Source organism: Podarcis vaucheri (genome assembly GCF_965113315.1).
Source record: "Podarcis vaucheri genome assembly, chromosome: 3".
In the NCBI taxonomy this organism is placed as follows: domain Eukaryota; kingdom Metazoa; phylum Chordata; class Lepidosauria; order Squamata; family Lacertidae; genus Podarcis; species Podarcis vaucheri.
In genome coordinates, this window is record NC_138761.1 from 56,810,572 (window position 1) to 56,877,248 (window position 66,677).

General features: G+C 41.3%; 1 long non-coding RNA gene across 1 annotated transcript; it reads left to right on the forward strand.

Annotated features, from left to right (window-relative positions):
• Positions 1-4,146: 4,146 nt before the first annotated feature.
• Positions 4,147-38,761, forward strand: LOC309528151. The gene is made up of 3 exons (XR_014217573.1): positions 4,147-4,341; positions 33,331-33,539; positions 38,168-38,761. It is a non-coding gene; the product is annotated as an uncharacterized lncRNA (long non-coding RNA).
• Positions 38,762-66,677: the final 27,916 nt, after the last annotated feature.

Consider the following 66,677-nt stretch of genomic DNA (forward strand, 5'->3'; position numbering starts at 1 on the left):
CTAGCTAAGTTAACTTTGCTGCTTCATTCAGCCATTAATACTCCCATGGTTGCTGCCAGGCAGCACTGTAATGATTCAAAATCATTCAGATTTCAAATGGGGTTGAGCAGGTCCAGTGTCAGCATTGTAAATTAACTTGGAAAACAGTGAGCGTAGTTGTCGTTGCAGTCAAGAACAATAAAACAGAAGGTCACATAATAAATTAAGTAGAGAAAGAAGTCAGCAACTCCGATCTACAGGGCAATGCCTCTGATGGTTTTGGTGCTTTTTTGCAAGACGAGGGGAGCAGAAAGAGCATAAATATATAGAGTACAAATAATCTATCAGGGAAAGACCACTGTGGCTCAGCGGTGGAGACAGACAGCAGCGAAATAGACAGACCAATGATATGGTTTGGTAAAAGGCAACTTCCTCTCTTGCTTAGCCAGATTTAAGCAGCCCTCTATAGCTAGAGTAATGTATTTTACAGCCCCCCCCTAAGCAACCAAATAATTCAATATAATTCAACACACACACCTGCCCCAAACCCAGATGAATTAATCAAATCCGCATCTGTTTGACCCTCTGTTTGACTGGGGACCCTGACAATGCCAGGAGTTCTGCTTGTGTTGAAGCAAATAGGAGTAGGAGCCATTTGCAGACCTTCCCTTCCCACAGACGTCTGATGGGCCACAAGAGTCTGGGATGAATCAGGATTGGTCTCATTCAGTAGGCTCTCCTTGTGCTCTTATATTCTTAATTTAATGCTAGTATGAAACTGGGCAGCTCACCCTCTGATATCATTACAAATAAAAATAGGTAAATTTTCAAAAGGTTATTCCAGCCCCCCTGCCCTTTCACATTTTGCTCAAGAGCTCAGACCATAATCAGGAAATAAATCTAGTTGTCACAACTGTGACAGCTCTTTGAGTCAAAGTCTTGAACAGCTTAATTGGGGGGAATGATCCAATTTTAAGATTCATAGGCAGCATGACATCCTTGCGCAGTAAATTCTTTCAGGAAAGACCATGAATAAATTGAATACATTTATGGAATAGTGATGGATTTCAGAACATAGCTTGTTAAGACACCATGTACCTTCAAATTCTTCCTTGTAATAACAAAAGAAAACCCATGTTGCAAGACATTTTTAAAGTCCACCCATTTAGATAGCCCTGCGCACATACAAGTAACCTTGTCCATTCAGTTAGCAACTTGCCAATATAATCTTCTCCCAGGCATTTGAGTGATACCTTCTCCTTCCCCTTTGTAGCAGTTTGGTGATATATTATATCCCCCTTTGGGGGCTGCCCCTGGTAGTCCAGGAATCTCTGGCCCTCCATAAGTTGTTGAACTCCAGCTCCCCTTGATTCCAGCCAGCATGGCCCATGATCTGAGATGATGGGAGTTGGAGTTCAACAACATCTGGAGAGCAGTAGGTTCCCTGTCCCTGTTTTAAAGCTTTAAGTGAGTGGCGGCTAATCTGTGGCCCTCTAGATGTTGCTGAACTCCACCTCCCACCATCCCTGACCATGGACCATGCTGGCTGGAGATGATGGCAGCTTGAGTTAGCGTCCAACATCTGGCAGTTCACCAATCAGCTACCCCTGATTTTAGTATTGTTAACTTTCATTTTACAGACAGGACCCCAGGTTAGTGGGGCAGTGTCCCCTTCACCCCTAATGGACCAGCCTCCACTGCATATAGTCATCCTAGGGTCTGGCTGTCACTGGGGAAGGGTTGTAGCTCAGTGGTGGAGCATTTGCATTGCATGCAGAAGGCCCTAGGTGACATCTCTTGTGTATCCAGGCAAGGCTGGGAGAGAATTCTGTCTGAAAACCAGGAGAGCATCTGCCAGTCAGTGCCAACAGTATGGAGTTAGATAGGCACAAATGCTCTGGCTCAGTAGAATGCTTCTTATGTCCCTGACCTTCATAGTGGAAAACACTGCAGGGAATTGACTTTCCACCGGTTCACGATGAACCTTACTATCTATTACTTATTGGGAATATAAACAGCACAATCCTATGCATGTTGTCTACTCAGGCATAAGCACACCTTCATTCAGCAGAACTGACTGCCAGGCAAATGTGTATAGGATTGGAACCTAACTAAAACAACATGCAAGATGAAAGCAGTTTCATGCTGACGTCAAGCAAAGTGGGCTGAGTTCATCTGGATTCTTACAGAATTATTTGTCAAGATTATTTTTACGCCCGAGTTTGAGATGAATGCCAGGAATCGTTCCATGGCTCAGAGCAGTATTAAGTGGTAAAACATTAGATCAATGTGGTAAGGAGGGAAAAGCTGGAGAAAGCATTCAGCTTCAAGTAATGGAATCTATACGGAATAGAAGTTAAAAACAGGGATACTGTTTCTGTTTATGCTCTTGTTCTATTCTGTGTAACCTTACCCACCCCACTGTAGTTGCTGCGACTCATGCGTAAAATACATTTTGTATACCGCATCTGTTTCTCTGTCTATGGCTCTAATGCTAAAGGGTCAGGTGGCAGAAGATGGAAAAGACCTCTGCTTGAAACCAGGGATGAGGGAGGAATTTGGTGAATTCCACTTCCAAGGCAGACTCACCTGATCTGCACCTGTCAGACCAATCAGTGAATCAGATGTGGGTGTACTTTGAAATCTGCATTCCTACTGGATTCCATGCAAAGGGGTTCAAGAGCTGCTGACCAACTTCATTTAAAAAAATAAAATAAAAAAATATTCTGCAGATAGTAACTGCCTAGGATTTCAGCCATATTTTCAAGCACACAACCTAGTTGCCCCAGGCAACAGATATTTCAGGGGCCAAATTCCCTTTTAGGTCAGGTGCCAAAGCTAGGTTGGGATCCGGGGCAGTGCAACAACATGGATTGCACTTTTGTACAGTAGGCTGGTTTCTCTGCACACTCACCTGGTCCCCCTCTGTTCTGCATCCAGGTAAGTGATGGGACACGGGTGCCGCTGTGGTCTAAACCACTGAGCATCTTGGTTTGCTGATCAGAAGATCATGGGACGGATTGAGCTTCCGTTGCTCTGTCCTAGCTTCTGCCAACCTAGCAGTGCAAGTTGATAAATAGGTACCACTGTGGCAGGAAGGTAAACAGCGTTTTCGTGCACTCTGACTTCCTTCATGGTGTCCTGTTGTGCCAGAAGCAGTTTAATCATGCTGGCCACATGTCCCAGAAAACTGTCTGTGGACAAACAGCAGCTCCCTTGGCCTGAAAAACGAGATGAGCACCAAACCCATGGTCACCTTTGACTGGACTTAACTGTCCAGGGGTCCTTTACCTTTATACCTAAGTATAGGTGCCAGCTCCCAAGCGCTGAGACACTTTGCAGCCCCCTTTTTTTGAGAGCCCCAACAATGATCAGAGGATAAAGGAGGGAGAACATAGAGCTTATTTGGTTTTGTTTGCAAGTCGTATGATTTGCAAAAGAATCAAAAGTGGGAAATAGGCTGAGATAGTTTGAGGTTTGGGTTTTTTTAAAAAATTAATCATGGGGTGTATCAGTTTTATGAAATAAAACAAACAGTAGTTTAGAATACAGAAGGCAAAAAAGGCAAAAATCACCTCTCTTTTTTCTTCCCACTGCTTATTCCTGGGGGTTCTTGCCATACATGTCCAACAGTGCTTGGTCTGGGTTGCTTGATTTTAGTGACTTAGCTCTTTCTTGATTTCTGGATTGGTGAGCAGAGAGTCAAATCTGTAGAAATTTAAAGCCAATTTGCTTACAGAGGGGTGGAACTCAGCAGCGAAGCTCTAATGTATTTTAATGGAGTTGGACTGCACAACGGCTTTTCATCGTTCAGATGGCTGGACAACTCCTAACACATTCACATTAGCCATTTTAGCTAAGAAGAGCCAAGAAAACAGATACTGAGTAAATCAGTAACATATACCTCATACGACCAGGCATGTGTTTGAGTAAATTAATATATATACAAAACAACCATTTGTGGCTGCAGTCCAGATAAAGTTAGCTACACTTAAGTCTTCAGTGGAGCTGATTTCCTTGATAATGTATGTGGTTTCAACAGGACTAAGGCATGACTAACATTTTTTGGGGTGGGGCTGGGAAGATGACGAAAGGTCCTCAGGCCTCCCGTAGAACATAAAAGGACTAGAAATGAACTTGCCTTCAACAAAACAAAGTAGGCTCCATCAACCATGGAATAACCACTTAATCATTTAAAATCAAGATCATAAAAACCACATTCATAATAGCCATTTTGCACCTGTAGCTAAGAAGAGCCAAGAAAATAGTTACCAAGTAAATCAATAACATATCATTTTGCTCCAAGGTCTCCGTGTACTGGTCCCTGAACCTCTCCTTCTGCTAAGATTTATTTTGATGACGGTAAGTAGCGCTACATTATCCAGCATTAAAGATGTTGTTTACTACATCTCTGGGAGCCCTGAAAAGTTGCTCAGGACATGGCTGCAAACTAAAGGGATAAGAAACTCTTGTCTGTTTGAGGCATCTAAACTTTTGATTTCTCTTTTGTGTAAAGGAAGGGTTCATGACTGACACCTAGAGGTAGTTCATAAGACAGCTTTCTCTCATGATTGAAATATGTCTTTAATCAGGGTTACTTTCTTTTGGGGGTGGGTTGCAAGAATTAAAGTGTCTTAAGCATTGCAACATCTGAAAAGCAATAACAGTACAAATTATGATGAACAGAGAACTCTGAATGGTTTAATTAAATTTGTAGATTCACCTTTGTGCTTGTAAAGAACTGTACTATGCATGACCCTAACTCTGCACTAACTCAAGCATTTATACAGTCTAGGAAATGCACAGGCCCAGTGCTAGGGAGGGCCCAGGAGGAGCGCAGGCTGAGTGCCCAGATGGTCTCAGGGGCCCACTGACCTGCTGCCTGCCCTTCCTGCTAGGAGAACCTCAATGGAAGGCACTGGGTGGAGAAGCAGGCGGGCAGGCACTGCTTCTGTGCTGGCACCTTGCCACCTACATGCTGAGGGCATCCATCCAGTCATGCCCAGGGAGCCCAGTGATTCAAAAGGCAATGCAGAAGTGAAAGCCTGTGGGGTCATGTAGCTGCCTAAGGGAGTTCTGTTTCTTGCTTCTGCTGTAGATGGTAGAGAGCTTACAAGGTGGATTTGGGTCTTTCAAATTTCAACGGCACCTTGTGCAAAGGCAAAATTTTGCACTTCCCTGCCTTCTGTTCTGCTCAATTCACTACATGCAGCACCTCCTAAGTTTGGCACCCATTGTGGTGGCACCAGTCATGCTGCCACCCTAAATTTGCTTCTGAAGGATAGCTGCAGCTCATCTGCCTCTGCCTTTTTTGAGGGTTTTAGTGTTTTCACAAAAAACAACTTCCCATCCCTAATCTGTAGCACCTTCACAAGTCTTTGACTCTACCTTCCACAACAACTTTTCTAAAATGTGCAGAAATTCTAGAATCTCTTCTAAAACACGTAGGAAGTTGTGTGTTCATGCTCTCTGCTGCTCCATCCATGCTAGGATCCATGGATTAGCACCCCACACTGACATCAGAAGTCTACCAGCACAAGCCTAACTACACCTACAGAATTTAATGATGCTTAAGGTTAGGATTTCAGCCTAGAGCAGAATATCTGAAGCCAGGCATGGGGGTGGGGTGGGGGAAGCAGATCTTTCTGCCCTTCTCAGATCACACTGGGCTGATGAAACAGCAAGGTGGATCTGTTGCTGGGGGCATTCAGTCTAAGCAGATTTGGGCTGATTGGGGAGAGAGACATTGCCTTCCTTAGGATCCTGTCACACTGCATCTTTGCGCCTCCATTAGTTGTTTTGTTTTCCCCTTCCCCTTTTGGGAGGCACTATACCTGTCCCAAGAAATATGGTTGTTGATTATGGTCGCCTATGGTGAGAAGACGGAATGGCACTCTGCCCATGTTCAGCAGCACTTCTGCTTATTTACACTGAATCATGTTTTCAATCAATCAGTAATTAATCACTTTATTTGTATGCCACCTTGCCAAAGTTAAAACCACGCTCCAGGTGGCTTACAACATATGAAAGATTATAAAACCAGGAACATAACAAAAGTAGTCATAAACAGTAAGCAAAACATCAAAAAGTACATAACCAAATTGAACAGTTTTCACAAAAAATCTGGGAATTAAGAATTGTTTTTAGAAAAGGAGCAAGTAATTTCAAATGATTAATTGTGCTAGGCTGAATTTGGTGGCTATTAAAAGTAGTTTGTGCATAGATATACATAGCACAAGCAACATCTGATCTACCTGACTAAGCTAAAGCACAAAAATGAAGTCAATAGTGTGAATGGCTTCTCTAGCTTACCCAGTACTCTTCTTAATTTTATGGATAGCAGGACTAAATTAGATACTTTTCTTCAAATATCTGTAGCTAAAGGAAGCTGAAGGATGACCTTGCTTTGAAGCCAAAAAGCTGTGAAGGACAAGAAGGCAAAGAAGAGGTGCCTTTAAATTGCTTCATTCTTCTCACAGCAGAGTACAGTAATTGTTTACTATTCAATTGTGAGCTTTTTGGCAGTTGCAAACTTTTAAAAGTGAGAATCCAAGAGGAAGGACATTACATAATACTCTGAGTGTAGCATCCCATCGATCTCCACATTCTCTGTGGAGCTCCTCTCCTGGTGACAGCAAAAGCTTAGAGCACTTTAGACGCTTGCTTCTTCTTCTTCTTTTACAAGATAACTTTTAAAAATGTTCCGGCAATGTTTGAGGAAGAACCTGAAAAGAAGAATGACCTTAGGCTGAACTGGTATTGTCACAAGAGCTATCACATTCTGACGTGGCAAGAACAGGAGAATAAGATAGATAAAATCCAATTGGGACTCATGGCTTGGGAGTAGAGAGAAGGGATGGAACGCTACATACTGACACTAGATTGGTAGACAGATATAATGGCTGTTAGTCTCTCTCCTTGATGTGTGTCCTTTTCCCCAGCTTGCATTTTTCAGATTCTGCATTTTCTGTCCCTCTCAACTTTAGCTTCTTCATTTCCTTACACAAGCCAAGCCCTTTATGCACCACAAAGCCACCCAAAGCAGTGAATGGTTATGAGCTCCACTTAAACATAAGTCTAATCAGAATCCCTTTATTAGGGGGGAATAGAGGAATCAAGTTCCCTCTATTAGGGAAGGAACTGACATCTGCTACCCTGAGTGTAAAAATCTAGCAAGGCTACCAATAAATAGCTCCCTTGACACAATTAATTGCAAAGCTGATTATGTATTAATATATACAAATGACAAAGTTAAACACAATGTCAAAAACCAAGAAATGTAATCAAGAGTGTATTATCCTCCCATTTCTATTTAACAAGGAAGACACATGCTCTGTGAAGTGAGTGAAGGGTGGCGGGTGGAAATAAAGATCACAAAAAAGTACCAGGGAAAATTATATGTAACAGTTACCTAACACAATGGTAGAAGTGCAGCTTCATGCATAAAATTGTTTCTTTGCTTTTCAATTTAAGTTTGGGGATTATATGAAGTATTTTGACACATGCATATTTTTACACATGTGTATCTGGTGTGCAAATGCAACCTCCCCATTTTTCTCAATATGTACACATATGAAATCATATAGAGAAGTAATGTTCATGTTAAAGACATTTGAAATGTTGCAGAAGATCCAATAGTATTAAATGGGTCAAAGATGGATGCAGTAGACTTAAAATGAATTGTCCTGGAATTAGAAGATGCGATTAGATGCAAATTAGAAGATGTGATTCTGTAGAAGGAAACTGGATCCTCATGGATCTGCATGATTTTGTACAGGGTTTCCTCAAACCACCATTAAATTAAAGGTAACATACCGTACATCACAGAACAGATCTGTGCACATGAACTGATGATAGTTCTAAGGGGACCCGTGTTTGGTCAGCGGGGAGGTACAAAGGTTTAGCAGTTTGAGTCAGATTAAAGAGTGAATAACACACCCACACCCACACACCTGTCCTTCAGTGAAAAAGCATACAATTTATCCACACAACTCTGTGTGGAAGGGAACTTAGGTTAAGTGACGGTGGCTGCCTAAAGTCAATGACCTTCATGGCTGACTAGGGATTTGAACCCAGGCTTCGACAGGAAATCCATTGTACAGCAGTGAAATGGCTTTTAAACGCAGAGGCAATCACGTTGGTGCAACATATAAGAAGTCATTATTGTAGTTATTCACTTTATGGAGAAATGTGTAGCTAAAATGTAAGTGGGGGGGGGAGGGAATTGTTCTCCATATTCTCAGTTTTTTTATTGAAGAAACAAATCACACAGTAAATTACATCTGATTTGCATGAACTACTGCGTGCACCTAGATCTCGGCATGAACTCGGAAAAAGACATTGTTTTAATTCCATAGCCCTTTATAGTTGATATTTTTATTAAATTTTCTCATGCTGTAATTCTTCCTGTGTTTCTATTACATTCAAGGAACCCTCCTGGGTATAATTTAACATCTGCACATTACTACTGCTGGTAATGAAAGACTAATATGCACTGCCCAAACTGAGAGAGGAATGAAGGGACAGGCTGCTTCCATTGCGGGGTGTGACTACACTCTCTTTTTATTTGAGAGAGAGAAGATGAATTGGGAAAAGAAAAGGCCTGCTTTCATTTCTAGATCGGAGCCTTGCCTGGGTTCTCCTTTTCTCTTTGTGGGTACTTGCATATGGATACCTGCTGTGTTTTTTGATGAGATGCTGTAAAATTGCTGTCCTTCAGGCAGGGTGTGCTTTACATGGGACTGGGGCAGGGGAGGAATTTGGGTCAGTTCACATTTCCCTGTGAACTTACCTAATTTGCCCTTTATGAAATGATAGGCTGAATAAAACACAGCTGTCCTTCGAAACTCATACTTCTCAGAATATTGCAATGCAGTCAAACAATGTGTAGAAAAATGCATACACTAGGGTTTATATGTTCATATAAACACACATATTAGTGGAAATAACATACAAAATAGCACCTGGACAGCAGACAAAGCAGACATGGAGGTTACATAGTCAGAATTGTTGTGTTTCTAGTTAAATTATGCAAATTCTTTCTAAATCTGCACCTATAGGTAAAAATAAGCACATGCAGATTTTATTCATATCTGTGCCCCCTTTTGTCCTCTTTTTGACGATGTGTAAGGGGCAACCATTTGGCATCTACTTCAAATGTGAGCCTGCAAACTAGGGCCAGCAACTTCAACTACGTTTTCTTTCAAGATGATGCCTGCGGTGACACATTCATCATAGATCATAGGACACATCTAAAATCAAAGGAACAGGATTGATTGCTTCAGAAATATAAGTGCAAATTTAATATTTTGATTATTAGATTAAAAAATTAATCAAGTAAGATTTCAGTCCTAATTTTCATGGGAGAATTTAGCATGTGCTTAAGTCTCTCTTATTAATGTTTATTACAGAAAGTCCCATTTGGTTCAATCAGACTTCCCCAAAATATTTATCATTGGATTGCAACTGTACTACTAATTAAGGGGATCTTAATCATATTTACTTGGGAGTAAGCCCTTCTGAACTGAAGAAGACATCTTTCTGAGTAAAGAAACATAGGGTTGTGCTGTGCATCTCAAAATTCAGACCGCATGAGAAAGTAGAAAAAACATTCTGCCTTCAGAGCAGATTGCTTGTGATGACTCAAGCCAAGCTATATATCACTCAGTTAATGATTTGTGGTTCTAAAAAATGTAAATGAAGTTTTGTCTTGTCGACCCAAAAGATTTCTGTGATGTTCTGTATGAACACCATGATCACTGCATTTAGAGTATTAAGGATGTCTTGCTGCAATAGTGAATTCTGTTCCGACACTCTAGAATATATTGACAGAGAATTTTTAACTTGTTCACAATTCTCCCTTCAGGCTGAAGTGATATTTCTCTCTTCATTGTGAGTAAAATGTTGCTTGGTCAGTGAAAGTGAAACTTCAGCCTGAAGTGACAGTTGTGAATGAATTAAAAATTCAGTGTCTAGAGTATCAGAACAAAATTTCACTACTGCAGCAAGACATCGTTAATGCTTTAAATTCAGTGATCATGTGGAGTTCATACAGATAACACAATAACCACTGTAGGGGAAAAAAAAAATCTCCCGAACAGAGAGGGAGATAAAAGTAAACATAAATGCCAGATATAGGTTTCTGTACTCATAAATATTGTGAAGCTGTGTTCGCTAGTCACTTCATACACTATTCTTAGGGGAGTTTTAATCAGCACATGTTGTGCAGTGGCCCATACAAAATGCATTTAGCCTGGGGATTGTTCAGCTGATCAAGCCTTTTCTGTTGACATTCTCTCCCACACAGTACTGTACAGTAGATACAGTGAAAGAAGGGAAGATACAATCATCTAATGATATCAAAGCAATCAAAGTGGAATTGTGCTGAATTTTAGGGATGCTTACTGCAAACTGCTAAAGGCCATGTAAATTAATCGACAGAAAAGTGCACTACCTCTAGCAGGAACCTCCTCTCACTTCAGGGGACATTGCATTTGATTGCAGTCATCAGAAACATAAACCCAAGGCCCCCCTCCCATCCTAGTCTCGTATTTCCCAGCTTTGGAAATCCCCCAAAGAGTGATTTAGACCCATAGCTGCCACCACGTCGCTCATTATGAAAGTGAAGAAGACAAGAAAGCCAGGCTGGGTGTATTATTGTTTTATCTGATGGAAGAAATAACCTGAGTGGCAGCCACCTATAGAGGAGGGATGGAGAACATGCGGCCTTCCAGATGTTGAACTCCAACTCCCATAATCCCCAGCCATTGACCAGCCTGGTTGGGGATGATGGGAGTTGGAGTCCAACAGCGTCTGGAGGTCCACAGTTCTCCATTCCTGACCCAAATGAAAAAGCAGATTTATTATATATAAGCTAGCTTCAGGAGGCCTCTGTTTGTAGGAGAAACTACAAATGAACCTCGGAAGATGGATTAGCCTTTTAAAGAATTAGTTGTAATTTGTATTTTGGATGTTTGGAATGAAGGGGTCTTTGGTGTGTGGTTCAGAAACTTTCCAGACAGGGATCTGTCTCACACAAGTTCTTAAACTGTTTCCTCAGACCTAAATGAACTCAGGGGGAGCAAAATGGACTGCTGCTCATAGAATCATTAAGTTGAAACTGACCCAATGGTCATCTAGTTTAACCCGCTGCAATGCAAGAATCTCAGTGCTGCTGAAAGCACTGAAAGCATATGCTACTACAGCAGCAAGAATGTTACTTGCCCCAAAATGGAAAGAAGCAGAAGTCCCAGCAAAGGAAGAATGGATACAAAAACTTATGGAATAGGCAGAAATGGTGAAACTTACCGGGAGAATAAGAAATCAAGATAACAAATCTTTTACAAAAGAATGGAAATGGTTTATTGAATATTTACAGATAAATTATAAACAGATAAAAGCATTGGCAGGATTATTGTAATTACCTGCAGTTTTATAAGAGTATATATTTAAAGAAGATGAATAAATGAGTAAGTTAATTTGGATATGCAGAAGATCTTAAAAATAAATTTAAGGAACAGCAGAAAGAGGGGGAAGGAAGTCAAGTTTTGAAATGTGCTCTCAAGCACATTCAGGACTGGCTGACTTCTTCAACCAGAATTTGCTGGAACTCAGTTCCGGCACCCCTCAAGTGGGCACCGTTGCCATGCTAAGACAACGAGGTGAGTTCCGACACCTCTTTCTATAAAAATAGCCCTGGCTGACATACTGCAAAAGCAGTCAGACTGCTGATATACAACAGCAGCTTCCTTATTAAAAAAAAAAGGTAGCAGACCCTAGTCTGGAAACATCTGGAAACATATTATAATGCAATTTCGCAGTGAAGTGTGATTGATTTTCTACATTTACTCAGTAAATGTTGGTTGGCAAAAGAGTCAAATGAGCAGATTAAGACATTTGCTTAACTAGACCAACTGTGTAGCTCGGATCTAAGGTGTGCAACATCTCCTTTCAGTGTCTTAGATGTAGGCAATCTAGCAGCTCAAATTTTGCAAAATAAAAGTAGCATGCTCTGAGGTGTGTAGCGTACAGCGAACTTTGTTTCAGAGGGCTTTACTCTGACCTAATGAATTTAGCCCAGCACCATTTGCTTGAGGGCAGGCTTATTTTAATTGACAGGTACTGTACACTCCCTAGGAAAGCACAGTGAAGATAAAATTTACCAGAGGAAAAACAAAACTATTATTTTTATCATATTTATAAAACCGGGTGTTTCCTGCACAAGTAGGTGAGTTGGTAGGTCAATTTGCTTTGCATGTCTCACGAGTCCCTCAGTGTCATGGCAGAGAAGTGAAAACAACTGCTGGTTCATTAAAACAAGAATAAATGTGCAACCCATCTCATTCTGCTGGATTTAGGGGGAAGTATCTTGTATCTATAGAAGACCAGTGCTTGCAGTTTCAGACAATGGGAGATGGCAGACAAGTGTTATTTTCATCCCCCTCTATATGGAGCAAACCCCTGGTTGGGAGTTGGTGTGATGTTCATTAGTGATTTTTCTGACTTGCAAGCAGAAATGTCTTTGAAACTGTGTGGCTTGGCAGGAAGCAGCTCCAGAATGGCTCACTTATTTCAGGACAATTGATGCCCGGCTCTTCAGGGAGCAGGAATAAACGATACGTCTCTGAAACCTTCATGCTGTCTAATTTTTCAAAGCCGTATTAAAGTACCATATGTTTCTTAATCTTGACATGCTTTTGTCATGAAAGAAATGATGACGCGAAGGGTGGAACAGCACAATGGACATTAATGCCTGTAGAAAATGCCAGCGCCGGCTGACGTGAGGCAGGATAGAAGGACACCTACTGGGATATTATTGGATCAAATGGATTGCACGTGGATTAATACAAAGATGATCCTGTCTGACTAATCTGATAGCATTTTTATTTTTAGGCAAGAGGACAAAGGAGCAAACAGGAGGGGTCTACAAATATTATTTACCTAGCCAGTGTGATATTTTCACAGCAATGGTAAATTTTAAAAAGCTAATCGGCAGGGACAGCTGTATGGTACAGAAGGTGAACATGCTTGAATGGTTCAGGAAGTGGCTTAGATATTGATCACAGAAAGTGCTGGTGGGTGAAAAAGCTTCAGTGCAGATTTAGGTGACAAACAGAGCTAACAACTGGATGAGAATTGAGACCAGGTTTCTTCCTTTTTCCTCTATTGCACATACACGATTTGAAACAGGGAAGAAAAATGCAATAAAACAATAGTTGCTATGTCCACCAGTAGAAACATACTGGCATAAGTACATGACTAGATTGTTGACTATTTGATTTACAAAGCAATCCTGCATATGCTTCCTCAGAAATAATCCTCACTGAATGCAATAAGATGGCATCATTTCAGCCTTGAAATGATAAACTAAAAGACTGAAGGATGAATCACACTTAACTATCCCAATAAAACCTTATTGTAGCTATTACCTTATTACCTCCTGCACTAATCCACAACAAAGGGTCCAAATGTAAGAAAAGAGTGGGAACAACGGTCTGTGTGACTCCCAAACCCAACCATCGCAAGGGGCTGTTAGTCAGTCCTGTTGCTACAGCCATAGTAATCTCTTTGTGGTGTGGCATATCAAAATCAAGATGATTTGGAAGAATAGGAAATTTATTGTCTTACTTTCCCAAATAGGAGGATATTGATGAAACATGGAAGTAGAATGACTATAATAAATATAGAGTCATCTTCTTGCTAATGTCATTTCCACTCCAAATTCCATCTGAGTCTTTCAAGTGTCAAACTGGAAACAAGTATTTCCATTTGACTATATTACCTGAAAGAGAGCATGATCTACCCTTTTTTACGGTGTCCAATATTGTCCCCTCGCATGTGTTGATTAAGCACAGAAGTAGAATGCCTGAATTGGGCTTATTGCTTATTTTGAAGTATTTGTCTCACTTCTTATGAGACCGAAAGCCTGACTAGATATGGTTGTGCCAAACAGGTATAATGCATTTGTGTAGGTGAATATTGGAACTTGTCGACTTCTTTCACCTGAATTTTCCTGTGTCCAGCCACTTTCCCGTGGTGGGGCGCTTATTGCCAGTGACCCAGCAGCCCAGCAGTCACCCATGCCATGTTCTAGACCAGCGCTTGTAGTTCTCCAGATGTCCTTGGACTACAATTCCCATCATCCCTGTCCATTGACCATGCTGGCCAGGGTTGATGAGAGAAGTAGTCCAACAATATCTGGAGGCTCCTCATCTCTGTTCTTAAACATGGATCTGCTGCTGTTCTTAAACATGGGCCAGCTGCCCCAAGGACTGAGGCTCAAGCTTCTGAGAGTTCAGCCCAGAACCAACACCATCACACATTCATTTCTACACTACATGCTAAATGAGTTAAGTGTTTTCTATATGAACCAGCACATGCCTCTAATTAACACAAACAGCATCAGAGATGCATTGAGCACAGGTCTGAGCTGCAACTTGACCTGGCAGTGACATCTGTGAATGCATCACCTGACAGTCTTATGAAAAAAGTGCTTGCAATGCAGCTTTACATTTCACCCTGAGAACCAGTGCAGGACGTCATGCACGATAAATGGACACGGACTGTGGACATCCCAGACGGCAAGAAGTTGCTGTGTGACACCATCAATCCATTCTCTTCTTGATCCCTTCCAACAAGTGAAGTACTTAGTGGCACTCCATCACACTAAGAAAATGAAATGCACACAGAAGGATAAGCAGATTGACACTTGATCCAGTCTTTTAAACAAGGAGTAGATGTTCCTGTGCAGCAAATTATTTTTATGTAAGTAATTAATAATGGGGAAACAATGCAGTGTCAAGGAGCATCCCAGGGGGAGAAATTGTCAGCCTGGTTATTCATTTATTCTTTTCTAACTAAATTGATGGGATAGTCTGATGCCTTTCTGGATACCACACAGATGATGGAACGGCAAACAAGTTGCATTTAAATAATGAGCAAATCTACCAATTAGTCAAAACCTAATCTTCGTGTCTTAGAAATGATGAAGTGCACTTAATGTGGCCTTTGCCAATTTGAAAAGAGCTTTAAAAATTGTGGAAAAAACCATAGATATTGATCTAAACTTTTAGTCACAGATTCAATAGTACATTAATCTAGTGGGGCCTTTACTGAGACTGTGACTGTCACCAGGATTCATTAATTGAAGTTTAATGTGATGTAACTGATAGTCTCTCCTCTTATAAGCTTATGGTACACCTTTTTTTTAAAAAATGAGCATGTTCAATATACTGTATGACTATATATCTATTCCAAAGATGAAGCCAGTGTTGGACAATCTGTTAGAACACTTTCTATTTATTATTGTTATTATTTATTAAATTTCTTTCCGAAGGAGCCCAGCATAGCAAATGCTGGTGGCAAACCATACAATTAAAAATAAAATAAAAACACATTTTAAATATTTATAAACAATTTAAACCTCTAAAAACATTAAAACATTCATTGCACTGTTATCATATTGCTGATACTAGATGACTATATATATTGCAAAGTTAAAAGCACCTTTGGACTATCTGTTAGGATGCTTACTATGGAAGTAAAGGGGTGAATGAAGCTTCAGATTATGGCATAAAACATAGGCTTGCAGACAAATTGTTCTTTCCTCAATATAAGGATAGCAAGAGGTATAAAAGCAAGGTCAGTGCAGACTGCAGTCTTTGACTTATTCTTTGCTATTGGCTCCAGCTTTTGTATGATGAGATAAGACCTCCAAAACCATTGACTCAGCTGCTGAGTGTTAGGGAATGTTTATAAACATTCCAATTGCCAAGTGTGCTGCTAGCGCGCTGAGGCTAGGGACAGATGGTTGTATGCTTTCGGTGGAAAGGGGTTTCCCTGACAGAGGAGCAGGCAGTGCTCTTAAAATGACTAGTGATTAATTGTTCAGTGCATGTAAACACGGTATAGTTGAATGGCATGAGTTATACATGTTATGCATAAGCAGGACAAGTGTGTGTGTGTGTGTGTAAGTAGATGTGTGTAAACAACATCATGGGAGGGGCATTTCTAGAACTAAGGTGGAATTTTGAAGCTCCCTTGTTATTTTTGCTGTTGGATATTGCAAGTCGTGTATGTAATCTTGCTATATTTATGTTATTTTTTGCATATTATTATATTTTTGTTTTGCTATGTTATTATGAAATTGTTGTTATGTTATTGTTTTGCTATGTCATCATGAATTTTTTTTGTAGTGTTTGTTTGAAATGCATTCCTGTTTCTTTGTTGTACACCACATTGAGCATAATTTTTTGGGGGGGCTCACCTGTTTGCCCTCTGACATAGAGCCACTTCACTTCTTACCTGAACTTAGGTAATTACCAAGAAACTTGTCTGGCTATTCCAGCAATTGAATCCTTGTTGGAGGCAAGAATTTGAAGAGACTCAGCCATACTGCCTACCCTCCTACCTCAAAACCCCACTATGTAGAAGAGGGAATTTGGAGGATGCTTGCTGTATAGGAGTGAAAAGAGCCATCCTTGCCAAAATTCCCACTGCGCTACTATTAAAAAGACAAAGGAGCCCTCTGTCTCTTTAGAGCTCGTCATCCTATCCGAAACAAGATGCGGAGATCATGTAAATAGCAGGATGATAATTGCTTGAGCAAGCACTGGGCAAAGTCCACTGGGCTAAATGACCTTTAAAGAACCCTTTCTGAGCAATATTCCACCTCATACTCCACCTCATGGGTTAAGATGTAAAAGCCCTCTATCCCCATCCTCAGAAACTCGAAGGGTGGTAGCTCAGGGGAGAGCATTCTTGGGGGCAGCCTCTAAGTTGTGGAATTCCTTCCCCACAGGAAAGCATGTGTCACGTACCTCATAGAGTTTTCATTATTTGCCAAAGGCACAACATTTTAACCCGATCTTTGATGCTTCTGATATATTGTTTTAGGACCCTGTTGTGAATGTAATTTGTTTTAAATTGGTTTTAATGTTGTATTTTACATCATTGTGACCTGTCTTGGGACTAATTCTTCTACTTAGAACAGCTCCATTGGCCAGCTCTGAACAGACACAATCTCTGGCACAATATGAACTCTAGCCTGGGTTAGATCTAATTCTAAACCATTGAGCCTCTTGGGCTTGCCATTCCGAAGGTTGGCAGTTCAAATCTCTGTGTTGGGGTGAGCTCCCGTTGCTCTGTCCCAGCTTCTGCCAACCTAGCAGTTCGAAAGCATACCAGTGCAAGTAGATAAATAGGTACCGCTGTGGGAGGAAGGTAAACAGTGTGTCCATGTGCTCTGGCTTCCATCACGGTGTTCTGTTGCACCAGAAGCGGTTTAGTCATGCTGACCCGGAAAGCTGTCTGTGGACAAATGCTGGCTCCCTCAGCCTGAAAAGCAAGATGAGTGTCGCACCCCATAGTCGCCTTTGACTGGACTTAACCATAGATCTTCAGCTTCCCTATAGAACCATAAAACCCTATAGAACCATAGAACCATAAAAGGGGGGAACCCCCTTTTAACTCTTGAATTCCAGTTCTGCATCAACTCCTGGCCACGATATACAAGCCATACCCTGACTCAGAATTCTGGTTCTGAGCCAGTTCTGAGCTTTAAAATTGATATCTTGATCTGCAAAGGACTATTAGTGGACAACGTTAGGTACACTTGATATCATTTTGATTCTTAGAGTCAGCCATGGCCTTCACCCTTAGATCACCCTTAAATCTATATCCTGACAGCCAAGTCCCTAACACTCTGTAATGAGGAGATTACTATAAAATATAAATCTTGATGGTGAAGTTTTTCTTCCTCATCCAGATGGGAGAAATGCAATTAGCCTATCATATAATGAAGAAAAATCAGGCTGAGTTATGACAAGGTTTCCAAGCGCTGTTGCTGAGTCATCTACTCTGATACCTGAATATGCAGATGGCAAGCAACTCATATTGGCAGGTGCACCAAGCTTCACAAGAAGATTGTATCCAAGTTCCAGCACTCAGCATTGCTTACTCATTCATTTCAGAGAGAAAATGGCAAATCAAGGAAAAATAAATGCCAAATCAGACTCTTAGAAGAGTGATTAAATCGTAAACATCTTTCAGTGAATTATGACAAGGATGTATCTCTTGGGTAATCCATATATTCACTCTGAAGATGACCAAAACTTTATGTGACAACAAATCATATCCACAACTTGTAGACAAGGGGCAAAAACTTGCTGAAAGAAGTAAAAAGGATTGTTTGTGATCTTAGAAAATAATGTTTTTAGATGAGGAGACATTTGATTTTGGTTCTATTTTAATGACAAGCTACCTTATTTGCATATCTCAGGCAAAATTTGAATTGGAGAACAGTTATCCTTTGAAATTTGCGCTTATCTGAATTTTGTGTTGCAGCTCTCCTTTTTTTAATAAAATTCTTATATTAGGGGAAAGTGTACATAAAAATGAATATACCGGTATTTGTGAAAATAGCACACCAAAATGCATTATATTAAGGGAGATTGCTTACAGAAATATATGTTAGTCAAATCTCCCCACAAAAAAAATGTGTTTATTAGCAGAAATTCACACTAAAATGTTGACAGATTTTCATAAGGATTTATATTGGAATAAAACACTGAAAATTGCTGCAGAAATGTGGAGAACTGAATCAAAGATTGGAAAAATTAACTTACCATCAGGTGCCTATAGTACCTCACCACACATATACAATTTTTCATACAATGTTCCCTATCTAAAGATTGTCATATCCTCATTTTAAGACTATGGCTCACATCTTGCCAGATATCCAGTTAGTTTTTGGGCAATGAAGTTATTTTTCTTATTGTTTAAACCAAGTAGACAGCAAATGAAATATTGGATTTTTAATCTCTCTTGTGGACTCCTTGAGAGACAAGTGTCTTGACAAATGACAACTCTTCTAGGGATGATGGACGCAAGCAAAGAGTCATCTCAAAAGTGCCCACTGTAATCAAATAGCTTATTTCCCAAGCACACAAGCAGCACCACAGGGCTATCCACTAAGCTGAACCTATTAACCTTGACTGGAACAAAACAATGACACTGCAGACAGAACCAGACATTGCCAAATACAGTCACCCTTTTATAATATGCAGTAATGTAATAGGTGACATGACACAATTATGTCACCCACTTCCCTCTTACCATTCTGTATTGTTGGATAACATTGCATTATGTGTTTCATTGCTATGAAGACCCGAGGGAGGGTCCTTTTAGTGGCAGCATCCCAGCGTTGGAAATTCCTCTCCTCTGTGACTTGACTGGCACCTACTTTTACAAGTTTTCAGCACCATTTCACTCAGGCATTTGCTGAGTCTTCGTGCCTGAGCTGTACATTTATCGTTGGTTTGTTTTCTGGTTGTTGGAGTAGATTGATCTGTATTTGGGAAGGGATAGGAGTTTTAGCTATTTTATGTTTAGTTTTTGGTTGAACAATGGCTGCTTTTAAAGATTCTAGTACATAGGTCAAATGTACATGGAGATGTTTTGCTAAGTACGTTTTATACAAGGTGATGTTGTATACGCGAGGGTCTTCGGAACCTTGAATCTACGGGAAAATAGAAACATAATCAAGACTTTCCACTCCTACTGGTTGGCAAAAAGTTTGAGAGGGGAATGAAAATATTGCATATGTCAAGCTTGGAAAATATAGTAGTTAGAAGTCACAAGGGCAGAAAGGACTGGAACACTTTAAGAGAGCTAGCAAACTGGGAAGTATCAGAAAGCATAGTTGGGGGGGGGCAGGATGAAGGAAAAAGGAGAGGACCATGAAGAGGATCAGAAGATGAACAGAGGGATGCAAAGTGATAAGTATTGGCCTGGTTAGGGATACATTATAGAATAGGCATAGCTGGATGCAATCATCTCTGTTTCTTTCTTTCTTTGTTTACTCTTATGGGTAACTACTCAAAACTATGAAGTTCAATTTTTTCTAAAACATTTTTCTTAAAAATTGTTAATTTTGTTGGCTCACTTACACATTAACTTTGGAAAGAAGTTGGATCTGAAGCCTTCCTGTCCCCCCATGTTAAGAGCCAGACTACTCTACTCAGTATTGGGACTACATTGGGCCAGTCCAGAAAGTAAAGTCCTGTTTAGTGGAGGCAGATAGAGAAGGGAGTTTTATCCACCTGGTGGCAGAAGGAGGGGCTGCCTTGTGTGGTTTGCTTGCATCCCTTCCATTTAATGGAGTGGGCTGCGGACGGTCACATCACAGTATTCTATGTTTTGTGCTCTGGTCTTGCTGCTGTAATGAAGACTGAATAATAAAGGTTTTACAATAACTAAATAAATAAAATACATGATACATGCTACAGGGTGAGGAGGTGTGTTGTGATATCAGTTGAATTTTCTTAGTAGCCCAAGTTTTTGTAACATCTAGTTCCACCTGAGTATGCAGAGTATAATTTTATATACAGTTGTACCTCGGAAATTGATCAGAATCCATTCCGGAAGTCCATTCTACTTCCAAAACATTCGGAAACCAAGGCGTGGATTCTGATTGGCTGTAGGAAGCTCCTGCAGCCAATTGGAACCCATGTCGGACCTTTGGGTTCCAAAGAATGTTCGCAAACTGGAACACTCACTTCCACGTTTGCAGCATTTGGGAGCCAAATCATTCAACTCGCAAAGCATTCGACTTCCGAGGTACGACTATACTCATAAACATGTGTGTGTGTGTGTGTGTGTGTGTGTTTTGAACAGTTACAGATAGGTAGCCGTGTTGGTTTGCCTTCTGTTTCAGTGTATCTGAAGAAGTGTGCATGCACACGAAAGCTCATACCAAGAACTAACTTAGTTGGTCTTCAAGGTGCTACTGGAAGGAATTTTTTTATTGTGTTTTGAACAGTTGTCACTGAAAGCCAAATAAGACAGCTGATAATGAATGAAAAAGTCCACATATGAGAAAATGCAACTGATGCCACACTTAAAATGTAATCAAGTATAGAATTCAACTGTGTGCTCCATAATCTTATAAGATCTGTCTTTTTAAAATTTGCACTACTCTGCTAAGCACCTTGTGTTACACTGAATATGCTACAATAAAATAATAGTAACCCTGAACGGGGGCGGGGGGCGGAGTGGAATGGGGTGTTTGCAGACTTTTTCACTGGGTTTCAACTCACGCAGTGCCTCTGAACGTAAACAGGGGGCTGCCTGTACCCTTCGAAGGTGAGGGCTCTAAGCCGTATAAAATGATCCAGGACTACATTAGGAAACAGAGTATGTCAGAGGAAAGTAGCAACTCTCTTCCTGAATATTGTGCTTAGCATTTTACAGAGCTTCTTTGTGTAAAATATAACCTGCACTATGGGAGCACAATAATTTAAGTTATTTAAAAGTATGCTGTCAGAGATTTGGGGCTGTTTCAAACCCCACCCCCTATTAAAATAAAAACCAGCAAGGCTGCAGAAGCTCCTTCATTCAACTCTCCATGTATCTGGCTACTTTTGAGAATCCAGGAGGCAAGGTTTAAGCTGCAGCCCTGATCTTCTGTCCTATCCCAATGATGGGTAAATACTGTAATATTTCTATTCATCCAGCTTTCCTTCCTAAATACCATTCAGATCAATATATTATTGAATGAATGCTACAAGCAAACAATATTAAGATGCTTTATTTCATGCCTGAAGGGGAAGGTGTGCATGGGGAAAGTCATAGGAAGTTGCCTTAGATTGAGAAAGACCATGGGCCCACTAACTTCAGCGAGGTTCAAACTAACGGGCAACTGGTCTCTAAGATTCCAGACAGGGGTCTCACCCTACCTATCTGGAGATATCAGGGGTTGACCGTGAGTCCTTTTTTATGCATGCAGATTGATTTTAATTACATACTTGACTTGATATGATAGATATTCATGTGGCAGATATTCATTTGTGATTTAAGATGTGTCTCTTGCCTTTTATTTGTGTGTTTTTGTTTGTTTGTTTGTGTGTGTGTGTGTGCTTTCAAAAAATCAAAGTGGATTCCAAAAAACAAACATTAAAACAAAAAAATAATTACCATAAACCCAATAAAATCAGTGCAATTTTGGGGGGGAATGTTCCTTAACTGGTAATGATTAAACTGCCTAGGGCACTTTAGGGACAGGATCAGAGAAGAGATAAGCTGTAAAAGCAAAGGAAAGAGGTCAGCGTACACATAATACTATATTAAATGAGAGATATGCTGGCTATTATGCAAGCTTTCTTTGTATGCTAACTTAAAGAGGGTCTGGAGTGGGGTGTCTCCCGCTCCCAGTGAAAGAGTTGTTACTTTTCTCTTTAAATGTAACCACTAGGTCCGGTTGTGGACGACTCTGGGGTTGTGGCGCTCATCTTCCTTGTATTTCTATATCCAGCAATTGGATACAGACAAGTGGGAGTTTTGGGTTTTTGTTTTTTGTTTTATATAAAAAAGCACCAGGAAGCACACTGTCCTATTCAAGCATATGCAGTACACACATTGCAAAATGACACAGCTTCTCTGAAATAAAAAGCTGTACAGAAAACAAAATATTTATGTAAGGTAACTCTCCTGTTCTATCACAAACTGATGGATTGCTTTGCAGGAATTATTTACATGAAAACTCACACCTAAGCACAATTTTTTCACTCTCCAGGTGACACCTCCTTTGACAATCTAACATGATTTCATCTTGAATGTAAAAGTAACACACACACACACACACACACACACACACACACACACACACACACATTTTTATTATTATTATTTTTTTGCTGACACCAAGCACTACTGAATATGCTGACATTTCATGGCCGATAGCTGGATCAATCAATCCTAACTAATTACTGTAAATAAATAAATAACTGGTCCATAAATCTGTGTGATCTAACAACACAGGGCAGGGGCATATAATTGATTTATGTAATCTGAAATTTCTGCAATACAATTTTGTGCAATTATGCTTGTTTACCTCTTTCAAGAGTGGGCGTCCCTGATGCATTTTGGATTTGTAGAGGAGGCTCCTGCTTCATTCTGCCCCAGTAGTTCCCCACAGCACAACTTGTGATTTATTAGCATTGTCTTTGAGGTCTACCAAATTTGTGGAAATACAATGCACCGAAGAGCGAAGATGGAACGGAGTTCAAAGGACTCATGAATAAAACCTCAGTGAATGATGCTTCAAGCTTCAAGCACAAACACTGAGTTGGCTAAATGCAAATAAAAACATTACTTTTGCTTGTCTCGTATACAGAGGCAGCTGCGATGGGATCTGGCTAAGTTTAGCATAGGACTGGATTTCATTCCAAACTATCATGCAAAATATATTTACTGAGAATACACATACAGTGGTACCTCGGGTTACATACACTTCAGGTTACAGATGCTTCAGGTTACAGACTCCGCTAACCCAGAAATATTACCTCGGGTTAGGAACTTTACCTCAGGATGAGAAAAGAAATCGTGTGGAGGTGGCGCAGTGGCAGCGGGAGGCCCCATTAGCTAAAGTGGTGCTTCAGGTTAAGAACAGTTTCAGGTTAAGAACGGACCTCCGGAACAAATTAAGTACTTAACCCGAGGTACAACTGTACTACGATATTAAATGAATGAGAAATATGGTGGTCATTATGAAAGCTTTCTTTATATGCTGAATAAAATATGGCCTGGAGGTCATAGTGGCCTGAAGGCTGGAATCTGTAACAGAGATTGTGCCGTATTGGGACTTAATGGGAGATAGTGGTGCTCAATCGTTTTGATGCTGGGACTCACTGTTGCCAGGTACCTCTTGTCAAATATTAACTCTACCATACTTCCCCCCCCCTTTACCCATCTTTCTGTTTTTCTCTCTCATTCTCCACTGACAGTGAAGTTTGTGTGATGCAGTTTAAGGTGAGGGGAGTGAAGACCTGTGCTCAATGCTGTATGTGCATGAAATGAGTCTTTTATAAGTGTTTCCATTGTTGGATTGTAAATTGCATGCAAAAAAGGAGGTTGTGTTCGTGATTCCCTTGCTCGGAGCCCATGTAGTCCAGTAAGTAAAGCCAGCCAGCTGTTCAGTGGGAGAAGCGGAAGGGGTCAGAAAGAGTCAGTCTTCACCCTTTCTTCCTTACCAAACAGTTAGGAAGATTTCCAGCATTTTTATTATTACTGGACTATCCATGCGCAGCCCTAGCTGCTTCACTGACTGAATCAGGCCCCAAGGTTTTTGCTATCACAGCAGTCTTTCTGATGCTTTCTGCTGAAAAACAGTTTTGACTGAAATAAACCTCCACTCCTGGTATGGCCACAGTCAACAGTCAGCCTTTTTCCAGTGGATCTGATTATGCATGCACAGCATATCAACATACTGAATGAGTTAAGTAGGTACCAAGGCTGAATATGTTGGAAAACATAGATCATCATTTTACTCACTCCCTTACATCATTTAACTCTGTGCTGGTGACCCTGGGACCTAGTAATACGTACTGCAACCAATAACCATAACTCTATGATCTGTATAGAATACATGAAGGATGGCAGCAAGGGTATAATTTATAACCTTCTGAAGTGCTGTGTTATTATTATGTGACTGTTATAGTGTTCGTAGAATGACAGACTCTTATTAGGTAGTCAAGCATGTGGGCTATAGTTTTGAAACCACTTTTGATAGCCTTGTTGATCTCAGTATTACTACTCACATGTCAATGGTGTAGGGATCAGAGCTGCACAATATCAATTAATCTACCACCATATCTAAATTGTGTGTGTGTGTGTGTGTGTGTGTGTGTGTGTGTGTGTGCGCATGCTATTTTAAAGAAAGAGCTAGATTTCTGGTTAAGGTAAAATATCTCTTGCTCTCAAATGTTCACCGTACCTTTGAAACTTCTAGTCTTATCTAAGTCAAAATCATGGATCACATCGATCTGGCTGAGTTGTAATGTTTAACTATGGTTTAGCATGAGCCTTGGCTGCATGTGCTCTCCTTTGTACATCGCTTGCGCAGCCAAAAAGAGGACATGCATCATCAAAAGCGAGGACAAAAGAGAACACAGATTCACATAAATTTTGTATCTGCTAATTTATATGCAAAGGGACGCGGGTGGCGCTGTGGGTTAAACCACAGAGCCTAGGACTTGCCGATCAGAAGGTTGACGGTTCGAATCCCCGTGACGGGGTGAGCTCCCATTGCTTGGCCCCTGCTCCTGCCAACCTAGCAGTTCGAAAGCACGTCAAAGTGCAAGTAGATAAATAGATACTGCTCCGGCGGGAAGGTAAACGGTGTTTCCATGTGCTGCTCTGGTTTGCCAGAAGTGGCTTAGTCCTGCTGGCCACATGATCTGGAAGCTGTATGCCGGTTCCCTTGGCCAATAAAGCGAGATGAGCGCCGCAACCCCAGAGTCGGTCACGACTGGACCTAATGGTCAGGGGTCCCTTTACCTTTACCTTAATTTATATGCATAGATGCACATTGAGAAAGATTACTATAAGTTAAGTAGTGATACAGTGCATCTCGCCATAGTGAAGAAAACTGTGGACCAAGGGACCTTAATGCTTGCTCAGTCAGCTGTTCAGATGCTAACTGTTGGTGGGCAACTTCAAGGCTCCTGCTGTGCCTTCTTATGATTCTTTATCTTTAAAGACTCAGACTGAGTGGCTCCTTTCAAAGAGAGCTGTCCTCTGTAAAGTAGGACACATTCGCTACAGCCTTGCCTTTGACATACTTCTGGACTTTGAACAGTTTTGATGTTGATTTTGGAATTAGTTGATTTTGGATGTAGAAAGAGTTGTTATGTGGAAGGGTTTCAGATAAGGCGAAGAAGTCTCACCCAGAACTGTTGGGGAATATCCATTTATAGAATCAGACTTGTAGAGCTTGAAGGGACCCCAAGGGTCACCTAGTCCAACTCCCTACAGTGCAGGAATCTTTTGCCCATCATGGGGCTCAAACTCATGATGCTGAGATTTAAGAGTCTCATGCTCTACCAGCTGAGCTATGTAAGGCCTGCATATCCATGGTATGCAGGAGGAATAAATAGCATTTTAATCTTTGCCAGTCTGCTTCCACATCTACTTGCATACATTGTTTTACCCTTGAATACTAGCATCCAGTCCTGACATTTACAGGTGGAAAATATATTTGCATTTTTAGCCCACAGGTAAAAAAAATATCCAGTTCAGATGTGCAACAAAGCAGCTATCCCATGTGCATGAAACCCTACTAAGTGGGCTTAGGGAATTTTTTCTTTCCATTAGTGTTAGTTCTGATTTCTGAGACAAGGGCTTATATTTGGTAAAGCACTTTGAAGTCTCATGAGGATGAATAAGTGATAAGTGAACAAACAGAAGCGTGTGGATGGAGTATGTAAACTTTGGTGTTTTGCTTCATTATTGTTATTAATTCTGATATGTCTGTAATAAAGGGGGAAATTGGAAATGCCAGATTGGAGCAGGAAAAGATAAATGCTGCTCATTTCTGCAAGCACAATAACATAGCATACTGCCTTTTGCTATCCTTAGGAGGTGGAAGAGAATTTCATTCGGTCCTCATTTGAAAGCGAATTTCCATAATTCGCAGTCCCTGGACTTACAGGGCACAGTTATCAATCAGACTGAGCATTTATCTGAATTTTGCAATGTAAGTTTGCTTAGCAAAAACACATACAAAACTATACACATTATGGGGGAAATGCATACAAAAATGCATATTTTATTACCATTTGTTCGTTTTTTTAGGACAGCATACAAAATGAGCATTTTAGGGGAGGAAAATATGTACAAGACAAATACTTTAGGGGAAAGTGCTTATATAAAGATGTATATTAGGAGGAAATGCCCATACTTTTAAATTATTATTTTTGATACGGAAAAAATAATTCTGCTGAAAGTGCGATGGAAGGAGCTTACAACTGAAAATGACATGGAATAGAGATAGGTTGGTCCGTCCATCGCTAATAACCGCCAAGAAGCGTTTAACAGAAAATCTGTAGCATTTCCGTCTCTTTTCCAGTATGTAACTGTGTTTTTGTTTTGTCTCTCCCTTCGGCTCAGTTCATTTCTGCAACAATATACCACAACAGCCATAGTTACCCAAAAACAAATGGCAGCTTTTATACCACAGGGGCTGCAACACAGATTTTCTTTTACAAATCAAATGGCAAAACGTGGAGCAGTTAGCATATGTGCTTCAGTCCCTTTGCTTCACTTGGGTGACACTTTAATCACTTTTTTATTCTGCCTTGTTGAGGGAAGAGACTGGAAGACATATGCCACTTCCCCACCTTAACTGTGCATTTTCTAGTTTGTTTGGATTTATGTCACAACCTTAATGGGATTTAAATGGAATTTTTATATGTGAATAATACTTGGCATTAATGCACGAACTTGGGGCTGCTGTGCTCTCAAGATGATTTGCATAAAGGTTTTAAAATATAAAAGTAGAATAGCCGGGCTATTGTAAATTGTCAGGCAGAATGTGACACTGGCATAATAGGAAAGAGAAGGAACAAAAACTATGGAAGCGAGTGCTTTCCCCCGGGGTTAATTTTTCAATATTAAGGTACAGCAGGGGGCAGGGAGGAAGGAAAGCTGGAGGTGATAGTCTTTGGGGGCTTAGTTATTGGAGGATTAAATGGGTGCAGCGGGCAGTTCAACACTGTGAAGCTGGCAGGCTTCCCCTAAAAACACAATTCTCTTTGTATTATAAATGCTGCATATATATATAAGCTGCAAGTACATTCATCTCATTCTTTGCCGCCACTGCTACATATTTGGTAAGATGTAATAATTCTGCATTGTAATTGACTTCAAACTTGTGCATTACAATAGCAGGGCTTTTGTGAAAAGGATCGGCTGCTTGGCCAAACAGCTCTGCGATAGTGATTGATCTAATAGGATGAAGAGTATACAGAGGTTGTTAAGGGCCAGGGCCAAGGGCCAGCATTGTCAGGTAACTATTTATTTTTATTGACTGTGTTTATTTCATTTATATCCCACCTTTCCTCTGAGGAGCTCAAGGTAGCTTACATGCATCTCCCCTCTTCTCCATTTTATCCTCAGAACAATCCTGTTAGGCTAGGAGACTAAGGTCACGCAATGAGCTTTATGGCTGAGTGGGTATTTGAACCCTGGTCTCCCAGGTCCTCATCCAACACAGTAACCCATACTCTCCAACATGCGGAGGCCAAGAACCGGGATGTGCATCTTCTTAGCCGTGCAAGTAACATGTGCTTTTGGGCTCTGTGCTCTTGTGTGAGGTCGCAATCTTGAGCATTTTGGGGCTCTGTGATCTCACGTGAGATCACGCTCTCATGCATTTTGGGGCTCTGTGCTGAGAGCATGGCACCCAAAAACAGGCTAACCACCACACCACACACTGCCAGTCGTGGAGCATCCTGACTCTATTGCTTCTTCCTAGTGGTGCTGTTGTTCCCTCTTCACCTGTCCTTTGTAATATGACGCCTTGTGCGAAGCCAAAAATTGACTGCCCCCTCAGCCCAAAGCTGCCTTCCCAAAGCTGGGTAAGCAAGATACTGGGCTTCGGGAAGGAGGCACAAGAGCTCTGGGAGGGTCCTAGAGTCCCCCGTCTCCTTTCTAAAGCTGCACAAGAGCAAACTAGGCTTTGGGAAGAAGATGGAAGAGCTCTAGGATCCTGCTAGAGCCCTCACACCTCCTTCCTGAAGCAAGGACTTACTAGGCCTTGGGAAGGAGGTGGGAAGGCACTCCCTCAGCTCACTGTCCTGTGGAGAGGAAGCGGTCGTGCTCCCCTAAATCTGTCTCTGAGTGGCCATCGTGGAACACTGCTCACTGGTAGAACACCTACTTTCCATGCAGGTTCTGTCTCCAACTTCTCCAGAGGAGTTTTCTGAAAAACCTTTTTGGGGAAGTAATGAAATGCAGATTCCAGAGTTCACAAATTTGATCGGAGCAACACTGCGTGCGCCCATAACCCTTTCTATGTAGGCTGTTTTTGCAATCAAAATCCTCTCCTTGGCTGTTTGTGTGTCTTTATCAAATACACAATCTCATAAAATACTGCCAGATAATCAGGTGCCCGACAACAGATTACATTCTTATTGAAGACATTTTCTCTCACTGTTTTCAAATACACGAAATTCAGCATGGGAAGAGATTCCGTCTACAAAACACTGCATAAAGGCAGGTACTGGGGTAAGCGTTCAAACCTTTTAAGCTTGGGTTTCACTGACAATTACCTAGATTTAACAAGAAAAGACAAAAAGAGGTTCACGGTAAACTGAAGTTTAAGATGAACGCGATTAAACTAGTAATCTCCTCAACCAATTCCCACACAACTAATCCCCTCTCCCCTCCATTGTCTCCTAGCTGGCAACCAACAAAATGCCCATCCCCGGACTTCCGGGTTGGTGCCTACGGCAATGGTGGAGTTCCTCTGATCGGGAGGAACTTGCCCCATGGGAATTTGGGTCTGTACCACCGCGGCGGAGGCGGAGACCCGTAAAAATCACAGGCGGGAGAAGCCTGTGAACGTGGGATTCGGCAGGCACCATTTGCGCCTCCCCTACTCGTGGGGGAACCTGATTTCGGGGACCTGGAGCGACGTGGGGTGAGTGGCGCGGTGCTTCAAATCGTCTGCTTCTTCCACGGAACGAAGCTGCATAGCTGTTGCCGGAGAGCACTGACTTTTTCCTGTGGACAATTTGACTCTAAAGTAATTACCCGTGAGTAGAGCTGATACGGGAGAATCAGATTTTAAATGTTTAATTTGGCATCGAAACGGGGAGCTTCAAAACAGGAAGTCCGCCTTCCCTATTTGTAAATAGACTGAGGCAAGGAGTCTGTAAGCTGAAGTCTTGGAAAGCCTTTTGTAAAAGATTAAATTTCCATCGGCAAAGAGTATAAAATCCCCCTTGGAGGCAGGAGAAGGGGGGGGAGTTGTGGACTGAGTATGCCTGCAGGAGAGAGTAAAGAGAGTTAAAATACTGCCGCTCTGACCCTGGAAATGGGCTGCTAGTAGGACTGACGTTTTGGAATGTCCATTGACAGCACTTAGAATGTTCCTTGACAGCTAGCAAAATAAGAGAGATATATTGTTTCTACTGTTTCTGGCTGCTTCTAAATAGGAGTAATAAAGTAACTGAAAACTGAAACTAACTTTGGATTGTACGAGTTGCGCTTAAAGGTGACATTCTTGACTATTATAAATAGAAACTGTTTCCCTCTAGTGGAAGTTTCTGAAATTGGTTACTTCATAAGAGCTGGGCTAGGGGAGTTTCCAGCTGCAAGATAAAAACTGTGTGACTCTGGGATTGACCTTGAATCTCTTAAGTGTTATGGCAAATGGAAAGGAAAGAACAGATGAAATGTCAACAGGAGAGGCCTTAGTGGTCGCATTATTGAAAATAAATGACTCGCTGGAACAGCTTCACAAGAAAACAGAAGTGATGAATGTGAAAGCAGACGCTGCAAATAATAAAATTGATTTAATTGTAGAAAGTTTAAATAATCTGGGACAAAAGGTGAACACCAACACAGAAACCATCCAGAAATTGACACAGGAATCTACTTTAATACTGCAAACTGAGGATGAAGTCAGGGAGAAAACCTTTGCTGCTGAATGTAAAACAACACAATTGGAGTGTGAGAGAGCCCCATACATTCAAAAGCAACTTGACGAACATAGGCTGATATTTGCTATGATGGAGCTTAAAGAAAAACAGATGAATTTGAGGATCAGAACCCCACCAGAACTGGGAAAGGAAAGTTTGACAGAGCTTCAGGAGGAGACAGGATCAACATCGGCTGAGAAAGAGAAATTTTGGGGGGTCAGTAGGACCGCCAAAAATGTGAATTTACTTAAGGGTAATTGTGAAGGACGTTGGATTGAAGAGAAGGGGGATTGGGAAATATGGACAAATCTGAAGTTGTTATGGTTGGGCCGAGCTGTTGTGGTGGGGATGAGGGTTGCTGTGTTGCCGGGGATGTTGCTTTTGTGTCAAAAAGTGCAAGTTTTGGATGGGAGGGATTGTTTCAGGAGGTGGCAGAGGGATGCTCCTGGATTGGTTTGGCAGGGCAGGAAGCCTCGAGTAAAACTTAAGATATTGACGGATGCTAAAGAAGGAGGTGGACCTGCCCTGCCAGACACTTAAACTTTGTTGTGAATCATCTGCTTTTTGCTGGCTGAGAGAATGGTTGTCTCTTAAAAGCACTGAAGTGTTGGATAATGGCATATGAAGTTGATGGACTAGACGGAATTGGCGGAAAAGACTGGCAAGATCCGAGACCAGGGAGAAGAGTCGGTGGAAGAAGACTGGGAAAAGTTTAAAGACTATTTATAGAAATATTGTAAAATTAATGAATGTTAGAAGAATGTTGGAATGAAATTATACAGCTTCAGTAGAAATGTTATAAGGAATTAAGTATAAATAGATTAATAGAGTATTAAAGGAAAATAAGGTTAAAAGGTGTTAAGATAATTATAGGATAGAAAACAGGGGAAGATGGTAAGGAATTGCTGAAATAATTAATAGACGTGGAATACAAAAAGGGAGGTGTGAGGAGGCCGTGGAAATATGGGAAAGAAAGATAAGATATTGGAAGTTTTTTCTTTTTTCTTTTCTTTTTTCTTTTGATGTGTTTTTAAAGTGTTTTTGTTTTGTTTTGTTAATTTTTATGTAGTGTTTTTTATTATAATGTATTTTTTTGTTTTTTCTTTTGTAAGTGTTTAAATTGTTGTAAAAGCAATAAATATTATTATTTTTTAAAAAAGCAAAATGCCCATCCCAAGTGCCATGCAAGGCTCCCTTCAACTCTCTGATTTTATTTAGCTTAACACCCCATATTCCAAGCAAATCTCCCTCCCCTCCTCTCCAAACACAAACAAACCCCAAACACAGTTCTTTGCAGAGGGGTTTCTTTCTGCTGTTTCCTTTCATTATAAAGCTCACACATGCCGGTTCCTTCAAAGGATAAGTGGCATTTGCTACCAATCCCTTAACTTGAATTGTGACACACTGCACATTCTGACTTGGATAGATGTCGGTTGGGAGGTGATGGAGAGGACCTTGAAGTCTGAATAGTTTGATATTAACTTCTGCCCAAACCTTTTAGAGTTTAGCCACCTACTGAGTGATACTGATATGTGAAGGATCAATTGAAGGAGCTGCTTTAGAAAGCGGGGGTTGGGCTCTAATGTTGACTTCAAAACAATTTCTCCTTTGACAGGGATAGAGAGGATACACAAAATATATTAAAAGAGATCTGCTTGCTAATCATGGAAGGTACTACCATATTTTCATTGACTGTTTATACAGGTCATAAGGCAAATGTGCTTCTTCTGAATTCAGGATTTATTATATGTTTCTGATCTCTGTCTTATTTATATACAAATATCCCCCCCCCCCGGATGCATTGCAAATGATAATTTTATTAATGATAATAAACTGCATATTCTACCTTGAGCTCCTTGATGGAAAGAGATTGGATATACATTTAACCACAATAACAGCATTAAATTTCTGCCAGTTATGTGTTTACAGTGCGCATCAAATGTGACTTTTTTTGAATTTTTTTGATGAGGTTTTCTGATGGACTGAGGCATGCTGGAGTACTCTGCATTTATATGGAGCACATAGTATATGAAAGCTTTATTCCATTTGCATGCGAGTTCTGTGACATCGAACTGTCCTCTGTGTGACATTTTCATACACTATGTACCCTTGCCTAATGTATAGGTGAACTGTAGCTTAAATTATTCTGAATGTCCCCTTTTTTGTAGAAATGGAATTTAACACTTTTTTAAAACAGTGTTTAAGTGGGAAGCATTTAAACTTCTGGCCTGTCCTTGGTTTGCCCTGGTGCTTAGATATAGCAGTGCCAAGTGATATTATGGTATTGTAAGATGAAGCCTAGAGTGCTTTCTATTATCTCAACACAGATGGGTAAGTACTGAGTGGAAAACGTTGGTGGCCCATCCCATTTCATGAAGCAAAAGAAGAAGGTGCCACTCCACCCTCACCAAAGCCTGGCTTGCTGGGTATGTATGGCTGCAGCAGCTGTGGTTTCCAGCGAAATCTCGCAAGAGTGCCATGAGATCTCACGAGCACCCGCTGGAAGCAGCTGCACAACCTCAGTGGCAGGGGCGGGGTGGGGGGTTCCCCAACCCTGCTGTACATCATAAAGGCTATACAGTGGTACCTCGGGTTAAGTACTTAATTCGTTCCAGACGTCCGTTCTTAACCTGAGACTGTTCTTAACCTGAAGCACCACTTTAGCTAATGGGGCCTCCCACTGCCAGAGCACGATTTCTGTTCTCATCCTGAAGCAAAGTTCTTAACCCGAGGTACTATTTCTGGGTTAGCAGAGTCTGTAACTTGAAGTGTATGTAACCCGAGATACCACTTATATATTTTTGGGGATCAGGAGGCTTTCTAAACCAAAACAATCCTACTAATAATAACCAGCTTGCTCCATTCTTGCCAGGCCAGAGGTGTGTATGAAAGGAGTGGCAGCTGGATTTGGTGGTGGACCATGTTGGGACGGAAGGATGAACAGATCTACTCCTTCTGCATGTTTCTCAGAAATGAATCTTTTGCAAAGAAATTCATCTCTCAAAATCTGAAGAAGACATTTGCACAAAACTTTGGGTTTGGTATACCTTGCTTTGACCAGCTTTAGATACTGTCTTGAAGGTGAGTGGGTGATTTAATGCATGCAAGGAAGGTGGGGTGAAAGAAGGAAATATAATGCATATCAAGACATCTGCATGAAGAGAAAGAAGAGAGGGGGTGATATTTTGCTATATTACTGGCTCCCATAAGGAGCTATCTCAGAGATAAAAATCAAGTGAGATATGCCTTGTCAATTATGTGACAATCACATCAAATGGAGCATCATCTCATTAAAGAAAGTCTGAGCTGTCACACCTAATTGAGATTGTATGGCATGCTAAGCAGCAGGCCCAAGCTCCATTCCCAAGTGCTGGCATCGGCTGTTACCAACACTTTCTAGTTTCAAGGTTTTGAGGATCAGATACGAATACTTCCGCCATGAAGTTATAAATTGGAAAGGTCACCGGTGAACAGAGGATGTACCGTACGTCCTTATGGGATTTCTTTATAAAGTGTGATTTTTAAAACCAGACACACACAGAAAAAGATCAGTATGGTGGGAGTGATCGGTGGGAAATAATATTAGGCAAGTGCTAAAAAATTTGCAAAATGCTGGAAAAAAAAGGTAAGGGCATGCTACAGAATGGTTGTGAAATGAGTCAGATAGAGTCGACCTGTGCATTCCACATGCAGTCATCATTTAATTCCATTCTGGTGCCATATCTGTCCAAAATGGATCATACTGAGGTGCCACAATGGTACAAACTAACTGCCCATACATGCACCTACTGTTTATTAACATGCATTCCCTATTAAGGCAGCAAGGTTGGGACTGCACGGATGAGCCAGCAGGGCCAACCTAGGTTTGACCTTCACATTTTGGGCCTGCACTGTAATATATATCACATGCACACACATTGCAAAGTGATCTTCTGTATTAAATTTTGTGTCTCTGGAACCCAGGTTCTGTTTACAAGATTGCTGTTTAGTTGTTCTTCTTATAGTGAGACAGTAGGATTCAGCAGCCTAATATTCTACGCTGGTGTTTTGGTTTCCAGTAGTTCAATAACACACATCAAAGCTTTATTAGATTTTGCCACCTGATTAAGCGAGAACACCAGCTGTGCATTTCTGCCCTCTTCCATTTTTAGTTTTTCATCTCAGTCCTCACTCCCTTTCTGAGATGACACCCATACTTTCCTGTCCTACATTATTCACTTTGAAGGTGAATTGGTCAATTCTGCATCTATTGCAGCTTTATGATTTCATTAGTTTTACAGAAGAATACTTGTGATGAGTTAATCTGATCTGATCTGACCAATAGCCTTCATTTCCATGGCTCTTAAGAAGTGAGTTCTCATGCTTACTTTAAATAAAAGCCAGGTATCAATGGCCTGTAGGCAACCCGTCATAGGTTTGTCTACCTCTGTTTGGTGGACAGTTTAGTAATTGTTTAAGATGATAAGGTGACAGGCCTCCCAAAGCTGAGCAATAACAAGATCAGTCATACTAAAGCCTATTGAGAATTGTGCCTCATTAGAATGCAGATGGGGAAATCTCAGGTTTCCACCAGAACTGTAAGTGGAATGTGGTAAGCCAGAAAAGCATTTTAACCTATTCTGAGCTTCCTTTCTATGTTTACAATGAAATCCTAATTATTAAGAAGTAGAGATGGTGGAAAATTTCACAATAATTAAACTTGGCAATGAGCTCTACAAGACCTCTCTTGTTCACTTACTAAGTGAGCCAGTTGGTTTTCCTGTGAGGTCTGGCGATGTGGAACAATATCAATCCCCACCACAAAAAATGTTTGGACACCATTGACAACTGTGTGTGTGTATCTATAGCTGGGCAGCAGTGGCCCAGGTTTGTGCCCCAGTGAGGTCATTTCAGTGCTGCTAATGCAGCAGTTTGATTTCATCCCCATTGTCAACAACGACAACACTTCAGGACATAGGTATCACTGTAGTATTACACAGGCTTTGTTTCTGTGTAACGGGTAGTCAGATACCAAAGGATTCAATCTGCCCATCACTTTTATTGTATTCTGTTCTTGTATAACATGTTATTTCCCTCCTGACTGGTTACATGGCTGACTATATAGAATTCTGTGTAAACTGTCTTTAAAAGATTCTTAGCTTGATACTCCATTTTCTTTAAATAATTACCTGAGTAAATTAAAGGCTTAAAAAGTGAGGCACTTAATGACAGGGGTTTGAGCAAAATAGTGCTGGCTAAGATGCCACACAGAGTGAATCTTATTTTCTGTTGTTAATGGCACAATCAGCAATGGACTAAAATAAATCTGGTACAAAAACCTTCACTTCTGACCCAAAGCAGTAACTGAGCTTGAATTTTAGACTCTCCCATGTACCAGAAACACAGCAGTTACATGTATCCATTCAAACATAGCTAAGTTAGGGTTAAATTCAATATACTAATATAAGTAGTTTCTGCTCATGCAAAACAGGATACCTGATTTTCACCACCACCACTTACCATCATATCCCATGCTGTTCTAGAATGCTCTCCAACCCTCCATAGCAACTTGGGGGGGGGGGTCATAGAGGGCTGCAGGAGGTAGGAGGGATCAGTAAAAAATTGGATGCCTTGCATTGTGCTAGCGGAAGAGCTTTCCCGTAGTTCAAAGCTACTATTGGGTTCAACCCAATGACACCAAAGGTGAGATATAATTCCAGATTTATTGTTTTAAGTGGTCGTCCCCATTAGACAAATGAATTAGGATTAGGAATAAAAGCACTTCGCATGCTTTAGTTGAAAGTGTGCTAAAATGCTTTCCATACCCGTGCCTAAGGATTAAGGCTTTCTGGGAAATGATATATAATGAATTGAAAAAGGTATTTAAATATACCTTCCTTAAGAAACCAGAGGCCTTTCTCCTGGGCATTGTCGGCCAATTGGTGTTAAAGAAGGATAGAATTTTCTTTATGTATGCAACAGCAGCAGCAAGATTACTCATTGCGAAATATTGGAAGACACAGGAGCTACCCACACTGGAAGAATGGCAGATGAAGGTCATGGACTCCATGGAATTGGCAGAGATGACTGGCAGAATCCGTGACCAGGGAGAAGAGTCGGTGGAGGAAGATTGGAATAAGTTTAAAGATTACTTGCAGAAGCACTGTAAAATTAAGGAATGTTGAAATGACGTTTGAGTGAAAATAAGTGGTACTGGTAAAGAGATGCTTAAGAAAATGTAAATAGGGATTGATAATTGGAAATGGATATTTATAATAATAGGTTAACATATGGAGTAAGGATGAATGTTAGAGGGTAAGGATTTGCTGAATTTAATATTTGAACTGGAATACAAAATGGGAGGTGTGAGGAGGTCAAGAAACTAGTGAAGAAAATATAAGATTTGAAAATATTAATCTATTTTTCAGTTTTGATTTTTGGCTTTTCTTTGTTCTTATTCTTTATTCTTTATTCTTTATTTTTTCTTCTATCAACTGTTTTTCTACCGTGTATTTTATTTGTTTTGCTTTTGTAGTTTGAATGTTGGAATTTGTTGGAATTTGTTTTTATTGTTCGTGAAATATTAATAAATATCATTTTTAAAAAATGCTTTCCATACCTCTGAGATTTCACAGCTGAGAACAGAGAGGCTCTTCACACTGAGGATCCCTTCCTGTGACCCCCCAGTCCCACCACTGTGTGCTGCTGGAGGCTCTTTTCCATGTGCCATGTGACCAATGAATGTACCTGGCAATAGCTTGACTTTCAACATCTTGAAAGCAAAGAGGATGTCAATAGTTAAAAACGCACAAGAAAACCAGGTGCACAATGTGTGAGTTCTCAGTGGAAACCCAGCCAGTTCCGGCTCCCCGGCCCACGTCAACCCTCTCCCCACCCCCAGCATTTCTTAGCTAGCCATAACTATGGTTTGCAACAGAACCAGAGCAACTAAAGTTACTGCAGACCAAACTTTGCTTTCCAATCTGAAAATCCAATCTGAAAATTAGATCTCATGTCTGGTTTCTACCTCTGGGTTAAGACCTAACTATAGTTTGCAGCAACTTTGCTTGTGGGCAGGGGAGGAGTGGATCAGCCTGTGTTCCTATTGGGCACTCCCAACCACTAAATAATGGTTTGACAATCGGGAGGACTATGTCTGAAGCAGGCCATTGTAAGCCAATTTACGTTTCTTTCTGGCACATCGTTTGACAACAAATACAATTGTATTCGGCTTTTACATCAATAGAGCACAGCCTATTGCAGAATAAATGAATACAGCAGAGGGGCCGAGTAGAACCGTAGCAATTTGTAATACTGGGGAGGGAAGCTTGAGCCGTGATCCTTGGCATGAGAGCTGAAGTGTTAGAAGCATGTCCTTATTTCCACCAGTCTCTTCCCCCTCTCTAAAATAACTGAAATAACCTTCTGGGTCTACTTGCTTCGTGGGCTTGATTTTTTATTGCTGCCTTGCTTTCTTCGTTTCATCAAGGGAAGCACTTGCTGCTAGGACTATTCAGTAATTGTATGTCTTAACAAGTTGTTTATGGTTCTTGGATTTGGAGATTTCTCAAGGGTATGTGGTTTCTGATGATATTCAGCAAATTTTCATTTTTGGTATCTTATCTTCCTGCCTAGAGGTTTGTGTTTCATCGCTGTAAGATGTGTTCCATAGTGCTGAGCAGGGTATTACAGGCTTACTATGATCTCCCCTGATTTATTTCCTAATTCAGAAAAACAACAGCCCTGGAAAAGAAAAGAAAAGGGGGGAAAAACTCCAAGCAATACAGAGCAATATTTGTGCTATTCTCTTCAAGAGAGATCCCAATTATATTAAAAGAACGGGCTGACATCTTGCACTATTTTAGGCTTTCTCCTATTACAATACCAAAGTGCCCGTGTCAAGAATCTGAGGGAAGCACAATATTCCCAAGGGCCCAAGTCCATGGAGAAGCAGAGCACCATGGGAAGATGCACTGGACAAGAAAACAAGAGACGTGGTTTCTATTCCTGCCATACCTGTTAATTGGTGATCTTGGACAAGTCACCTCTCCTTTTGCCCCCTTGGTTTATAATGAAATTGTTAGGTTTTCTTAGCAAAGACAATTCTTTCTCCTGTGCTTTTTTACAATGACTTTGTGGGTGTAGGAAAAAGGAGGGTCTATAAATCTATCTCAAAATGGATAGACTCTTCTAGTTGTTTCTCCTTATGAGGAAAAAGAAGGGGTTTCCCCACACAATGGATGCTAGACTGCCCTTCTTCCCTGACCGTTGGCCATGCTCAGTGCTTTTTCCCCCTAAAATTTTTTTTTAGGGGGTACTCTCATTTTGACTCAAGAAAATCACCAGGAAAGGAAATGAAGCTGCCATTGGAGGTGGTAACAAGGAAACTGACCAATCACCATGCTAGATTCCAGCTCCTACTTCACACATTAAATGCCCACTTCCGCCTGAGACTCAAGAAACACCGTGACAGGAAATGAGGCCGCCATTGGGGGTAGCAACAGAACTGATGATTCACCATGCTAGAAAATAAACTTTTAAAAGTTTTTTCACAAAATATTTAGGGGTATGTGTACCCCTGCGTGCCCCCAGAAAAAAAGCACTGACCATGCTCTGCCTGTTCAGCTGAAAAGTGGTGTATTGTATTGGGTGTTGATTAGCTAGGGAGTGGAACAAAGCTTCAATTTTGGATCATACTATGTGAAAGTTGTTTTAGGAGCATGATTTTTGAAATTAATCACCTCTTTGCAACCATTTCTGGTATGTGTGCCTCTGGCATCCAGATCCGTATCATTTTGCTACATTTAGCTAACATTTTGAGAACAAAAGCATATTGCTACATTTAGAGTCCATTAGGTCCCACTGCTTACAGTTCCCCCCTCTATACCCATGTGTGGGTATATGTGGGGACACATACATGCCAATTAATGATAACAACCTTTGCCCCTGATGAAGCGGGTTTTAGTTCACAAAGGTGTATGCCGCAGTAAATCGGTTCATTTTAAAGGTTTTTTTCCCCATAAGGCTGTGTTTTTATATAAAAACAACACAGTTTGTGCTTGAGTAGATAGAAATGGATACTGAAAATCTTCAGTAACTGGATAGTCTGAGTGCCAGGTATCCCTTGCATCCTATCCGGACAGTTCAGGTCAGCGTATTGACCTGGGGAGTCACTCGATTTCTGTGGAGTGAGCTTTCCATTACCAACTGGATTGCTATCAGCAAGCAGAGGTCACTCTTTCCAATCTAGCCACAAGAAGGAAGGAAGATATACCCTATTCTGTATTATCAAGGAAAGTATGTCAGTGTCAGATTCAATAATGTGTGAGAGAGAGTTTGGACGTACACTCTTTCGCCAGAATGATCTTCAATTATTTTCTATATATTTTCAAATTCCAAGCACTTTTTCCGCGTGAGTAATTAGTATAATAATAATAACTATTATTATAATGCTTAGAATTTATATAGTACATTTATGCATTCACAGTTCAATCTACACACGACTGCATTTGGTGACTCTTTTCCCCTAACAGTTTTGTTTTAAAAGCAAGGGCATCTCAGAGGCAGAGAGAGAGACAAGAAGAGGGGCTGCTTAACCTTCCTGATCCTGCCATTTGTCAGCACGGCCCATAAGTTGCTTTTCCACCCACAGGGGGAAAGACACAGGGTCCCTAGAATCATAGAATCATAGAATCATAGGGTTGGAAGAGACCACAAGGGCCATCGAGTCCAACCCCCCTGTAGCTTTATGTAGGGAAGAATAAGTAGGTAGTTTGTTCAGTAATTCCCCCTTCATCCCATAGAAATCAAGTGATGCCCAGAACGAAACGCTGACCTGAATTGTCAATTAATATCTAACATTCAAAGCCTTCCATGGTTAGGTTTAGGTGTACTGAATGTATGTAGCTCTTCCCACAACCAAAGTCCAGGATCAATTTACAACAGGAATAGAATACCGTTAAGAATACAGTGGTACCTTGGGTTAAGTACTTAATTCGTTCCGGGGGTCCGTTCTTAACCTGAAACTGTTCTTAACCTGAAGCACCACTTTAGCTAATGGGGCCTCCTGCTGCTGCTGTGCCGCCGGAGCACAATTTCTGTTCTCATCCTGAAGCAAAGTACTTAACCCAAAGTATTATTTCTGGGTTAGCGGAGTTTGTAACCTGAAGCATATGTAACTTGAAGCGTATGTAACCCGAGGTACCACTGTATCAGAAGAACACACAGTCATATTGAAAACATAGAGTAAAATTATCTAATCATTGATGACGTCCAAAGACCTGGGAAAACAAAAATATATTTCCCTGGTGCTGAACTGATGACAAAGTTGGTGCCAGGTGGGCCTCCTTGAGGAGACCATTCCATGGGTTAGAGCTAATGCAGAAAGGGCCCATTTGAATGAATGAGGATTCAGTCAGCCCTTCTCCTCCTCTCAAATTAGTGTTATGAGCAGTGCTGTTTTTCTATAAAAAGAGGTACCAGAACTCACCGTGAATGCCTCCCTCATAGTTTTAGAATGCCAATGGCGCCCACCCGAGAAGTGCTAGAATTGAGTTCCAGTGAGTTCTGGCTGGAAAAAAAGAAATGGCTATGAGGGGGAAATAAGTCTGGGAACCCCATGTTTCCCTTATTACGTATAGTTTGTTTGTTTGTTGTTTATTTGTTTTAAAAAATTAGAGGCTGACTTGCCACCCTAGATGCCTGTCCAGGTCTCCACAGTCAGCAGATAAATCCTTACTGGCAGTGTCACATGTTTGGCATGTGGTCACCAACAACAAGGCCTTCATTGTGGTTGCACCAGTATTGTGGAACTCTATCTGCTTGGTGATTAGACAGGCACCTGTTGGTCTTGGCTTTGGACTGCATATGCACGTTACTTTGAAAAACACATTTAAAACACCCCACCAAAGAATCCTGGGAACCATAGTCTATTAAGGGTGAAGAGAATTGTAGCTCTTTGAGGGGCTAAACTACAGCTCCTTGGATAAAACCCTCATGAGTTACTGCCAGTCAGTGTAGACATTACCGAGCTATATGGACCGATGGTCTGAAATTAAGGTAAACCTTTGATTCCACTTGCAAACATGAAGAAAAAGGTTTATGATCTCCTCCCAATGTGCATGGAAGTGCCAAAACAACAGCTTAACTTCCTGTCATCAGTTCTAGTCTACCTTGTACAGTTGGATTGGGGGTAGTAGTACGAACCTTCCTCCCCACACCCTTACTACACCCTTACTACACACCAAGTTGGCTGGGTGGCTTTCAAGAGGTCAAGAAGTGTTACAGCAAACACAGTGTTAATCTCCTCAAGGCACGGCTTGTGGGACTTCTCTTTCTTGGTTCCTTTCCTCCCTCCTACTTAAAAAAATAATAAATCAACATGAAAGCAGTCTGGTTCTTCTGTGAAGAGCTTTCCTTTTTTGGTTTTGTGTTTTTGGACACGCTCTTTATTGTGATTAAGGGATAATTGGATTCATTCTGTATCAGGGCAAATAGCAGAGGGTTCTTACCATAGAAGTTTCTCCTCCTGCAATTACATTCCTGCAATACCGTATAGCAGTCATGGAAGCTTAGCAGTCGTGGCTTCGCCTGCCGTGCTGTACTCTAATCTGGGCGGAACACAAATAGATCAAGAAATGCAGCTTTGTAGATTGTTTTCAGTGCTGCCATATATTGCTCTGTAACCCCCAGGTCGCTGTTGGATATATAGAGAGACAACATATAAATCTATAAGAATTATTTCCACAAGGCACTTACCTTGCATCATCAATAATGCTTCTTTCTTCTGCTCTTTTCATTTGAAGTTGTACAATTAGGATAAAAATGAACAACAATGCGGAAGACAATGGATGTGCCCAATTCTCTCTCTCTCTCTCTCTCTCTCTCTCTCTCTCTCTCTCTCTCTCTCCTGCTTATGAAAGATTCCCTCTCTTCTGGTCTGACATTATCTACTCTTTTTTCACACAATAATACCACACCTCTCCTTAAAGATGAACTCTTAGGATAAGGTAACCCTAGAAAGGATGTGCCTTCTGGTCTAGCTTTCCTTATACCAGTTTGAGTTTTGATCTAATGTATCACTAATGTATTCAGTGTTACTGAGTCACAATGCAAAAGTCACGTGTGTGGTGGATCTGTTTGTGAAGAACGTGGACTGTAGCCAACCAATGTGTTCCGTCAGTGCAAGGATTTCTGTTTACACAACAGGACTTCCCCCTTTCCTCCCCCTGCACATGCCCCAAATCTGCTCCAGAGGATTGAGGGAACCCCTAGAAGGCACGCAGGGGCAGGAAAGGGTTGGAGAAGTTTTGCTGCACAAGTGGAAATCTTTGTGCTGATAGGATGCATTACTCAGCACTATCATGCCACTAATATGCCACACGTAGTTGTGCCAGAAGAGTCAAAAAACTTCGTCCATCAGCTGATTATCTTCACAGCTATCTAACTGATCTTTCAGTGTGTTTGCAGAGTCTGTCCCTCTCAGGGTCCTTCCCTATACATGTCAGGGATAGTGACCTGGATCTGGCCCTGTTGCTCCCCCCAGGGGTCAGCTTTGACAGGCACAAACCTGTCAGTCACCTGACATCACCATGATGTCAGGCTAAGCATTTCCCTCTGCAGACCAGCCTGCAGCAGAAAATAAAGTTCTTTTGGCCAGGTGGTTTGCACAGATTGGCTCCACACGTGAACTCCAATCAGGAGTTTGTGGCTAGAGCCAAATCTAGCCAGTTGGTGCCAAATTTAAAAGGTGCCAAATGCAAGACCAGTTGCAGAGGAACGATCAAGAGTGCACTTTAAGGCTCCCGATTGTTCCGATGCAGCTGCAGCTTAAGCTGCCCTGCACCTGATGCCACATAGTGTGCCTGTTATATATTTCAGCATCACCTTTACTCTAACGATGCCCCGTTCTGCCTCTCCACCCCAGAACTTTCTCCCGCCATCCAATCACACATCAAATTCTCCACTTAGATGCTTTGTCATTGCCTTAAGCTTAGTGTGTCCAAGACTAAACTTCTCATTTTTCATCCTTACTCCTCCTCTCTTTCCTTGCGCATTGACAACATCCCCATCCACCTGTTGATCAGGCTCTGTGTTTCCTCTGTGGTTAGGATTTTGCCTGCATCCTGCTGCTTGGCGCTGCCCCTAGGGCATGTGGGATGCTTAGGGTTGCAGCCTTAAGCAGCTCATCTTGCTGAAGGCAAATTCCTTTTAACAGGGTTCTCATGACTCAGAAGTTCCACCTGCCTGTCATTCACTGAGCGCTGATACCTTGCAGGGGTGATAATATGCCTCTACAAGTGATGACCTGCTACAGCAATTTTCAGTAACCAAACTCTCATGTAACAGATGCATTTTTCATGAGAAACGTATCAATAAAACGTCTCCTAAAGTTGCAGCCTAACCAGCTGAACTTCTCCAGGGTGCAGGCTCATCGACAAAGGAATAGACTGCCTCAGAGGGTGATGGACTCTGTTAGAAGTTAAAGGACAGCCACCTATCAGCTATGAGGTTGCATTGGATTTTGTGTTGGGAGGAGGTTGGGCTGGGTGAGCTTTGAGGTCTCTTCAAACTCACTAATTCTCTGAATGTTTTCCTGAACTCCATTCTTGTTCAGGGTGCAGAACATTCACCTATTGATTCTAACAGTATTGTTGAGCCTGGGCTTCTGTCAAGTCTGCTGGGCAGCAACGTGATTCTGATGTTGGGCTGACTGCATCCATTAGGGGCAAAGGAATGACACATTGCAGGAGCTCCCGAGCAATCAGTAGGATAAACGGCAAGATGCAGATCCTTGAGAACATAAGAAGGGCTTGCTGGATCAGGCCAATGGCCCACGTAGTCCAGCATCCTGTTCTCAGTGGTCAACCAGGTGCCTGTGAGAAGTCTGCAACTGGGCATGAGCACAACAGCACTCTGCCCACCTGACAGCATGATGCGTCGGGCGGTTGAGGCAGAAAATAGATATTGTGGCCGGTAACCTCCTTCTTGGTTACTGCATTTTTGATGGACAATCTAAGCATCCTGCACCAACTCAGGTTTCAAACAGAGAGTTTGCTGTGCTGAATTCTAACGGGAAACCCCTGTGTTTCCAAATGTCAAAGGCACATGCCTTCAGACTTATTTTCCAACGGCACTCATTGGAAGCACAGTGCCTAATCTGCATAATTTGTGTAAACTCTGCATAATATTTGCTTATCCCTTTGATGGCTAGCGCTAGTTTCCCCCATTCACCTGAGCAGCATTTGCTGCTCCAGGGATCACTCTTGCGCTAATGGCAGTGGAAATGGATGGAGACAAATGCTTCAATGTCAAGTGAAGATGGCAAAATGTAAATGCAAGCTTCATAGCAACTTAGTGCCACAACAACAGAAAAAGAACACTGTAAATGTAATGTTGAGGCCTAAGCATTCATTACCGGGGCTGGGGCTGACATGGTTTGCATTCAGAAAGCCCCACATTTAATCCCTGCTTAAACCACAGAGCCTAGGACTTGCTGATCAGAAGGCTGGTGGTTCGAATCCCCATAACGGGGTGAGCTCCTGTTGCTCGGTCCCTGCTCCTGCCAGCCTAGCAGTTCAAAAGCACCTCAAAGTGCAAGTAGATAAATAGGTACCGCTATGGCGGGAAGGTAAACGGTGTTTCCGTGTGCTGCTCTGGTTCGCCACATGACCTGGAAGCTGTACGCCGGCTCCCTTGGCCAATAAAGCGAGATGACCGCCGCAACCCCAGAGTCGTCTGCGACTGGACCTAATGGTCAGGGGTCCCTTTACCTTTACCTCCAGTTAAAAGAATGTAAGAACAGCAGGTCTGGAAGAAACCTTGTTTCTTCACAACCACTCACTGTAGACAGTCCTAGGTTATATTAGCCTGACTCACCAAAAGGCAGATTTATCAAAGCAAACTGTGTTTACTTTCAAACTAGATGTAAGAACCATTTTACCCACATTTGTTTTGTCTCAAAATTATGCTTATAATTGGGTTCAGATGCATGGGAGCAGATCCATTAGGCACTGCATGATTTACAACCAGAAAGAAGTTGGGGGCCAATGAAATAATGTCAATGAAGAATGTGGCCCATTCACTATGAATTCCTGTCTGATCTCCTTTCCAGGGATATTTTGTTATTTTGCACCGTGTAATCTGTTGAGGCTGTTTTGCCATGAAATTGCAAAGAGTCAAGGGAGATTACATGCTATTTAGACTCACATTTGATTTTCCATCTCTTTTTGACATGAAAGGTTCTCGCATTATGAATTCATACCAATAATGCCTTGGTGTGGCAGAGAACATCTTGGTGCCATAACAGGCATCTGTTGTCTTAAGCAATAGTAACTTTTACTTCTAAGGCTTTAGTTTCAAGTTCACAGAAATAGTTCATGTCAAAAAATGATGGACAAAAAAATAAAGTATAGCTGAAAATATGCTAAATGAAAACACAAGTGGTAACAAGTAGTACCCTTGGGAAATAATTTCAGATATGCTTTAATTGAGATCTATGTTCTTTAAGCATTCAGTTGTTTTTGGGTGAACTTCACATTACACCTACTTTTGTTTTAAAAAACAGCAGCACTCTCAGGATGCACAAATCACATTAGGCATTAACAACAGTTTAATTGTGACTATTTCCTATACTGATTTCCTGTGGTCATAGTGATGTTACATCTGTCTTCATACTAATCCCACAAGGTAGACTAAAATAGTGATATGTTCAGTCATGACCTTCATGACTGTACCTTTGTGTCCTGTGTTCCATCTTCCATCTATCTCTATGCTAAATTAGGGAGGGAACACAAAAGTTTTTCCAAGGTGGATTTTCATTTTGCAGATTATGTCTTGTGATTGCTTAGATTAGAACTTGGAGCTCACTGAACCAAATGCAGCCATCATCCCTTGGAACAAAATATAATGTGCATATAGAGTCCTGAAAATCTCCTTCAGCATTCTCTGTTATGCCAAGTACTCTCAGCAATAGAACTCTTAAGGTAAGTTTTGATAATTAAGAAGCTCCCCAGGAGAGACAGACAGTAAATTGGAATTCCCAGATGGATGCAACATTATGGTCTATCCATTTTGATTGTCCCCACCTGACCCCCTGCTATACTATAGCACAATGAATTTTCAGGTTTTGCCACAAGAGTAATGCAGACAACCAGTTCCCATGCAGTGGGTACTTCAGATTAACTTTCTTTATTATTCTTGAGGGACATTTCATCCTTCAGACATAGGTGCAGAGGCTGGAAGTGTATTTGCTTCAAAGTCTATCTCCTTACACCATCAAGCAGTACAGATGTCATAGCTATGGAGCACATAGGTTCAGGCACATGTGAAGCATTGCATACAAAACACACAGATTGAAATTTAAATTTACATATATGGTGCTTCCTGCACAGAAATGTGCCCAAAGTAGCTCAAAGTGTACAACAAAACATATCAAAACAATGTATTAATGAAGATATCAAAGCAATTAATAAAGAACAGACTCCCCCCCACAAAATCAATCAATAAAATTATTCAGTAATGAGGTGCTGTAACATTCTATCATGTAAGAAAACATTAAATAGGGAACACCTATCTCTTCCACCTTTCTTTATTACAATACTCTGATCTGATCCTGAATGGCTTCTCCAAGGGGCACCTGTGGATTGATGGCTGTGCACTTTTCAGGGGGACATCACTCTCTCGCTCATGAACACTTTAATTACAATTACTTAGGGCTGCTGGGGGCCAGAAAGAATTGCTGTATGGCCTAAGGACCCTGCACTGTCCGCTGGCAATTCTAGACACAAACAACACTTTGGAACCTGCAGAGCATGTTCTGTGCTCCAAAGCTGATGTGATTTCATATGAGATTTGTATTGAACAATTATTGCATTTTAAACAACCTTGCTTGAATTTGAAAGTTATCACAAACTCAATTAAGAGGTCCCCCCCCCAGGAGCCCCTCATTGTAAACATTGGCAGCTCATCACTGAATCAGGAAGATGCCAGATGTCTCACTTAAAGAAAGAAAGAAAATGATTCTAGGAAGTATGGATGATTTTCAGCATAAGCTCTGAAAAACTAGGTTTTGAAAAATTGACTGAAAGCTTTTTTTTCTTTTGCTAAAGCACACTTTTTATGTGGAAAACACAAACACACTCTTTTTCAAAAAGCAGAAAATCCAGGCACTTAGTGTATCTCCTGCTGTTGGCAGTTTTGAGAAACACACAAGCATACACCTTAAAATAATTTTCAGCCTGTTTCAAATCAACATTGCACTTGTTCTTGTTGAAAACAGATGGAAAGACACATTCTGTTGCACGCTGTCGTCTCTTAACATATCCAGAGCAGGACTTGGAGCAAGGTATAACTCATAGTAGGGAAACATTGTTCTGAACCTAATTGGCAATGCTAGTTTTTTTAGCTATTAGGTTTCACAGTCTCTTGGACATGTTGAGGGCTATAGTTTTGATTAGAATAACAAACACTGATGGAACATTATTTAGATTTCTTTGTCAGCCTATCTCTACAGCTATCACAGCAGCTAAGGGTTTATCCTTGTATCATTTTATATATTTATGGCAATCCTATGAGGTAGGTAAGGTTGAGAAATAGGGCCTTGCCCAGGACCACTTAAAGAGGTCTATATCAGAGAGGGCTGTATCACATAAAAAACTGAAGCCATTCCCTGCTCCCTGATAAAAGTACCATATGATTTTTGCTTGATGCATTCAGTACTTTATGTCCACATGTCAATCACTGCAAGCTTACGCTTAAAATTGTAAAATGCGAAATGCCTTTGGGAATTATGATCAAACTTAAAAATAAAAAAAAATTTATTTATTTATTTTATTCAACAAAAGTTATATACCGTTTGACTGTAAGAAAACCTTACACCAAAATATAAAATAAAACATTCTTGAAAAACAGTTACAAACAGGTATTTCAAAACTGTCAAAATATGATTAATATCAGTAGTAGCTAAAAAGTGATAAAATGCATGGAGTTTCTACAGACTCTTAAGCTCAGCACTACTTCAGGCTCCTATGTAAGCTAATAATCCAACTGGATTAATACAGCACAGAAAAAAAAGAATAGTAATGATGATAATAATACTGAACCATAAGATTGCTACCTTCATGTAAGGTTGTCCACCTGGATGCCATGTGATTTGCCACTGCTACCCTGATAACTATTGTTCATAAACAGACTTAATAAATGTCCCCAGGATGTACTTTTTCCTGGTGAGCCTGATGCTACACAGTAGTGCAACAGTGAAAACTAAGATTGTAATCCTATACCTATTTACCCATGAGGAAGTGAATCACATTCAGCTATGTGGGGCTTACTTCAGAGCAGACATATACAGATGCCCCTCCCCTAAAAAGATCAGGGTAAATTCACTTAATCTTACAAGTATTTATTTATGCTCTTAAAGAGGCATTCATGCATTGACTACAATATATAGATGAGCAGTTAGAGAAACTTCTGGCCATTCCCCCTGCCCCCCCCAAAAGAATACAGAGAACCAGTGCTTTTTTGGGGGGGAGGGAACGCAGGGGTCCACATACCCCTAAACATTTTGTGAATCTAAATCTAAATTTGGCCTCATTGAGAGGCAGTATTTCAATATGAGTAGGAAAATGAGAGTACCCCTAAACACTTTTTAAAGAAAAAAAGCAGTGCAGAGAACTATACTTCACTTAAAATGTGTATCTTTTGTGGTTGTTGTTTTTTAGTTGTTTAGTCGTGTCCGACTCTTTGTGACCCCATGGACCAGAGCACGCCAGGCACTTCTGTCTTCCACTGCCTCCTGCAGTTTGGTCAAACTCATGCTGGTAGCTGGTATATTTTGTAATCAGTGCTTATCATCAATATAAGCCCAGTTACAATGACAAACCTAGACAGCATCTTAAAAAGAAGAGACATCACCTTGCCAACAAAGGTCCGGATAGTTAAAGCTATGGTTTTCCCAGTAGTGATGTATGGAAGTGAGAGCTGGACCATAAAGAAGGCTGATTGCCGAAGAATTGATGCTTTTGAATTATGGTGCTGGAGGAGACTCTTGAGAGTCCCATGGACTGCAAGAAGATCAAACCTATCCATTCTGAAGGAAATCAGCCCTGAGTGCTCACTGGAAGGACAGATCCTGAAGCTGAGGCTCCAGTACTTTGGCTACCTCATGAGTAGAGAAGACTCCCTGGAAAAGACCCTGATGTTGGGAAAGATTGAGGGCACAAGGAGAAGGGGACGACAGAGGGCAAGATGGTTGGACAGTGTTCTCGAAGCTACCAGCATGAGTTTGACCAGGCTGCGGGAGGCAGTGGAAGACAGGAGTGCCTAGCGTGCTCTGGTCCATGGGGTCACGAAGAGTCAGACACGACTAAACGATTAAACAACAAAGCCCAGTTACTCAACATCCTTTCAGAGCCTGGCAGAAAAAGATGCCATTGTGACAAAACATTCTGTGCTTTTCATCATGTACAGGAATGCACACCACGAACACACAACCCCAGTAGGGAATGGGGATAAATTTAAACTATATAGATAATGAAACTATAAACAGAAATGCTTCCTACACATGGCTACACTGACATGGGCCTACAGGGGACAGTGATATGGAGTAAAAGAGTTCTTAACAAATAATGAGGTTTCCGTTGCACTCTTGATATAATAAAATGCATTGGAAATAATAAGTAGGATTATTGTCCACAAACAGACAGAATGGTGTTTGAATACCTAATGTGGTAAGATGCAAAACCTCACAGTAGCTTAATATTATGGGATAAAATCTGTTTCTAAAGTTGACAGGGCTAACATTCCAATGTGATCGCACAGTTTCCCTCATCACAAGAGGTGCACACTTAAGAGTATGCAGGCGACACATTTCTGCTATCTCTGGAACAAAAGGAACCCATTCTCTGAAACAATCACATTCATTTTTGCTTCAATAAATCTGAATACTTGGGATGAGAAAATTCTGGGTCTCTTTCGATAACACAATTAGCATTTAAATACGTCACTGTGAAACTTTGGGGTGTTTCATTCCTGGATTTATTAATACTACTATTCTTGTTTCTGAAGGAACATAAATTATATGACATTCTCATTGCGAATGTTTTACCTCCTAAGATAAAAGAGCCTTTTTCATGTGAAGCGATTCAAGTCACTTAAAAGAAGCCTCTGTTGCTTTTGTGTGGAGCAACGGTCACACCCAGTGGCCAGTTAGGTTAATCACATACATGTATTCCCTATGGATATATCAAACAGCTCACAGGAAGCATCACATCTTCTTCGCAAATGGGAGCCTGGGATAAAGTGAAGATTGGTAACAGCGCCCCACAAAAACGCAACAGTCCTTACCATGTGTTTCTTAGGCTGTCTTCCCCAAAGACTCCTAATTGATTGAATGGAAGTGTCAAGGGCCATTAAAAAAATTAATAGAGGAAAGTCACTAGCATGCCTTTAGATCCTGTCACTTGTTAAATTAGAATCTGTTGCTTTTAATAAGATTCTGACTTGAGAGAATCAGCCCAGGACAATTTGAAGCAAGAGGTCTTGCTTCATCGTCATGTCAAATGCACTTTTAGTTTGGGGCAGCCTGCAACATTTCGACACATGGCGGATTCTTCTCCTTTGGGTGCTAAAAAGGGTATTTCAAAGAAATTAACTTTCAATTTTAATGTTAAAATATAACGCAGTCCTGTTTATAATGGGACACTGTGATTTATAATCTCAAAATACCTTTTATTCCTATTTTCTCTTTTTCAGTATTACTGCAACCTCCAACACAACGATATACTTACGTTGTTTATTTTTCTTCTATTTTGTGTTTAAGACAGTAGATTCATGTGTGTGTTGCTTAGTGAGTAGGAAGCTCACTAAATGAAAAGGGTGGTGGTGGGGAGCCCCATAGATTGCTCCTAGTCATATTTAGTGAAACATGAATTTCCTCTGTGCTTCTGCCACTCCTTTTTCCTCTGCTAACCCCACTCTCTCATTATGTTTAATACTTCCTTCTCTTCCTGCTTCTTTCTCTTCACCCAGCAGGCTGCCAGAAGGAGGAAAGATAGCGCCTGCCAGAGGTTTGAGCCAATTGCTTGCAGAGGGCTCTCCCCTTTCCATCACACTACCCATCTGGCTCCCCGCTTTCCCTCCTCTTTGCTAGAGGTGTGAATCAATTTCTTGCAGAGGGCTTCCTTCCTTTTTCCGTTGCTCTCTCCAGTTTATCTTTTCCCCATCTTCCCTCCTTTCCTCTGGGCTCCCCGCCTCCCCCCATATACATGTAATCAAACTGAGGGCTGCAAATTCTGCAACCCTGCTTTAAGGCCATGCCCAGAGTCCATATAGATTGCTACATTAGGTGTCTGCAAGTGTAATAAGTTCTGATCTGTGCCACTGAGCCTGGTTAAGGTCTGTGAAAAACAAAGAACCTGTAGCCCTACAGATGTTCTTGGACTCTGATTCCCATCAACCTCAGCCAGCATGGCCAGTGACTAAGGATAATGGGAGAAGTAGCCAAGCCACAGCTAAAAAGCCACAGGTTCCCCAGCCCTGGAATGAATATGCCATTATGAAGCCGCAAGATGGTTTACAAAAAATAAAAGCCTATTAACAAAACAAACAAGGAGACATTTTCTGTGGAAGCATTACTCCTGTAGCCAGCCTCTCTTGTTAGATGGGACTGCCACATTTTGGGTTGGGGCTTTTTTCCGGTGGGAGGAGGCACCAGCCAATCTCCCCCCGTCACTGGTGGGGAGGGTGTGAGGGCCAGGCCCAGGAGAAGAGAAAGGCTAGGACTATCCGTCTCGCTCTTCTCTGTGCAGGCAGGGTGCTAACTTGTATAATGGACTTTGTAAAGGTCAAGTTAACAGAAAATTCAGTATGAGCACCAGGAATCAAACAAACGACATACAGTGATACCTCAGTTTACGAACTTAATCCGTTCCAAAAGTCCATTCTTAAACCGAAACCATTCTTAAACAGAGGTGAGCTTTCCCTAATGAGGCTCCCGCCACTGGTGCCCTTCCACCGTTCGGATTCCGTCCTTAGACTGAGGTAAAGCTTGCAAATCGGGACACTACTTCCAGTTTTGTGGAGTTTGTAAACCGAATAGTTCGTAAAAGGGCTGTTCTTAAACTGAAGTACCACTGTATATGTTTCATGAGAAAAAAAATGATGCTTAGGATACTGTGAACAAGGGGATACCAAAGGTATAAAGCAAACCCAATAGTTGATGTTATAACTAAGAAGTTAAAAACTAGTGTGGAGCTTGTTTTCTCAAAAAATCTGTTTTAATCTTGTATCATGACAACACCAATAAAAAGAAAGGGTGGGGATTTAGAAACAGAGTAAGAACACACTTGCAGTGCAACCACAGTTGAGCATTTAGGGAGAGTGGCACCAAGAACAATATTCTTGTCAATGAGACTTAGTTCTTAGCTTTATAATATATTTACTGCATAATAGACTTCCTTTCATAGACTTACAAAAATGTTTGATAAATATGCAAGAAAGCTTTCTGAGTGATAGGTTCACAATATACCTTTTCAGCAACAAGCACCCAATCTTGCTCTGCTCAGCATCAAAGAGGCAGAACAAACAAACTCTTACTTTTTATTGCAGGCAAACAAACAAGTTCCTTTATTGCTGGTTGGTATATAGAGAACCCGACTGGAACTGAAAAGAGGAGGAAACTAAAGTCCAAGAGGTGGAATCTGAAGTTCTCATATTTAACCCCTTAAAAGGTAAGGTTATTATACAGGCTGCCACCCCCCTCCCCGCCTCAAGATCACTTAAGTAATCATAGGGTGATTGTTATAATGAAAACTCCCCCCTCTGCTAGTGAGCAGACTTTGGGGGGCTTTTCCAAATGAGGCTTTTGTTGTGCACATAATTTTAAAGAGATCTCTATCCTTAAATTGCTCCAGTTCTGAAAACAACCTCATTCTTTAGAAAGAGGTTGTCATTACCTGCCATACCTGCCATGTCACAAATTAAAAAGACATTAAAAAAACCTTGGTGGGGGGCATGGTTTGGGATGCACACGTTCCCGTCCCCCCACCGCATTGTCTGCAGGGCTTGCCTGAGGAGGAGCCTCTTCCCATAGCAGCCTGCCAATATCTTAAGAGTCCCTTTCCCAAGCCCCCCCTTTTTTTTAGCACAAGTGTGTCATGCAGTTACAAATGAGAGGGCCTTTTCTCTCTGGCATCCTGACTTTGAAACATCCTCCAATAAGGAAACATGGCTGGTGCTGACATTACACCAGCTATTAAAATATTTTTGCCCAGGAATTTTTATATATATATATATATATATATATATATATATATATATATATATGCTTTCGTAGATTTTCACGGGTACAGGAATGCAGGTTTTGGTGTCTTCGGGTGTCTTCCCGTGTAAGAGTCGGGGTGTCTGTGCGACCTCGTCGAAACGTCGCACAGACACCCCGACTCTTACACGGGAAGACACCCGAAGACACCAAAACCTGCATATATATATATATATATATATATATGCTTTCGTAGATTTTCACGGGTACAGGAATGCAGGTTTTGGTGTCTTCGGGTGTCTTCCCGTGTAAGAGTCGGGGTGTCTGGGCGACGTTTCGACGAGGTCTCACTCGTCATCTTCAGGTTGGTGCTTTCGGCTTCTTGTTACTGGAACAGAGCAGAATCTGGTGTTTGAGTTCCTATAAATACTGTTGAGGGGTGTGGTGTATAGCCTCCAACGTTCTGGGCAGAGAGGAAGTTCCTAGATTAGTGTGCCTTTTCTTCTTTTGTTCCTTAATTACTTGAGGGATATCTTGAGTGATTTCATGAGTGATATTCTGAATACCACTGGGTGGGTCATTAAGTGTAGATTAGTTGCTAAAGCTTTCGTGTCTTGACCTCTTGAGCTTGTGAAGAGTTTTTCTGAGAAGATGGCTGTGCTGCATTTAGTTGTGCTCTGGCTTGGCTTCGTGTATAGGGGATTTATAGGAACTCAAACACCAGATTCTGCTCTGTTCCAGTAACAAGAAGCCGAAAGCACCAGCCTGAAGATGACGAGTGAGACCTCGTCGAAACGTCGCCCAGACACCCCGACTCTTACACGGGAAGACACCCGAAGACACCAAAACCTGCATATATATATATATATATATATATGCTTTCGTAGATTTTCACGGGTACAGGATATATATATATATCCTGTACCCCTGAAAATCAAATATATATTGTTGTTTCATTTATACAGCAAAATACAAAAGCTCCTATGTATGAGAAAAGACAGAGTGGAAACAAACTAGAGACATTTTCAAATTAATTCATACAGACCTATAAGCAATTTACCAACTGCACACTCAATATGTAATTTTATTTTAATTTATACTCCTATTTTATTTTAGCACTATCAAATATCCAAAAAGCACACAAAAACAGCGTATCTAGCAGTTAGATCTCATCTCGTAAAGGAATCCCATTTTCACTTCTCGATAATATCAGCGTTAACACTTTAGATATCTATAATTTGCATAATAGTATTTGATGAAATAAGACCAAGGCAGAAGCAACACCTGTTATTCCAGCCTCTCAAATTCACTCATCTCTAAACTCAGATAAGTTGATTCTGCTTCATTCATTCTGTTTTTATCCTTTGCAGTATTTAAGAGCGGGACAAAGGCCTTTCATTTATAACTGGTTCCTTTATTCTTCTAAGACCTACTTTTGGCCATCATCAGCTATCCAGCCCTGTATGTGAAGTATTACATGGGAATTGAAAGGTTTGTACCTACTTTGCTGCAGAGGACCCTTTCAAAATTCACCACCTTCAAGGTGAGTCGCAAAGGTATAATGAAAATGGTGTCAAACGTAGCCTTTTCTATGAAACATCCATCCATCGAGGCAGGGGGTACTCTGTGCAGAAATAACTGTATTTCTAAAGCAACTGTTAATTTCTTTTTTGGGGGAGGGGATTGATATCTCCTTCACAATTCAAAGTTCTCTGGGAAAAGTGTAATGTCAGATGGTAGAAGATGGGGAATTTTAATCTAATTTTTGAGGCCTAGGTATCACTGACGTGTTAAATGTGTGTTTGGGTTCTACTGGGTTGTACCATTTCAGAAAACACATAGAATCATAAAATCACAAAGGCGGAAGGGATCCTGAGGGCCATCTAGTCCAGCCCCCTGCAATGCAGGAATCTCAGCTAAAGCATCCATAGCACCAAACTCTGCTTAAAAGCCTCCAAGGAAAGAGAGGGAGCCTGTTACACGTTGAACAACTCTTACAATCAGAAAGTGCTCCTGGTGTTTTGTTGGGATCTCCTTTCTTGTAATGTGAAGCCATTGGTTCAAGTCCTACTCTCTGGAAGTCGAAAGCTGCTTCAGACTACCTTGGTTCTCAAACTTAATCCATTCTGGGAGTCTGTTCGGCTCCTGAAACAGTTTGAAACCAAGGTGTGGCTTCTGATTGGCTGCAGGAGCTTCCTGCACTCAAACGGAAGCTGCGTCAGACGTTCGGCTTCTAAAAAACGTTTGCAAACCGGAACACTTATTTCTGGGTTTCCGGCGTTCAGGAGCCAAGCAGTTTGAGTACCAAGGTACCACTGTACTCATGTTCTAATTCCAGAATAAACCAGAATGCTGAGTAAGTGAAATACAGGAGAAACAAAATCAAAAGAACAATTAAAGAATGGAATAAGAGAAATTTGCTTATCCTTACCCAAAGCCAAATGAAAGCTGTTGTTACTTTCAAAAACCACTCCCCCTTTTAGACATTTTTGGAGCAGTGTGAATGTGTCTAGCCATTCACAGCAACCATTCACAGTATTGTCCTTCCTCTGATGTGGCATTGCGATGTCATCATGTTAAAGGTAAAGGTAAAGGTACCCCTGCCCGAACGGGCCAGTCTTGACAGACTGTGGGGTTTGTGCGCCCATCTCACATTTATTGGCCGGGGGCCAGCGCTGTCCGGGGACACTTCCGGGTCACGTGGCCAGCGTGACATCGCTGCTCTGGCGAGCCAGAGCCGCACACGGAACGCCGTTTACCTTCCCGCTGGTAAGCGGTACCTATTTATCTACTTGCACCCAGGGGTGCTTTCGAACTGCTAGGTAGGCAGGCGCTGGGACCGAACAGCGGGAGCGCACCCCGCCGCGGGGATTCGAACTGCCGACCTTTCGATCGGCAAGCCCTAGGCGCTGAGGCTTTAACCCACAGCGCCACCCGCGAGCAGGTGGAAACAGCAAAGGTAAGAAAAGAGGGAATTTAGATGAAAAGTCACTTTGCCCAACTTTCATACTAAATGTATCTGCATACAAACTTTGAGTATAGCCCTAAGAATGTTGAGATTCCGATGGAGTGAATTTCCTTTTAGTGCTACACTGCACAATTCAAATCTGAACACACAGAAAGACAGAAGGCAACTTTTAGTAACAGTGAAAACAGAATTTAAAAAACAGCACACAGTTTCACTCCTAATTTTCACTGTATACAACCCTTTGCCACCACTCAGTTGGTTATATTTCTCATAATGAGTAAGTTCATCTATACTGTTTGCATAATGGTTTTCTTTATTTTGATCAAGTTTGCTCTTATTATTCTTGATCTTGTTACCCATAGAACCACAAGGGTGCTTGCTACAGCTTGAAAAGCATATGGTAGCACTTACAATGTGAATCATAAATTCTGAATGAGTAGCTTGAGATTTTAATTGTGTCATTTCAGCTTTCCTTGGGTTCTTTCATTCTAGTAGAACTTTCACATATGGATATCAGATGCATTAGCCGCCACCTTCCATTGCTCCATTCAAAGCTCCATCATCAGTGGCTGTCATATGTTTGGAAGTGAACCCTCTCTTATTTCCAATGTACAGATGGAATGCAGCTGAAATTCTGAACTGGTGTTTTGGATTGCATGAAGCTGAACAAATTCAAGTTTAATCCTGGCAAGATACAGGTACTGTTGCTTGAAGCATCTGGATAGGGTTACACTCCACTGAAAGAAGCAGGTTCTCATCTTGGGGGATATGTTGAGTCCTCCACCCACCAAATTCTCCTAAATACCCACAAAGTGCAGTGGTCTGGAATGTTATTTGCCAACTTCACCTGTTCTGCCAGCTGTGTCTTTACCTGAAGAAATCACATCTAAACTGTGGTCTCAACCGGTCATGTCCAGGTTGGTTTATTGTAACTTAGGGGTACTTGGCTCATTCCTGCCAATGTACCTCCTTGCTGGCCAATGCTCCTGTCGTTGTTGGAACCCTTGCACCCTGGCTACAAGAAATCCCTGCCCAGTATACCCTGTCCTCCTCTTTGTGGTGTCAGCAGTGCCATTGACCGCCTTCTCCTCTTACATTCATCAAATATTTCTTTGCTGCAAAAGCTGCTGGTGACTCCTCTAAGACATTGATACATCTTCCCTTTGCTCCAATTCCTTATCCTTGCTCTCTCCTAGCAATTAAAGTTTAGACAAAGACCTTTATTTCCCTCCCATTCTGCAATAAAATAGCCTACCGCAGCCTCTAGGAGTTTTGGACTACAACTCCCATCAGCCCCAGCCAGCATAGTCAGTGGTCAGAGATGGAGGAAGTTGTAGTCCAAAACATCTGGATAGCACCAGTTTAGGTAAGGCTCCTATAATGCACCATGCATTTCCCACTATTTCACATTGCTGCTGGATTAAAAAAACAAACAAAACTAAATTGGTTTTGTAGAAGTGTAATGCTTTTAGATGCCTGTTTTAGTTTTATTGTAATGAGGTGTTACAATTTTTATATATTACTTATTTTATTTATTTCTATTAACTTTGATATCCTGCCCTTTTGGTCCCCATGTCCAGCTCATTTTATTATGCACACAAGCAACCTTGGGAGGACTTTGCCATAACAGACATATTTAAAATAGAGAAAGAAATGAAATGAACATTGGTTGCATGATATAAGCAACAATTCATAAACAAATGTGGATTCAATGTGGTGTGTGGATAGAATAATTGAAATGATTTCAAGAAGAAGAAGAAGAAGAAGAGGAGGAGGAGGAGTAGTAGTAGTAGTAGTTTGGATTTGATATGCCACTTTATCACTACCCTAAGGAGTCTCAAAGCGGCCAACGTTCTCCTTTCCCTTCCTCCCCCACAACAAACACTCTGTGAGGTGAGTGGGGCTGAGAGACTTCAGAGAAGTGTGACTGGCCCAAGGTCACCCAGCAGCTGCATGTGGAGGAGCAGAGACACGAACCCAGTTCACCAGATTATGAGTCTACCGCTCTTGACCACTACACCATGCTGGCTCACAATTATAATTGTTTGCATTAATTATTTTAATTAAGAGTAACAATACAAGTTGTCTGTTCTTCCACATTTCCCAGTTTTAAGGTATGAGAAGACAGAAAGGCTTTCAGGAATGGTGCTTCCATATTAACACACTGAGTTGCTTGTCTGAGTCTCCAGCTGCAATTTCCTCTTCTTGCCTTCCTCTGCTAACGGCTTTCACAACACAGCTTCCTCTTCATGTAACTGCTCCATGTTATCTAATCATTGCCACTGCCATTTTATTTGAGAATAAATACTGGGGGTGGGGTGGGGTGGTGGAATATAATGCAACTAAGCACTCTAGCTATCTTTTAAATTTGCCCTTAATTTTAAAGTTTAAAGTAATACCATTTTAATAGCTAATATTTTTTTAAGGAGTAAATTGTGTGCCAGTTACCTGGACCTGGGCAGAGAATGGAAAATCTAACTTAAATAAGTGGCGATTAGGGTAGATACATACCCTCCAATGAGAAGTATGTTTCATTAAAACCCTCCTGCTCTCTAATCACAACTAGCTTTAAATGGTCTGCAGGCAGCTTGCTTCATATTGTTTAACCATTGCTCCATTGACCACATTCATTGCACTCTGGCTGTACAATTTGTTGATGGGAAAGGTGCCAAAATAGTCTGCCAGGAGTGTTTTACTCAGCCCATGCCATATCGCTAACAAAAATATCTAGGCATATATATATATATATATATGCTTTCGTAGATTTTCACGGGTATAGGAATGCAGGTTTTGGTGTCTTCGGGTGTCTTCCCGTGTAAGAGTCGGGGTGTCTGTGCGACGTTTCGACGAGGTCTCACTCGTCATCTTCAGGCTGGTGCTTTCGGCTTCTTGTTACTGGAACAGAGCAGAGTCTGGTGTTTGAGTTCCTATAAATACTGTTGAGGGGTGTGGTGTATAGCCTCCAACGTTCTGGGTAGAGAGGAAGTTCCTAGATTAGTGTGCCTTTTCTTCTTTTGTTCCTTAATTACTTGAGGGATATCTTGGGTGATTTCATGAGTGATATTCTGAATATCACTGGGTGGGTCATTAATTACTTGAGGGATATCTTGGGTGATTTCATGAGTGATATTCTGAATATCACTGGGTGGATCATTAAGTGTAGATTAGTTGCTAAAGCTCTCGTGTCTTGACCTCTTGAGCTTGTGAAGAGTTTTTCTGAGAAGATGGCTGTGCTGCATTTAGTTGTGCTCTGGCTTGGCTTCGTGTATAGGGGCGAGCTATGGTTTTGTGCCTTGTGCCAGCCAGATCTGTGTAGGGATTGCAGGGGGGTGCAGCATCCGGAGGTGCCACTATAGTTTGGTTGCTGGATGGAGTCTGTAATATGTCTGTGGAGAGGGTCTGGGTTTGGGTCTGGTGTGGTTGATTGGTGACGGCGTTCTGTGTGCCTCTGGTTCTGGTGTCGGTTTTTGTGGGGAGGGCTAACCTACGAGAAACTAGAAATCCGAAGAGCCACCATCTTATGTGATCTCCTGTTCCTACGCAACTGCCGAGACAACAACTTAACTCCCACATGCTTCCAACTTAAATTCCACTCTAAAACCCCAGCTACCGAAAGGATCCTGAAACGAACTGAACTATCCCTAATCAGAAACGAAATACATAAGAAAAGATACCTACTAAACCAAACCAACAAAGATCTGCTCACTCTTCACCTCAAACTATGCAACAAAATCCACCCTGCACTCTGGGACAAATGCAAACAACTAGCCGTCTGGAGAGCTGAAACTGAGACCTCACATAAGACAGACAGACACACCAACAAACTCTACAAACTAGAAAAACGCCAGAAGCCCAGCCACCCTCCACAACAACCCATGAAACAAACAGTACATAACATATCAAACAGGATCCTCACCCCAACTGAAACCAAAGTACTCTCCAAAGGTTTCAACTTTGCGGTCGCCCCGAGACGCATCCCCACGGAAAACATCATATGCGGAGTCGAAGCTAGCCTGACCAAAATCGACCCAGATGAAGCCAATAAAATCAGACTTGAAGTCACCAACATCCTCTGCTCCAGCAAACCACCCAGAAGCAATTTACACAAAGAAGAACAGAAAGCACTCACCAACCTGAGGAAAGACAACAACATAATCATTCTCCCAGCAGACAAAGGCAACGCCACTGTTGTGATGAACACATCGGACTACCAAGCAAAACTATCAAATCTACTCCAAGACCCTACCTACCAACCTATAAAAACAGATCCCACCACCTATCTGGAAAAAACCACCAAATCCAAAATAAAAGCCTCTCCTATCAGTGAAGAAATCCAGCTAAGAATCATCCCCAGAGAAAAATCATCCAGATGCCCCAAACTCTACGGTCTCCCCAAGATACACAAAGAAGGAACACCACTCAGACCAATAGTCAGCTCCATAGGCTCACCTCTACAAAATCTCGCTAAATTTCTCGCTAAGCAACTTCAGCCCTATGCAGAATCCATCGCTTCACACGTTACTAACTCCTTCCAGTTCATAGAAACAATAAAGAAACAATACCTACATCCCGATGACCTACTTGTGAGCTTCGATGTTGTATCTCTCTTCACTCAAGTGCCCATTAATGAAGCCTTGACAGCCATTCAAAACAAATACAACCCCCCCAAATACATCCTGGACCTGACCAACCACTGCCTAACCAACACGTACTTCATCCACAATGGACAAAGATACAAACAGATAGAAGGAGCACCCATGGGATCACCCCTCTCACCGGTCATCGCAAATCTGTACATGGAACACTTTGAAACCAATGCTTTAGACAAGTCAGAACACAAACCCAAACTTTGGCTCAGATATGTTGACGACACCTTTGTAATTTGGCCACACGGGAAAGAAAAACTAGATAGCTTCCTCACACATCTCAACAGCCTACACCCCAAAATACAATTCACTATGGAAATAGAAGACAACAACCAACTCCCCTTTCTTGACGTCCTAATCTACAAAAAACCTGATGGCTCCCTAGGACACACTATCTACCGGAAAAAAACACACACCAACCGTTACTTACATGCACAATCACACCACCACCCTGCACAAATAAACTCCGTAGCCAAGACTCTCATCTCCAGAACCAAACGCCTGGCTGACAAAGACCACTTGACAACTGAGTTACAGTATCTCTCAAATGTGTTAATCGCCAATGGATACCAGAAAAACAGGGTTACGAAGCTAATCCAAAAAGAAACACCCCCCAAAAACCAAGACACAGAAGAAAACAATGGCATGGCCCTCCTTCCTTATATCAAGGGCACTACAGACAAAATCAGCAAAATCCTCCATAAACACAATATCAAAACAGCCTTCTGCACCAACCAAAAAATAGCCAATATCCTCAGAAACCCAAAAGACAAAATCCAGCTGGAAAACCAAGGGGTCTATGAAATACCCTGCAAAGTCTGCCCAGCCACGTACATTGGACAAACAAACAGACGAATAAATGCACGTATCGCAGAACACAAGAATGCCGTCAAAAAAGAAGAAAAAACTTCCTCTCTTTTCCAACACATGAAAGAAACAGGACACGAAATTAATTTTGCAGATTCCAAATTGCTCTTTAACATGGAACATCACCACAAGAGAATAATCATGGAAGCCATCGAGATAGAGAAACACCCTCACAACATGAACAAGCGTGACGACACGTCCCGCCTGCCAGACATCTGGAAATTAGCCCTCCCCACAAAAACCGACACCAGAACCAGAGGCACACAGAACGCCGTCACCAATCAACCACACCAGACCCAAACCCAGACCCTCTCCACAGACATATTACAGACTCCATCCAGCAACCAAACTATAGTGGCACCTCCGGATGCTGCACCCCCCTGCAATCCCTACACAGATCTGGCTGGCACAAGGCACAAAACCATAGCTCGCCCCTATACACGAAGCCAAGCCAGAGCACAACTAAATGCAGCACAGCCATCTTCTCAGAAAAACTCTTCACAAGCTCAAGAGGTCAAGACACGAGAGCTTTAGCAACTAATCTACACTTAATGATCCACCCAGTGATATTCAGAATATCACTCATGAAATCACCCAAGATATCCCTCAAGTAATTAATGACCCACCCAGTGATATTCAGAATATCACTCATGAAATCACCCAAGATATCCCTCAAGTAATTAAGGAACAAAAGAAGAAAAGGCACACTAATCTAGGAACTTCCTCTCTACCCAGAACGTTGGAGGCTATACACCACACCCCTCAACAGTATTTATAGGAACTCAAACACCAGACTCTGCTCTGTTCCAGTAACAAGAAGCCGAAAGCACCAGCCTGAAGATGACGAGTGAGACCTCGTCGAAACGTCGCCCAGACACCCCGACTCTTACACGGAAAGACACCCGAAGACACCAAAACCTGCATTCCTGTACCCGTGAAAATCTACGAAAGCATATATATATATATATATATATATATATATATATGTGTGTGTGTGTGTGTTTTTTTTCCCTTCGGAAGCTTCCTCTACCTCTGTGGTGTTGCTGGTTCTATGACATTAAAAAAAATTGTTTATAGCTGACAAACATAAATCCATGCAAAAGGTCGTAAATTCAGTCTAGAACCCCAGTTAATGTAGAAATAGATATTTTAATAATAATAATAATTTAATAATAATTAATTATTTGTACCCCATCCATCTGGCTGGGATTCCCCAGTCACTCTGGGCAGCTCCAGAACTAGATAGACTGGTGATAGCAACCTTCTAATTGCCAGCTACATCTCACTGATCTGGTCTTCCTTCAGCTAGCCTCCAAGGCGAGCGAGTCCTTCTTACACATTTTGGCATCCATTTCCAGACAGATAGCAGCCATTTTAATCTGCTGCAAGAAAAGATGGAAAAAAGATGGAAAAATGAGGAAATACCAAGTAATGAACACTGTCAAGAAATACTGATGGAATACTGTGTGCCGAAATGGCAAAATTATCTGAAAGACTGAGAGATAAAGACAACAGAGAGGTATTTACAGAAGCAATGTAAAGAAATGGACTCACTAGCAGGGTTTGAGTAAACACAATATATAAAGTAAATATAGCTACTTTTAAGAAATTATTACAATGATAAGAGAATAACGTTATTGGATATTAAGAATGCAATATGAAGATATAATATAACAAGCAGGGAAAGTCAATAAGGGAGTTGAGGGAAGCCGGGGGGGGGGGAGGTTCTGGGGAATTGTTTTCTATTTTTTATGTTATGTGATTTTTAAAAAAACTATTGTTTAAAAATTAATAACCTGCTGCAAGAAAACCAACAAAGTTTCTGCATCAGTGTGACTAGACTGTTAAATTCTTTAGATGTGGACACACCGTCAAAGTACAGAGGAAGCCTGCACCGAACAGTGAGCCATGCAGGAATCCAAATATATCCTTGGCTGACTTATGCAAAAAGCAGAAGAACCGCCTTTCAGCCACCGGTATCCCAGGCTTCTTTTCGGAGAGAGCTCTGACTGTAACATCTTGTTTGGGGGCATTGCGATTCTCTGACGCTTGATGTAAGAGAACAGTGAACATAGGTGACCTGTAAAGAGAGACACACTCTGTGTACTTCTTGTTTCTAGATTTAATTGTTTCATTTATTTGAAAGAATAGAAAAAAAAGTAAAAAAAAAAGGGTCAGAGGATGCATCAATTTGTGGATCCTTTGCTCCACCAGTCTCTTGTTTGTTTTCATGGGAGGAGAAGGCAGGCAGAGAAATGCTAATTAATTGCATGGTGGCCTTCCTTTTAAACATATGTCCAAACTGGTTAGGTTAATTTGTTGTCACAATACTGTTTAAAAGTTTTCCATTGTTAGCCTCGTGCATAAAAAAGCAATTGAAGTTAAACAGGGGCAAGCTAGAGATTACATGCAAATATGTGTAATGAGTCCTGACTTTTTAATAGGAAAAGCGAGCTTTCCGAGGCTGTGATTTTGAGTGGATAAATGATGGGAGAGGGGTTGTTAACCCTTTCCCCACTAACCATTCAAAATCCTATCCCAGCAGCTTTCCCCCTTCACAAGTCAGGATGGGCAGATCTGTCTGTCTCTGGTCTGTGTAACTTAACATTTATTTTATTTATTTAAATGATTTATAGTCCACTGTTTGAGAACCATGCTCCACAAAGCAGAGCTCTCTCTCTATATATGCCAAGTTCAAATTCAATATAATGTAAAACCATAGAAAATATCAATTTCCTAACCATTTAAATATCAAGTCCATCACAACACTAAAAGAATAACAAGCACTGAAGAAGTAAATGAAAACATAATAATGACAGCCTTGGTTTATACCCTCTCCTTATCTCAAACAGTGTAGACCACTTTGAGAAGTGGTACATATCAATAGAACCCCATAAATTTTTAACAACAAAATGTTAAGCATTCACACAACTCAGGAAAGCAGCAGTTTAACAGGAAACCCTACTTAGAGTATTATCTTCCAAGGGAGCACTGCAGGTTCTGGTGATCTTTCTCTCCTGGTGTTTTTGGTTCTATGACATCATAGGAACCAACTCTTATGGGCTGAAGTCCCTTTGTCTCCCCAGTAAAATATTTGAGGGGGCTAGTCCCCTCCAAAATTGTAGGGCATTGCCATTCAAATGGTGTGCATGTGTCACTTCTTGTGATCAATTATGTGGGGTGGGGCCTACTTGGGTCCCCCCAATATTTTATTCAAGTTGGCAACCCTGTATGACATCATGCGGTAGATCAGTGATTCATTTTGACTGGTACCGTAACTTCCATGTATAGGTAATATGGAAGCATCAGAGCATATTGTTGCAACTGGTGAGTGCCAGGGGAGTTGCTGTGGACACTTCTGGATCATCGGTGTTGCTACAGTTTTTTGTTTCATCAGCTATTGCGGTGGTATTAACTTTGTGAAGTGTACACAGGGTAGCCAAGTCCAATATGCTGGCAATAGGCAGTCTCGAATTGGTAGGCAGAACTGGCAGAATGAAAAGGCATAGTATAGCAAGATTAGTATGGCAAGACCATAAGATCAGCCTGTTTGGTTGTCTTCCAACCACAGTTTCTGCTTTTTGTAGCATGGTTGTGCCCTAAGGCTGCATTCAGACAGAATATTATTCAATTTCCCAAGTGTTTCCTTACCTGCTAATTTTTGCATTTTGTACAATATTTTGCATGATGTAAATTCCACTTCTGGAAAGCTAGTGGAATTTAGCAGAAGTTTAGCACTCATTTCTTATGTTAATTATTAACAGGAAAAAAATCCACTTGCAACCCTGGAAGCTTGGAATATTGTGGGAGCTTTACATTGTAATTTTCATAGATCATGCTCCCATCATTCACATAATGAAATTTGGGGTGTTATTTTGGCATACCGCATGGTGAATCGTAGGGGAACAGAAGCCCATATGTACAGAAAGGATGGGGAAGTGGTGACTTATCCAGTGACCTTAATTGTGTCACACCATGCCCACTCGTGTGAATGAAATTTAGCGTGACATTGCAGTATATTGATCAAAAAGCCATAGTTCCATAATGCATCAGGTAAAAGGAACATTAGAAATGAGGAGAGATGCACTATGATTATATCCTGTAAAATGAATGCAATAAAGACCATTTCTGAATGCAGCTTAAATGCTCTAAAATAATTTGAAGTAGTTGTGGATTTTTTGTGTGGAAGGTCTTGCTCTGTGGCACATGGCAGGAAGGTGATGGCAGGTGGTTTTGTTGAGAAACAATGGCCATAGGGATACAGAGGTGATCTGTGCTGAAATTTAGAGATGGAAACCTGCAGAAACTTGACCTTGAGAAACAGCAGGGTCATAACTGAGAGCTACCTTATTTGTTACTGTTGTTTTAGTATACATGCTTTCAGGGTGGACTGTATTAATAATCTGCACTTACAGCTTTCCCCATCAATTTTTGGGAGGTTGAAAACCTTGTAGAGAGAGGTAGTATTTATGGGGACTCTCTAGAGACAGCTTAGCTTCCAC